This window comes from Aythya fuligula, chromosome 4 (assembly GCF_009819795.1).
Source record: "Aythya fuligula isolate bAytFul2 chromosome 4, bAytFul2.pri, whole genome shotgun sequence".
NCBI lineage: Eukaryota > Metazoa > Chordata > Aves > Anseriformes > Anatidae > Aythya > Aythya fuligula.
The window spans coordinates 1,491,642-1,563,730 of record NC_045562.1 but is presented as its reverse complement, the minus strand read 5'-3'; positions in this window follow the sequence as shown (position 1 = coordinate 1,563,730).

Sequence of the window (72,089 nt, the reverse complement as noted above, 5' to 3'; positions counted from 1 at the left end):
CTCAAAAGGCTGTACTGTAATTTGGAAGATCATCCTTATAAAAGTACATGTAAATACTAGGCTGTGATGGAGCTAACTCTGAAACAGCACTGATTGGACTATGTGATCTGATATTGACCAAATTAACTACTTTTTTTTCTGTTGAAAGCAAAGGCTGTATTTCAATTTAAAGTAATTTAATAAGAAACATTACAGGAGAATAACACAGGAGAAAAATTATGTTATTCCTTTTAGGGGACTATCCCTTTTAAATTTAAAAACCTAAAGCTTCATGTGGAAATCTAAAAATAATCTTTCTTTTTTTTTGCCCCCTAGTCATGGCTTCAGGACCCATTGATTAACATACCAACATCAGTAACTAATACACACGCACAAGACTGCTATCTAGCTTATTAAAATACACAGGCTCATAGATTAGGAATCTTAATTTGAAACAATTTAACAGGGAAGTCTTGGTATAGCTGCTCTATCTGCATTTCCATATCAATGATGCTTAAGATAGATAGGAAAAAAAGGCCTAATTTTTAATCCTATGTAAATATTTTTTTTTTTTTTTTTGGCAGAAATAGTATAGTATTTATATAGTATATATATAGTATTTTGTTAGTGTTGTTCATGAAACTACATAAGCATTTAAGTGCCATCATATGTTAAGCTGTACAACAATTATGCAGAGACACAGCAGAAATTTTGCTAACAATTATACTTTCTCTTTAAAGTAAATGACTTAAATTGGTGTGTCTCATATATTAATATGTATCATGGATGTTTTTCTAACTCAAGTGGTAAAGGTGATATCAATCAAGTTATAGCTTTTCATGGGATTAAGCCTTTGCATAAATATTAATCCTTTTACTCTGTCTACAGCTGTGAAGAACTTCACAATATGAGCCATTTTCTATTTTACATTTTAGGAGTGCAAACTGCTTATGGTGCATTTTTATAATGAAATGTGCACTGGGCCCATTAATGTGATTATTTAGAGGCTTTTTTTTTTTTTTTTTGTACATCACTTAAATATTAGCTTCCGTTTTTTGAGTAACTTATTAAAATCTGCTTTCAAAGAGAAAAATAATCAATAGCAGCATCTGTGTTCATAGCAACAACAGTAAAATTTACATAGGAAGTATACTTATTATGTTGTTGAAATTTGAATGACTGCAGTGAACAATGATGCACATTAGGTAGTATGTGTATATATATAGATTACCATATATATTACCATTTCATTAGATCAGTTGTTTTTTGAAGCAAATACCATTCAGAAAAAAATAATAGCTTTCCCAAATTGTTTGAATATAATTGCTCAGAAAACCTCCAACATTATCCTGAACTACACGAGAAAACATATGTTTTGGTAGTATCATGTCAGCAAAGCAGCTAATGGTCAATTAACTGTATCATTCCATTGTTTCAGGACTATGGTAAATCTTTAACTGAGAAAAGGCAATCTCACGGTATGGGTACCATCACTACAAAATGGACCCCAGATCTTCTGCTCATTTTCTGCTGTTTATAACCTTGTATTTCCTGTAGAGCTCTCACAGTATACAGTAAGCAATTTGCAAAAAATACACTAGTCCAAAAAGAAATACAACTTAGGAATATGTTTGATTATCAGTTATTTTGCTGAATGGTAATTAGCTGACTTCAAAAACCATGAATCTTAAAAACAATGTTGCTCACTGCACTGAAATCCTATAAAATCTAGAAATTGCTTTTATACCAACTTCGCTATCTATGTCTCTTCTGTGTCACATAATAACTAGTTTCTGCTGTATAGTAACTGAAGGAATGACAATCATAATTCCGGATAAGTATACTGATTGCCACGGGGCTGTACATCTGTTGGGAGTCAAAGTTTTCTTGCTGCAGAGAACAGTAAATACCAGCTGTGCTTCCAATTACATGTGCCTGCTCAGGGAAGGTGGGATTTTTCTCGTTCTTGAAGACTACTCCTTTAGGAGAAACAAGAAAGAAAAAGAACTATGACTGCGACAGTAAGTCTAGCAAACTGGAATACATTGTTCAATGTAAGGACTAATACCTACAAAAAAAAAAAAAAAAAAGTGTTTTTGCTTCCCCCACACCCACTCCCTTCCAAAAGAGATGTGGTGGGCCAGCCCTGCTATGTTGCCAGACACTGACACAGCCAATCTCTCACTCTCCCTCCTCAAAAGGATGGTGGGGACAAAACGCAATGAAAAACCTCAAGGGTCAAGATAAAGACAAAAAAATCACTTATAAAATACCATCAAGATCAAAGCACTTGGTGATGGTGAGAAAAAAAAAGACAAAAGCTAAATACCAGAGGGTTGCACTTGGGGGATGCAGTCAGTCTGTAAGCATTACTCTGTCATTTCTTTCTCCTCACATTTTTCCCCTGCTCCAGCATAGGTCCTTCTCTACAGGCTGCAGTTCCTGTCAGGAGAACCTGATCCTCTGTAGCGTCCTCCACAGAATGCAGTTCCTGCAGGTAATATCCACCTACTCTTTCACGAGGTCTTCCATGGGCTACAGCATGGATATCTGCTCCACCATGGTCCTTGCTAAGGGCTGCATGGTAATACTTTCTTTACCATGGTCTCTTCCATGGACTACAGGAGAAAATCTGCTCAGGTGCCTGAACACTTCCTCTCCCTTCTCTGGCAGCCTTTCTGGTACAAAATCCCACAAAGTGAGTCTTAGCACAGCGATCTTCTCAGTTTCCTCCATATGGTATACTAATGTGAGTAGTAATTTTGTTTCTTTGCAATACTCTTCTGAGCCTTTCAGAAAACACAGGCTGATGGACCTTGGTGCTTTGGGAAAGGGGACAAAAATCTCCAGAACTGAACATCTAACTCTGTACACCTTAACTGTTAGATGAATCAAAGGATTTTGCTGAACCCTGACCATAAAAAGTATGGAACAGTCTTGTGCCCATGTGATCATATCACAGAATCACAGAATCACAGAATTTCTAGGTTGGAAGAAACCTCAAGATCACCAAGTCCAACCTCTGACCTAACACTAACAAGTCCTCCACTAAACCATATCACTGAGCTCTATATCTAAAAGTCTTTGAAAGACCTCCAAGGATGGTGACTCCACCACTTCCCTGGGCAGCCTGTTCCAATGTCTAATAACCCTTTCGGTAAAGAAGTTCTTCCTAACATCCAGCCTAAAACTCTCCAGGCACAACTTTAGCCCCATCCCCCTCCTCCTGTCACCAGGCACGTGGGAGAATAGACCAACCCCCACCTTGCTACAGCCTCCTTTAAGGTATCTGTAAAGAGCAATAAGGTCACCCCTGAGCCTCCTCTTCTCCAGGCTGAACAAGCCCAGCTCCCTCAGCCGCTCCTCGTAGGACTTGTTCTCCAGGCCCCTCACCAGCTTCGTCGCCCTTCTCTGGACTCACTCAAGCACCTCCATGTCCTTCTTGTAGCGAGGGGCCCAAAACTGAACACAGTACTCGAGGTGCGGCCTCACCAGAGCCGAGTACAGGGGGACGATCACCTCGCTAGCCCTGCTGGCCACACTGTTTCTTATGCAAGTCAGGATGCTGTTGGCCTTCTTGGCCACCTGAGCACACTGCTGGCTCATATTCAGCCGACTATCCACCATCACTCCCAGGTCCTTGTCTGCCTGGCAGCACTCCAACCACTCCTCTCCCAGCCTGTAGCTCTGCTTGGGGTTGTTGCATCCCAGGTGCAGGACCTGGCACTTGGCCTTGTTGAACTTCATACAGTTGACCTCAGCCCATCGGTGCAGCCTATCCAGATCCTCCTGCAGAGCCTTCCTACCCTCAAGCAGATCGACACGCGCATAGCTTGGTGTCATCTGCAAACTTACTGAGGGTGCACTCGATGCCCTCATCCAGATCATCGATGAAGATATTAAAGAGGACCGGCCCCAGCACTGAGCCCTGGGGGACGCCAGTAGTGACTGGCCTCCAACTGGACTTGACTCCATTCACCACGACTCTTTGGGCCCGGCTATCCAGCCAGTTTCTAAGCCAACGAAGCGTGCACCAGTCCAAGTCAAGAGCAGCCAAATCATGTCTGATTATGGAGAGGATTTCATATACTTGTTAAAAGGTATGGCCTTCTATTCAACCCATGTCACTCATACCCCATCCTTGAAAGAGTATGTAAGCTTAAGTTCAATTTTAGTTACTCAAATCTGCAAGACCAAGACAATGGCAGGAGAAATAATGTACTAATTACTTAGGCATGTATTTCCTACAAGACACCTCTGCAAATTAGCTCACTACCTGGAAAGCTGTCCAAAAATTCAGCAAAATTATATTAAAATAAAGCTATGAAGCAGCCAATTTCTGTCAATTATTCGAAGTAGTCTACTTCAAGGCAAGATTTATGATAAAAAAATCTGGATAAATTAAAGAGAAAAAAAATGTAATGTGACAAAATGTCATTGCTCCATTCCTGTCTATCTTAATATTTTTTCAGCAAGCTCTTACCTGTCTGAATAATTAAATTACTAGTGATTTTACAGGTTCAGAACCCAACTACTCTGTTTTCAGGTGTCAATCACTTTTCAAAGAGCTCCATTCATGGCTGAAAAAGCCACAAATTGAGTGATGACATACCCTTGATAGTGCTGGCAATGACAGCAGCTCTTTTACAGTCTTTCAGACAACAAGAACAGGTTGTTTTCTCCACTTTAAAATAAACAATACATAGCAGCAATCTAAGTCTGGGTTGAGCTTATCTCAGTAGGTTGACTAATACAATTATATGGTCCCCAGGAAAGGCAGTCACAATTTTGTTGCTAAAACACTGCACACCACAGTTACAATGCAGTCTTGGTATATATGTAAAGTAAAATATTCTTTTGAAAATATGTAACTAACATTACATGACTAAGCTGAACCAGCTTAAAGACAGATGCCTTGTTTAAGTGTACTTTTTCTTTCAAATAAGCCACTTCAGGAAATAAATAGCAACAGTAACAGTACTATTGTAAAAATTTTTATATATATGTATATATATATATATATTACGCCCACAATTAATACTGTTTAAACAATGAGTTGTATCAGACAATTAGATGAACTTGTCTTCCTTGAGTTAGCAAGACGATGTTGAGAATCGGGGTTTACTGAATGTAGCTTTGAGCAACTCAGGATTACAAATCACATCATAGAAGAAGGAACACTTACATGTATTCAAATCAGAACAACCTTGTCAAAAATAAACATGTCTTGAAAAATATTTCTAGCCATCACAGAATTATTTTGGCCAGTCCTCTGCAGGGAGTAACATGGCACACATACAAAAAAGCAGTACTGCTTCTTAGATGACACTTTGTAAAATTACATAAATGTTTATAAGCCATTCTTACAAGAATTCTACGTTGTAAATTACACACACCGAGCTCATCTCAAAAAAATGGCAATAACTACACTTTAGAGGAATATCTATATTCAGATGAAAAAAAGGAGTCAAGAAATCTTGAATGTATGACTTTGTTTATGTGTAGCATGCAAATACCTTAGAGACATGTTAAATAAATGAGAAAACTGCAGGGAATTTTGAAGACTGCTACATTATAATATAGTAAAATCCTGTTGTCTTTATCTGTTACAATGATTCATGTTTCAGATTCAGAGCAGAAAGAAGAAAGGGAATACAAAAGAATAAAACTTCAAATAAATGTAAAATTAAGATATTCAAAACATAATAGTAAGATTTCCATCTGCTATCATACTTTTTTTCCCTTCTTTGTATAATTACACCTGTCCATTTAAATACATTTTTTCCCCCACAATATAACTTTATATTTTTGAAATTTCTTCTGGTCCATTACTTTTTGGGTCATTTTGTTCTTTAGTAGAAAAAAACACCTTAACAATACATACACTGAATGTTTTTACATTTTTATGGAATATTAACCTACTATTAGGTTAAATAGGTAAAAAGTAATGAAAGTCAGATTTAGCCAAAACAACTTCATACTTCTAAATATTGTACGTGTATGATAATACTAATAACATGCTCTGAAACTGTAAAAGAAATACTAGAGTATGAAGTGTTTTCAGCAAATTATCTTTAATGTTTCTGCCGTTTCTTCACCCTTCCTAACTTTATATCCCCATGTTTTCTCAAAGACAAGGAACAAACTTCAACAGACCTGCTGCTCACAGATACCAGAAAAATGTTACCCAAGTAACAATACATATATCCTGAGAGATATCTCACTTCTCAATTTTTAGTAGTTCAGATGACTTGTAAAATATAATTCTGTTACATATCTTGTCCAAAATTATACACATACACACTTTCAATGTTTACAGGGTACATTTGTTACTTCAGAAAAACATGAATAGCAATTGCATAAAATTGGCTTCATTGCTGAGAGCTTGCTCTGTATGAGAATTTGCAACTATATTTGTTAAAGATTTTCATTACTGACTGCTGGTCATACTGTCTTATCTTAAACATAGGAACAAAACACAGAACACATTTGTGTTTCCAATATATAATTTAATAAGTTTAGCAATAAGTTGCCCAGGTTGAAAATACAGTTATCTTTCTGCTTCACTAAGCTCTCGGCTTCATGTATCTCAGTATTTAATATGCAGTCCTCAAATCGTTTTGGATTAAAAATGACAGAAATTGTAATTAGAAACCGCTTGAAATCACCGATAAGGTTTTATTTTTCTGTTTCTTGTGTGAAGTGACACAATCCTACATACCTTTTTTCAGATTTCACCTTTCTGTTTTTAGAGATGAAAATTCTGAAAGTCTTCTATTTTAACCAAGATTTGCACTGCATTCTTCATTTGTTAATCTTTAACTGTAAGATTAAATGAACATTTTTGCTTGAAAATAATATTTCCCCAAAACACAAATCCTGAATAATAAGATAACAAAAAGATATAAAGTTGATATAAAGATATATATATATAAAGATATAAAAATAATTAAGTTGCATTAAAATGCAACTTAATTATTTTTATAAAAATATTGACAAGCTGTTATATCACCTGAAGCATTTCCTCAGAAAAGAAAATAAGCAAATACTTCATGTTAATTTTCCATACAATGTAATATAAATTTAAGTTAAAATTTCAGCAAACATTCAGAATCAGTGTGTGTCCACAACGTAAACATGGTGGAAGGAAAACACTGAGAAGACTCAGATCTCTGATCTATAAAAAAGCGAAATTTTTTTTCAACATCCTTTGGCTTATTAGAGGATGCAGAAGCCTTGCTGCATTGGTAGTCCACAGTTCAGTTGTTCTAAATACTGTACTGTTTATCTTTTTTTACACCTAAAAAACCTTATCAAGAAGCAAGACCTCATAGTGTCAGCCACAGCAAAATATATTCCTTATATGTAAGTGAAAAGTTGCATCAGGAGAAATGGGAACGTGTTTTTAGGTTATGAACTCCAGAGAAACTTACATTTAAAATTCCTAAATCTAGGATATTAGAACCTCTAGAATTTTCATTGCTTTTGAATTACATACATATACATATAGCAAATGATAGCACCGTATGGCGGTATTTAAAGTTATTTCTAATGGACCAGCAAATAAATATATTTAAGACTGTATAAACTCAAAAAGTAGCTGTATTAGCCTATGGTGGTGTGAGGAATGTTTTAACAATTCGTGTCAATAAATAACAGTCCTGTCTGCCTCTGGGTCCTGCACTGGCAATTTAATTCTTGAACCACAGATGCAGTGTGTCCCAGTCTCCCCCTCATTCTAGTCAATTTATCAAGTCTTCAGAAAATACTCCTCAAATTTATGAACCTGTTTGCCTTTGTTATTCCGGACTTCTATTTCTAACAGTTACAGCCTTTTTTTTGTCTTCTTCGAGATTAACTTAACACTGCTGTGACTGTCCCTGTTAACTTAACACTGTGTGACTGTCCCTGTGAATGGCTGGTGAGGAATGTTTTAATTACTCATGAAGTGTCAATAAGAAAGCTATTTGTGTTTGTATGAAGTCTTTGATGTCTGGGAGTTTCAGAACAACTGATAACAACTAGTGACTGTTATGGGATACTATGCAGGCCTCTGATATCTGGCCAGGTGGCCAAGAGATTAAGAAGAAAAAAAAAGAAGCTGAAGGACGGCTAGGAGACAAGACCTGCAGGGGATGCTGTATAAACTTGACACGGTGCCAAGGAGTACAAAGGGGAAGGACAAGAAAAAAACTTGGAGAGGAAGACTACGAGTCATCAGCATGAAAGGCCCCTCGAGACCCCCAGAGGGACCACCGGAGACTGATGCGCATGCTCCAGTAGGAGGGACTGGACCCCGGAAGCTAATTATAATAACCTGTTTTTTTTAGAAGTAGTAATGAATATGTATTACTCTAGGAGCATAAAAACCAGCTACTTGATGTAACTGGGGTGCGTCCTGGTGGAGCGGAGACTCCTGGTGCACCCAGCGCTGTTTGCTTACCTCTATTCTTTTAATAAATCCTATTTTTTTATTTAATCCTATTTTGAAGACTGAGCCATTTCTAACAGTGGAATGACAGTAACTCAGATTAAAATTTTCTTTCAAACTGTTGATAAAATGGTGATGATAACATAGAAGAAATCTCTCTAACAGGACAGTCTTCACAATCTGTGTATTGATTTCCTTTACTCTAGCTCTTTTTTTAAGATAAGTATTAATTGGTGCCAAAAGTCGTCCTAATTCAGATAGAAAAACAGAGTTGCCTCCATTAGCTAACTCAAAATTGAAGCATTTATAATAAACTAAATAGAAATTAACAGATCAGTAGGAGCATTGCAAACATGCAGAAAAGCCTTCAGATGTCTACATTGGGCTCAAAACATACATATAATTAGAAGACTATAACTCAGTATGACAAATGTAAGTCATCAGTATTTATATTCAGGTTCAGAGTCCTCTATCACAATTGTCCAAAATAATTAAAATCAGCATGCAAGACTGCTCATAAAAGAATGACACTATTTCTAACACACTAATATATTTCTTTTTTGCCTACCTTATCCATTACATGCAATATATCAATATACCATACATTTAAAGAGAGGGAGGAAAAAAAGAAAGGGAAAAAAAAAAAAAAAAGAAAAAAGAAATAAAATGAAGAGAGCTGTGATACAGCTGCTGAAATTTAAGGTAATTTTCTTTTAGGTTAGATGTCACACTATATAATGTAATAATGTTAGGAATTAACTTGCTCGGCAGTGTATTTCAAATTACTCTCACTTTCTGACAAATGGAATTAGAAAATGTCCATGAGATGTGACTTTTAACTGCAGTTTCTGTACGTTTCTTTGCCTTTATCCTAGACTACATTCCTCTGCAGACACCACTGCATGTAATTCTTTCACAGACTGACAAACACGGATCTAAAATTGTTGGGATTTCAAGGCTCAGAAGGCCCAGCGTGTAGGATAATATCTCTTGGTGAGGTACGCTTTCATGCTATGCTGGTAATATTGGTGATATGCTCTAAAACAGGTCCTGAGGCACCAGCTGGCTCTGAAGTCAAAAATTCCAGCAGTCAATACCGGGACCTCTATTAGTAAGAGAAAGATGAGGTTACTGATAACATAAATGGATAATAAAAGGAAATATTTTTTTAAATGGTACCAAGTACCTTTCAATGTTGAATGATAAAAAAGAATTCAAGTTACATTTTACCATTATGTAAAAAGATAGATTATGACTATAATACAGAACACACTAACTTGCCTGAGTAACTAGAAGCTGAAAATATATATATAAATAAATAAAAAAGTTATTTTTCTTCTACCCTTCCTGTCTTCGGGATTTTGCAGGTGATTGCCTTTTACAATGAATTTGTGTTCTAAGAAAATGTTGGTTAGATCCCAGTTGGACTCTTTTAGTGCTGCTCAACTGACAGGTGATGGGGCAACACTAAGTAACAGCACTACAAACCTGTAAAATATGCAAGGAAAAGCAAAAACTTTTCTCCATTTATTTTTTTCTGTCTGGAGAGCCACATAACTCACATAACTAATGTAGAATATTTGAAATACACTGTTAATTAGATAGCAATTAATTTATATGGATATTTTAGTGATTAATTATGGAGCCTCATAAATATTTATATATGAGACATTACATGTTACTGAATTTTTTACCAGCCAAATCTGGTACACAACAATCCTAATTAGTAACAGCATGCCTCTCTCTTTCTTCATAAGAAGATAACTATTGGAAAAGATAAAGCCTCAAAAATGCACTAAACAAAGGAAAAAAATAGAATTTAAAGCCTATAAAGAGATGTATACAATCAGGATTATTTCTGACAAAACTCATGGACAAAACTCATTCCATTCATGAATGTGACAAGCATGATTAAAGCTTCAAATTTTTCATTGCAACAACCATGCAAAGTAAAAAGCTATGTGAGGAATTACACCATAGAATTTTTTTAATACTTTCAGTAAAGAATGACTCTTATGTCATGAGATGTATAAATCAATGCCAGCCTCCAGTTTAACTCCAGGCTTTCTCTACACGGAAACATTTCAGTACTCTATGGTTCTATTAAACACACTATTTATTTTTGTCTTATTATTATTGTGACATCCAGCAGATGCCATGTTGATATGGCAGGGGATTTTTTAAATTTCTTCTACAGATATTCAATTACTACCTATATGAACCTATGTAAAGTGAATACATTGCATCCTACTGCATTTACCAACGCAGAGCAAAAGAGAAAAAAAATATTATAAACTTGACTACTTCTAAACAGAAGGCATAAAATTCTATTCCCACTTGTGTGAAAGATTAACAGAGTATTTTATTTTTTATTCCTGGGGCACCTTCAATCCCTTTTCTTCCATTGAATATAAAGCAAAGATTCATGACAGATTAGGAACAAACAGCCTTAGAGTCACAGAGAACTTACTGGAGTTGATACTCCTTCAGCTGATGTAAAATTGACTGCAAATACAGATGTCATCATTGTGCCATTTTGGTGAAATACCACATTATTCTGGTGAGCAGTATCTGAAGAAAGCAGCTCAAGAACCATCCATATCTTTACCAACACATTTTACAGGCAGTTTCATATATACCATTACAAAGAAGTCTCATCTCTACAGTTCTCAATATAACTTTAAAGAGAAAATAAAATTTTAAAACTTTTCTCCACTCACACTATAGGACATTGGGATTTTTGTCCAGTTCCTTGAATCATTCTGACCCCATTTTCTGCTCCTACAACAGATAGAATACATATATCAACAGGAAAAGCAGCTAATGGTTCCCTAAATGCATTTTCTTCAAAGTATTTGATTTGGAGAACTTTTGCAGTAGGCCTGCGTCTCAGCTGTGGAGAAACTTTCTGAAGAGTTCCACCAACTTAAAGAGAATCTACCTTCATCCCCACCTGAACCAACCAGTGTCCACCGACCAAAAGAGAACACCTGGGAGAAACTTTCTGAAAAGGTTCACCAACTTGAAGAGAGATTATTCTCCTCCGTACCTGTACAGAGCAGTGTCTCAGCTATCAGGGGTAGTCGTTCATCCACACAAGGAAGACAATATGGAGGGTACTCACCCCGTGCCACCCTGTGGTTTTACTTACGAGACCATGGAGAGGACATGAGAAAATGGGATGGAAAATCTACCGCGACCCTGGAGGCACAGGTACGTGAGTTGCAAAAGAAAACAATCAGGAAAAAGGGGTTCTCTGAAAAGTTTGCTGCTCCAACTTCCAGCAGACAGTCCTTCAAACACAGAAACGAAGAAGATTCCGACCAGGATTTGGGAGGCCCTGCCTCCAGCCAGGGGGAGGAAAGGGATAATCGAGTTTATTGGACTGTTTGGATTCGATGGCCTGGCACATCAGACGCACAGAAGTATAAGGCTTTAGTAGACACCGGTGCACAATGTACTATAATGCCATCGAGCTATAAAGGACCAGAGCCCATCTATATTTGTGGAGTGACAGGTGGATCTCAGCAGTGAGTCTGACTGGGAATGAGTGGGAAAAGCACCGCGTTGTGACTGGCCCGGATGCTCCATGTATCCTTGGCATAGACTATCTCAGAAGAGGATATTGCAAGGACCCAAAAGGGTTCCGGTGGGCTTTTGGTATAGCTGCCTTAGAGACAGAGGGCATTAAACAATTATCTACCTTGCCTGGTCTCTCAGAGGACCCCTCTGTTGTGGGGTTGCTGAGGGTCGAAGAACAGCAAGTGCCAATCGCTACCACAACTGTGCACCGGCGGCAGTATCGCACTAACCGGGACTCCCTGATTCCCATCCATAAGCTAATTTGTCAATTGGAGAGCCAAGGAGTGATCAGCAAGACTCATTCACCTTTCAATAGTCCCATATGGCCAGTGCGAAAGTCTAATGGCGAGTGGAGACTAACAGTGGACTATCGTGGCCTGAACGAAGTGACGCCACCACTGAGTGCTGCAGTGCCGGACGTGCTGGAACTTCAGTACGAACTTGAATCGAAGGCAGCCAAGTGGTACGCCACAATTGATATCGCTAATGCATTTTTCTCCATCCCTCTAGCAGCAGAGTGCAGGCCACAATTTGCCTTCACTTGGAGGGGAGTCCAATATACTTGGAATCGACTGCCCCAGGGGTGGAAACACAGCCCTACCATTTGCCATGGACTGATCCAGTCTGCGCTGGAGCAGGGGGAAGCTCCTGAACACCTGCAGTACATCGATGACATTATTGTGTGGGGTGACACAGCAGAGGAAGTTTTCGAGAAAGGGAAGAAAATAGTCCAAATCCTTCTGAAAGCCGGTTTTGCCATAAAACAAAATAAAGTCAAATGACCTGCACGAGAGATCCAGTTTTTAGGAATAAAATGGCAAGATGGACGTCGTCAAATCCCAATGGATGTGATCAACAAAATAACAGCTATGTCTCCACCAACTAACAAAAAAGAAACACAGACTTTCCTAGGTGTTGTGGGGTTTTGGAGAATGCACATCCCAAATTACAGTCTGATTGTAAACCCACTCTACCAAGTAACCCGTAAGAAGAATGAGTTTGAATGGGGCCCTGAACAACGACAAGCCTTTGAACAAATCAAGCAGGAAATAGTCCATGCAGTAGCCCTTGGGCCAGTTCGAACAGGACCAGATGTAAAGAACGTGCTCTACACTGCAGCCGGGGAGAACGGCCCCACCTGGAGCCTCTGGCAGAAAGAACCTGGGGAAACTCGAGGTCGGCCCCTGGGGTTTTGGAGTCGGGGATACAGAGGGTCTGAGGCCCGCTATACTCCAACTGAAAAGGAGATATTGGCAGCATATGAAGGAGTTCGATCTGCTTCGGAGGTGGTCGGTACTGAAGCGCAGCTCCTCCTAGCACCCCGATTGCCGGTACTAGGCTGGATGTTCAAGGGAAGGGTCTCTTCTATGCATCATGCAACTGATGCTACATGGAGCAAGTGGGTTGCACTGATTACTCAGCGGGCTCGAATAGGAAACCCCAGTCGCCCAGGAATATTAGAAGTGATTATGGACTGGCCAGAAGGCAAATACTTTGGGATATCATCAGAGGAGGAGGTGGGTCGTGCTGAAGAAGCCCCACTGTACAACCAGTTACCAGAGAATGAGAAGAAATATGCCCTGTTCACTGATGGGTCCTGTCGTATTGTGGGGAAGCATCGGAGATGGAAGGCTGCTGTATGGAGTCCTACACGACGAGTTGCAGAAGCTGCTGAGGGAGAAGGTGAATCAAGTCAGTTTGCAGAAGTGAAAGCCATTCAGCTGGCTTTAGACATTGCTGAACGAGAAAAATGGCCAGTTCTCTATCTCTACACCGATTCATGGATGGTAGCAAATGCCCTGTGGGGATGGTTACAGCAATGGAAGCAAAACAACTGGCAGCGTAGGGGCAAACCCATCTGGACTGCTGCATTGTGGCAAGATATTGCTGCTCGGGTAGAGAACCTGGCTGTGAAAGTACGCCACGTAGATGCTCATGTGCCCAAGAATCGGGCTACTGAAGAACATCAGAACAACCAGCAGGTGGATCAGGCTGCTAAGATTGAAGTAGCTCAGGTGGATCTGGATTGGCAGCATAAAGGTGAATTATTTATAGCCCGATGGGCCCATGACACCTCAGGCCATCAAGGTAGAGATGCAACATACAGATGGGCTCGTGATCGAGGGGTGGACCTGACCATGGACGCTATAGCACAGGTTATTCATGACTGTGAAACATGCGCTGCAATCAAGCAAGCCAAACGGTCAAAGCCTCTTTGGTATGGAGGTCGATGGCTGAAATATAAATATGGAGAGGCCTGGCAGATTGATTACATCACACTCCCTCAAACTCACAATGGCAAGCGCCACGTACTTACAATGGTGGAAGCAACCACCGGATGGCTGGAAACATATCCTGTGCCTCATGCCACCGCCCGGAACACTATCCTGGGCCTTGAAAAGCAAGTCCTATGGCGACATGGTACCCCAGAAAGAATAGCGTCAGACAATGGAACTCATTTCTGAAACAACCTTATAGACGCTTGGGCCAAAGAACATGGTATTGAGTGGGTGTATCACATCCCCTATCATGCACCAGCCTCCGGGAAAGTTGAACGATACAACGGACTGTTAAAGACTACATTGAAAGCAATGGGCGCTGGGACATTCAAAAATTGGGATACGCATTTGGCAAAGGCCACCTGGCTAGTCAATACTAGGGGATCTGCCAAGCGAGCTGGACCCGCCCAATCAAACCTGTTACGTACTGTAGATGGGGATAAAGTTCCTGTAGTGCATGTAAAAAATATGCTGGGTAAAACAGTCTGGGCTATTCCTGCCTCAGGAAAAGGCAAACCCATTCGTGGAATTGTTTTCGCTCAGGGACCTGGATACACTTGGTGGGTGATGCAAAAGAATGGAGAGGTCTGGTGTGTACCGCAAGGAGATTTAATACTGGGTGAGAATAGCCCATGAACTGAATTGTACCATGTTAATTACTATATAATACTGTATGTTATCACTACTATGACTACTGTAGGTGACTAATTAGAATGTCTGGAAAAGAGTGTAACCTGAGCATGACATAAATGGTATGGAATAAGGGGTGGATAGATGTCCTGGTTTCAGTTAGAACAGAATTAATTTTCTTACTAGTAGCTGGTGGAATGCTGTGTTTTGGCTTAGGATGAGAAGAGTGCTGATAACACCCCGATGTTTTAATTGTTGCAGAGCAGTGCTTATACCAAGCCAAGGACACCTCAGACTTTTGCTCTGTCCTGCCAACAGGCAGGCTGGGGGTGCAGTAAGAGCTGGGAGGGGACAGACCCAGGACAGGTGACCCAAACTAGCCAAAGGGGTATTCCATACCATCTGATGTCATGCTAAACAATATATAGGGGTGGCTAGCCGGGGGGAGGGCGCCGGACTGCTCGGGGTTAAGCTGGGCATCGGTCAGCGGGTGGTGAGCAATTGCATTGTGCATCACTTGTTTGTACATATTATTATTAGTAGTACTATTATCATCATTGTATTATTATTACTTTTGTTATTATTATTTTTCCTGTCTTATTAAACTGTCTTTATCTCAGCTCACGGGCTTCACTTTCCATTTCTCTCCCCCGTCCCAGAGAGGGAGGGGGGAGGGTGAGCGAACGGCTGTGTGGTGTTTAGCTGCCGGCCGGGTTAAACCACGACACAAATGAACATGCAAAATTTTACTCCCCTAGTATGGGTTCTCACTATATACCTGCATAAACTCAGTATCTTTGACAGGGACACCACATACAGGTAAAAGCATGTACCTTGAGTCCCTCTACCAGTTCCTCTGCTTCTTTACCCTCTAGATTCTTGATACATGTGCAATGAAATCTCAGTGAAAGAGCTTTATGAAAAGCATCCTCACAACGTTTTAATTCTGTCTGCTTTGACCAGGTCGCTTTTCCTCCAGTGGGCTGCATTGACTTTCTTGCCATCCTCTCTTCTAGTGTCTCACATAAGACTCCAGAAGACAAATGTTGTCCTTGTACTATTGTCTGTTTCTAGCTGCACAATGAAATCTCCCAAGAGTGAAAGAGATGCTGCCCGGTGTAACAACTAGAATAGGGTTCAGGAAGGACACTATATACAGCTTCAACAATTGGCACTGATACAACTGCCATTATGCCCACATTACATTTCAGCAACTGATCAGAGATCTGGTTTATCTATGTCCATTTTCATGCAGAAGAAAACTTTGAAAGTAGTCATATACAGCAGCAAAAGACAAAGAGTGACACTAAGACTAAGACAATAATTAACTCTGGACCAGAGAAGACAATAGGAAGAAACAAAATAAATATAAACAAGTCAGATCTTTCCAATTCAAAACCTTTTTTTTTTTTTTTCCTGAAGATATTTGCAGTTGCATGTCTACCTTTAGGTGTGCCAAAAAAAAAAAAAGAAAAAAAAAACAGGAATCTGGAATTAATAGCATACAGTGTCTGCTATGCAGACAGGACATTCTGCAAAACAAAGGTAGCATGATGTGCTACCTTTCCATGGGCTGACAAGCTAATGTGCCCTAACTTCCCACACAGACAATCTCCATGCTTATTAACCTATTTCTGAGTCTAGTGTTTCCACAGAGGATAGCAATGTAGAATTATGAATTATGGGCTTGTCATCCTCATTTCATTCCCTGACATTATAGCTTAAACCATTTCCAGATACATGAAGAAAGGACAGATACATTTCCAGTCCTGAAGAAGGGACTAACTCTGTTACTAAGGAAAAAACAGTGGATGAACTGATTTTAGCAAGGCTTCGAACACAGTTTTCCGTAGCATCCTTGTAGTGAAAGCAGGAGATACAGACTGGATGGGTAGACTAGAAGTAGGAGGAAAAATTGATCATGCTAATGAGATCAAAGTGTAGTTGTAGTTAACGGCTTGAAGTATAACTGGCAGTCAGTTACAAATGAGGCACAACAGACTGGTAACAGAGTCAATATTGTTTAACATCTTCATTAGCAACCTCACAATGGGCTGGACTGAACCCTCAAAAGAGTCACAGATGACACACCAAACTGGGAGAAGCAAAAGATTACTGTAGGGCAGCCTAGACATAGAGATGTCAACAACTTGGAAGAAAGAACCAAGAGTATTGCTATATTACTGATGTGCATGCTTCATGTATTGTTATGGGGAGGGTTACATAAGTTTTAAATCCTGAAGAGACAAGTACAAACATGAAGCCTGTGTAACACATACCATAAGACTTCCCCAAAATCATTTTTTTTTTTTATTTAAGATACTCCTTTGTCAAATTTGTGTTCCACTCCAGATACAGAATTTTGCAACTGTTTTTGAGGTTCTTTTTGATTATAATCCCAATAACCCCATACAACACTAGGATCAACTAAGTAGGTAGCAGCTCAACAGAAAATGTCCTGCTAGAAAATATGATAAACATGAACCAGCCCTTGCAGTGATTAAGTCTAGTTAAACATTGGCCTGGATTAGCAAGAGGAGGTAATAGGTCAAGGAATTAATCATTACATTACATATGTGAGATTGCACTTGGAGTACTGTGCTGTTTTGGTCTTCACAGCAAAACAGTGAGATTGACAAGTGAGACTGATTAAGTCTTGAGGAGGTTCACCAAAATGGCTTGAGGCTTAAACACATGAAGTACAAGGAGAAGCTGAGAGAATAGTGTTTGTTCAGCCTTAAGGACAGAAGGCTGAGGGAGATCTGCTTTCTGTTTTTCACTACCTAAAAGGCAGTTAATAGAGGATCTTGTTAACAGCAAAGAGCAAAGAGGCAATGGTTACAAGTAGCAAGAAAAATTTCACCTGGTTAGAAAGGAAAAACATTTTCAAGAGTTAGAGTCAATAAGCTGCACAGAGACTGTGGATGCTCCATCCTTAGATATTTTCCAAATTTGTCTGGACAAGACCCTTGGCAATCTGATGCAACTTTCAGGTTAACCTTGCTTTCATTTGACCAAGGGATTGGACTATATCATCTCCAGAGCTCCGTCCATTGTTCAGTCATTCAGTGGTATGAACTAAAACGGTACACCAGGTGAGCTGCACATATACCTGAAGTCTGGTATGAAGTTATGAAGTCCATTCATAACTATGGTGGCCTTTTCAAGATCAAAACTTCTCATACTCAGGATCAGCACCTCTCTTCTGTTCCTCTTGACAGTATCAAGAGGCAGGGTTTCTTTTTATGCAAACTACAGGAAAAAAAAAAAAAAAAAAGTCTTTCTGGAGATTGGGTAAGAAAAGTTAAATGAGTGAAACTAAAAATACTTTTAACAGAGAAAAGTAAATCACTGATATTACAAATCAACCAGTCTGTCTTTCCAAAAATTTTGGAATTTTCACTGAAAGCTAACGTTCAACTTCAGATTGCTATTAACTGAAAGGTTGACTAAAGTCTTGGATTTTTGGTTTTCACTACTTTTTCATCATTTCTTTTTCTGACAGAGAGAGAACAGAGAGGTCAGCACAAATTTCTAAAAGCATGTAAATTAATTAAGCCCTAATATCCAAGCATGCCATTTCCCTTGGATTTAAGCCAGGTGTATGTGTTTTAAAATAGAACCAGCTACAAAGGCAGTTCTTCAAAAGAAATCAACAAATACAAAAAAGGTTGCTCATATTTTGCTATTTTTTTGCTAAATTTTGTATCCCTGCCCTAAGAGCCTAGAGTGTCATGTGGTGTAGTACTACAACAGATGGTAACCTTACATAACTTAACGATCATCATTCGCTTTTGGTTCTTTCTAGCACAATTGCTTTTGACATTGGGTGGAGGCTTTGGAGGTAGAGGAGATCAATACAAACCATCATTTTCCCATCACATCAACAACAGACTTTAGTACAGCTGAAAACAAGGCTGCTCTGCCTTTAAATCAGAGCTTTTCTCATACCAGAGCACCATGTTGTAAAGAGATGTTGTAAAGGCATCTATCAGCTGCCTTTTTCATTTTCCTAGATTGTAAGTTCCAAACTACTATCTTGTCCTTAATGTAGACTAAGAAGGTGCAGTTCTCTCCTCTCAAACTGCTATTTCTAGATGTGCATCAAGATAAACTCAGGTCAGCATCACAGCCATGTCCTCTCCTGCTCCTTCCTCAGTATTTTCTTTATGTACTTACTTTACTTTTCCTACCTTTCCACCATATCATTTCCATCCCAGTATTACTTCCATTGCCTCTTTGCCCTTACTCATGTCTCTCCGCTATTTCTCTTCCAGTTTCCTTCCTCGCAGGCAAACAACCTTGCTAAGGAGTGGAAGGTACAGCAAGTTATTGTCTAATTTTAATGTTCTTAAAATAATTTCATAAACTGAATGGAAAAAAATCAATCTGGTTTTAATTTTGTTTACTAGAATACCAACTGTATGCTTTAAATGGGAAACAGTACATTCTTAGAAAATAAAGGACAAATTCTTCAGTTTGTGTGAACTGGCAGAAACAGCAGACTGCTTTCTTGTTGGTCATAAATGCACAAGATTGTTTCCCGTTTACATTGACCTCAAAAGCATGTGGAAAAACATGCAGAAAAAAAAAAAAAGGGGGGGGGGGGGGGAGGGGGGGAAAAATCAAGTACATTCAAATATTCAACAGATGCAAAAGGAAAATTTACAGTTTATAAGTGTCAGAAAAATGCATGAGAAATGGTATCAGATGGTTTTAACAGTTTTCTCTGCAAGCCAAGTAGCCCATTTATTCTAAACTCTTTACTCCCTTGTTCATTTTTTCTGCGAAAGTCTTATTTCAACATCAAAAATGATTTTCATCATCACTTTCAAATTCATTTGAAAATAACTCATGCTCCTAGATATTTTTTCCCAACTATGTATCTATCATTTGGATTCATTCATGCTGCACATTCATGACTGCCACTAACAGTCATATGATTCCAGAAACTTAAAAGCAAACACACACATGTCCATTAAAAATATAAATCATTGCCACCACCACCAAATATGCTCTGCAACAGTTTCAATGTCCTCATTATCTTTACATCTTCCTAAAAAGTTAATTTCTAGCACTATAGCAAAAAAAAAAAAAAAAAAAAACACACAAAAAAAAAAAACACAAAAACACATATTTCACACAACTGTCATTTTCTTTCATAAATGTTACTGCAGGATCTATCACAGTCTCTAGGGGAGTTTTATTTTAATCCTTAGTTGAGAAGATGTTTCTGAATAGCTAACTGAAACAATTCAGTGAAAATACAAGATGCATAATTTCATCATAAGTAAGAAGTGGTTAAAAGATGAACTTTTTTTTTCTTAGAAGCAAAAACTTTCATTTGAAAAAAAAAAAAAAAAAAAGTAAAAAAGTTATCCAATAAAGAGAACCAACATAATATGCATATTTGTAGATTAAAATGGCATTAATTAAAATATGTTTTTCTCATAAGGTAGTCTACAGCTCCACAAATTATAAGAAAAATAAAAACTTCATTAATTCATTGAGATTAAATGCAATTAACAAAAAAAGTAACGGAGAATAATTTTCTACAAAGCTCAGAGTAAAAGAATCAAGCCACAGATGACATCAGAAAGTTGACCTTTTTGTGATTTAATCAGTATTTCTTCAGATTCCTCAAAAAAACAATATATATTGTTTTTTATTATTTAAATATATATATTTATATATTGTTTTTCTTTTAATTATATGTGTACATATGTATCTATATACGTTACATACATACATATGTATATATATATCAAATTTAAGAATAACCAGAAAATAAAAGTTCTTGAGTGTCAGAATCCCCTGCCATGAAAAAGATCCATCACAGTGCTGCTTAAATGTAATACTAAAAACTCCCAAGGTCCTTTGAGAATACAGACTATAGCTTCTCTTCCCATATTCCATTCAAAACTACATCATCACTTTCTTAGTGACTTTAATTTTGAAAATAATGTAATATCTTCAAGAACATGAATGAAGCACAAATTCCCTTCTAGGGATTTCCCTTCACTGTACAACTTCTTTTCAGAATAGAGAAGAACAAACATTTTGCCACTCTGACAATGAAGATAATCATTAAAAAGGTACAGCCATGCAAGAGTGGTTGACTGCTGTCAATAATAAAACACACATAAATCACACATAAATGTTTCTCAACCATGGTTTCTAAAGCACTGCTTGAATTAATATATAGGATGCCACTGATGGAAGACTATCCATACTACAAGCTGATAACCAAGTCATGAAAAGGAGGTGAATGCATGCCTGACCAAGAGGAAGGGAGTTATTACTGAACCAAATAAATAATCTGTACAGTGCTGAGTAATGTGACAATTATATCTACAAAGCAATGAGATGATGTTTGCAGTCAGTCAGAAGTGAACATGCTTTTAGGAACAGGAAAGAAAAATATATTTTTTAAAAAAAAGAATCAAGTCTGTCCAAATTCCTTAGAGGACTAAAAATAAATTTATCCATGGATGCTAGCATATATTACAAGGAGAAATATTCTGTCTCATGAATGTAACAGGAAGACGGAATCGTTCATGAGGTGAGCTGACAGTAAAGAGACTAGAGTAAGTTCAAGGGAAATTAAATATATGCAACAGAGAGAGACCTTTCCAATTTAGCCTTGGCAAAAGACGGCAAATATATTTTCTGCTTTAATTTCTTAATCGATGTCCTTTTTTTAAAAAATGAATTTCTTTTCCTAAGTCATCGCTTCTAGATGTTTTAATAAATACTACTCATTTATCTTTAACTCATTTAAAAGTAATTACAACCAGATAGCTAAAAGCTGTGTTTCTTAAGGACATACACAGCAAATTTATGAATTAGCTGAGTAAATTGCTACAGCTCCCAGAACATTTTGAGGGTATTGTGAAGGCAAAAAGACGTGCTTTCACAGATGCTATGTAGACCAATATGACTCACTAGAAGGAAGTATGTGAAGGTTTTAAATTATTTTAATATCCAGAACTGAGGTTCTTTTCCTACCAGTAATGTATAATATTAAAGTGAAGGTTCAGATCTTAAGTTTTACATTAGAAACACATGTAACTATCAGACAGCAGTTTTAACCTCAAAAAAATAAATTTATCTAAAAAAATGGATCCCAAATCTTCTGACACAGGCTCTAAAACCAGACCATTAGGTTTGGTTGGTTGTTGGTTCTTTGTGTGTTTGTTTGTGTTTTTTGTTTGTTTTGTTTTTGTATGGTTTGGGGTTTTTGTTTGCTTGTTTGTTTTTGTGTTTGAAGCTCACATTTAGAGTTCAAAATAAGCAGAAATCACGTGACAATCCTGGCCTGAAGTTATTCTAGCACAAAGCCTTTTTCAGCCTTTCACACATATCACCTGCAAATTTCTAAAGCATACACAGACTTCAGAGTTTCCTATTTAAACACAAAAGTCTAAAAGTCAATAACACAGTAAAAGCCAAATCCTCCTAGTAGTGTAATTACTAAAAATGTAACATTCGGCTGCAAACCTACACTTTTTTTTTCCTCCAATAAACTGGAACACAGGATGTTCCACACAAACGTGTAAGAACTTCTTTTCAGTGAGGGTAATAGAGCACTGGAATAGGCTGCCCAGAGAGGTTGTGGAGCCTCTTTGCTGGAGATATCCAAGACCTGCCTGAAGGCTTTCCTGCTCAACCTACTGTAGGGAACCTGCTTTTAGCAGGGGGGTTGGACTTGATTTCCCAAGGTCCCTTCCAACCCTTATGATTCTGTGATTGCGTGCTGCTAAGTGTTTTAAGTATATTGCAACACTCACTACTAAACTACTCAGATTAACAGCAAACACCAGCTGCAAAATAATGTATAGAAGAATAGTTTAAGATTGTGGAACTGTTCATAAAGAAGTAATTAAAGCACTACTAATTTTCATATGAGAAGTATTTTAAAATTGCAAATGACGTGGGTGTTATAAATTTAAAATGCTGTAGGAGGTATCACAAATAGCTCAGAACTGAAGTCACATAAGATCAAGCATGAGGGAGAAAAAACTCAAACTACATTGAGCACATAGGCAATATGTCTTCGGCAGATCAAGGCAGAGTTCAGATATAATTTATAAAGAATTTTCTGGATGTGTTTGTCTGGTCTCTAAAACACTAAACAACTTCTTTATCTGGAGTTGGGAAAGTTTTCAAAAGTTAAAAAAAGACCTAATGCATAAGTAATTTATGATTATGAGTAGGAATTATGCTCCTTATAATGAGAAGTACTGAAGCAGAAAACTGCTCAATATGTGTCTCTGTGAAAATAATGTACTGGATAAATCCAAGCTGCCCAAGAAACTGTGTGCATCAGCACTGATTTGGCAGCACGCATGCCATTTGCTTTCTATAGATCTACATGATACATTATCGCTTTCAATAGTTTTATTGCTTTTCTTACCTATCTTTTGTAGTAATTGACTTCACATAGAAGATTCAAGATCATGTCAACCTAAATAAAATAAAATAAAATAAAATAAAATAAAATAAAATAAAATAAAATAAAATAAAATAAAATAAAATAAAATAAAATAAATAAAATAAAATAAAATAAAATAAAATAAAATAAAATAAAATAAAATAAAATAAAATAAAATTTCACAGATATATTCAAATCCCTAGCCAGACAAAGAAGACTTTTTTGTAGTTTAACACCTATGTGGGGAATGGTGATTCTGCAAAAGGTCTGCATGAAGTTAATTCCCAGTGAAGTGGTTTTCTTGACTAGAGTCAGTGCAATACAAACAAAATAAAACTGAAATGCTGCAGAACTAGTACTTCATACTATCACAGAGTTAGTCCTATTTCTAGTAGTGCTGACAGATAATGAGTAAATTACAACCAGTTGTTTCATCAGAAAAATAAATAAATAAATACATAAATAATAAAAAATGTGTTGAGTTCTTTATTTCCAGTTTCACAGAATATTCTAAAAATAAAATGAAGATTTTCTTTCTATGGATCTGCTGGCTGGAGCAGAAACCATCTTGGTGTAAAACTAAATATATATTAATATTTTAAAAATTGTTTAAATATCTAAAATTATAATTATCTAAATTGTTATTCCATTAGTATCACACATCAGTTTCTGACATTTCTTCAGCCACATGCATGAAAAGAACTAAAAATGATTCTCACTCCCTAAAATACAAAATTATGCACAAGATCTGTAATTAAATCTACATGAATAACCAAAACCACATTGACTTTAGCAGTGAACATCAGAAATTGTAGCTATTGTGTTAACTGAGATTAGCAAAACAGAAAAATTACCCGTCTGAACTAAATTTAAATTAAAAAAGATGACATCTGTCTAGAATGCCTACACTTTATACAGACATTGAAATTTCTCACCACCAACTTCTTATCTACCCAGACAAATCAGCTCTGTTTAAACCTAGGCTGTCGCATTCAAAACTGGATTGAAAAAGCTTGCTATGTTTTCCACCTAACATGGAGGAAATCCATGCTGAGAGCCATAATTTGGCTCAACAGACAGATTTGACAATCAGACATTTCAATGAATTATGCTAAAACTATGAGTGGCTAGAATATCTATGAAGTGTAAGTTTTGTGAATATAACAACAATTGATCTGTAAAGTAACACCATCACAAGCTGCACTGAAGCTAACTAGGGAATTTGTTCACTACACTTAAAGAATAATTAAGACTGCCACAAATAACATTTTTATAAATCAGAACCTTACAGAAGATGTACAGTGTCACATGCTTTAGCCTTGCAGGTGAAGAAGAAAACAAAATAAATCTCACTAATATTTAGTCAAAGCAGAACCATGTCAACATAAATTCAATGAGGAGAGCTGAGTACATTACATTTGATCGTGTTATTATTATTTTCATATTAGGCATCAGCATGAGAAAAACAAGATTTTTTAATGACTTATCTTCAGAAGAGTCAACAGATCACTGGACTTTTTTTTTTTTTTGTGATATGAAAAGCAGATATTTCAGCTACTTTATTACTAATTTGGTGAATAAAAGTCTTGAAATATTTACAAACTAAAATCACTTATGAATATTTGTAATTATTCCTATTCCAAAAATGCACTAAATCATTATAGCAGAATTTAGTATATAGTACATAGAACAAATACATTCATACATGAATGACAGTACTGAGCACAAACACTTCATTTTTTTTAATACAAATAGAGATGAATAAGTTATTTCTTTCTTTGTTGCTGAAATCAAATATTTCAAACTGATCTACATACAACAAAATTCAATCTACCATCTGACAAAATGTTAGTCTTCTACAAATTAAAAGGCACCCACATTAAACAAAACCAGATTTCATTTGTTGGGCTTTTCCTATCCAGCAATTTTAGAATCAAGTCAAATGAAATCAGCAGTTTAAGCTGCATTTTACTCCTGCAGCTACTGAAATTCTTCAGGATTCCAGGATGAAAATATTACAAAGAAAAAAAAAAAAAGACAGTTCATGATGCCAATGTATGACTCTGAAGAGTGAACAGCTGTGGTTTCAGGCTCATGAAAACTAAATTACATGTTTTAGCTATAATTCTGAGTCATTAATACAACATAAAGGTTTCCAGATGTCTTATTGTCTATTTTTGATATGATAATGAAGCAAGATATGGTTTAACATTGAGAACAGCTATATTCAACAATTCTTCTTTTCCTGGTACCAAAGGGAACGCCCAAATGGGTTCCTCTTGAAGTAAACATGTTCCTTTTGCAGGGCAAAGTGTCTGGTCACACAGAGCTCACTGCAGTATTATCACCTAAAATGGTCGCTTATTTATCCTCTGCTCGTTAGTTTACTTCTGTAAAAGCTTTTGGCACTTTTTGTCTTGGGGAAGGATTTCTGGCTGACAGTCATTGAGAATAAAATTAAGATCTATGGAAGTGAAAATGTATAAACATGGTGTTAACAAGTTGAGGGACATCACTTTAAAAAAAAAAAAAAAAGTGTTTCTTGGCTTCTCTACAACTCAGTAGCAGTCAGGCTAATTAGTAGCAATTAGAGCAGCAGTTTTGTAAAATAAATCTTTCAAACAGATACTGTTCTGACCTTGCTGGTATTTATCAGGATTATCCCTATAACAGCAACTGAATACTACTAGCAAGATCTCAGCTTTTCTAGATGTTATATGAACACACACAAAAAGAAGGCATTTTCCTCAGTCAACACTATACATACAGGAGAAAGAATAGCTACAAAACAGTAACATTTGTAATGAGGAAGACAGAGGGAAAGAAAATAAAATTGGCTAAAAAAAATGAATTTGAGAAGAATGAATTTAAAGGAGAATCCATCATACTGCACTGAGAACCAGTCTTGTTTTTCAATAGTTTAAAATCATTTAACATGTTTCAAATCTTCCATTTCTCATATTGTCTATAGATCCAGGGAATGCTAAACCTCTCTGTTGCTCGTTGCCTCTTGACATATCTTTGCAATCTTAAGTCAGAACTCTCAGGTAATTTCTGAACTGAAGTAGCAAAACTTCCTACATTCTGACATGCTCTCTCCTGATGCAAGACTGTTTAACTGCAAGTTTGGGACAAAGATACAAAAGAACAGCTGCAGCAAAATTCCTGCAGTAAATTTACTTGCAAAAATACACACACACATACAAGTGCATTTTCAATACAAGTTTTAAACTTAAGTGTTGACTAAATAGAGCAAAACCTACCACAGGATGCCCCCAGGAAACAGTCACGCTCAGTGATTGGGTCTAGCTTAATTTCAATAACAGGCATCAAATTTCACATAAAAATAAGGAAAGCAATAGAATTTAAAAAAAAAAAAAAAAAAAAAAAAAAAAAAAAAAAAAGCCCATGTGAGCATCTATCTTGAAAGAGAAAACAGGAAGAGCTTGCAGTGAAACAGAACTGGAGCAAAGAAAAACTGATGGCAACAATGCCATGAGATACTGAAAAAGCACCTCTAAGGTGGCATTTCATCCTTGGTGGTACAATAGCCCAAGTCACCAGGTTCATAGGTCAGCCTTCAGACACGCAAATGCAAGAGGAGATTGGCTACAGATGAGTTTTGGGCACAGATTCTGACTTACCAGAAAACATCTAAGATAGACTGATGTGTCTCTCTGCACATGTAGGCCTGCAAGTTTTAAAATATATTATGCTTTTTACTTTAAAGCCATGAATTCTGAAGTGAGACAGCTATAAAAATTTTAGCTTCTATTAAAATAATGAAAACAACTTTTAGTCCAGGGGGTGTGGAAATACAAACTGAGATCCAAAAATTAATAGAGTCAAAAATAATTAACATTGAATGGATGTAGACATCATGACTTCTCATAATGAACTGCCCTGAGAAAAGGGTGGTTAAACACTCAAAGATGAAAATGCAGCTTCTCCTAATTGCTTTACCTGCAGCCACCACTTTACGTGCATCTGCTGCAAAGCAGGGGAGGAAAGAAAACCTATTCTCTGGGACCATTAAAACTAGTGATCAATGGCTCATAGCACTGCAGGCATGGAAACAAAGTGTAGGAGGTAATAAAAAGAGCAAGCAAAGCATTAGGCAACTATGTGTACTGGTAAGAGCCATCAGAAGCAGGCAGTAGAGATTAAGGAATTAATTGTCTGTCTTTTCTGTTTTATTTTCCTTTTTAATTGAAGACCTAAAAGAAAGGTAACTGCTCTCTCTACTGGAGTAGAAGAAAGGCAAGAAGGCCATGTTTTATAAATGCACAACAAATATTTATAAAGTTCAGGGCTGAAAATATCAAATGTTCAAATTTCATTTTTTTTAAACCTAATGTTGTGCAGTGCTCTGCAGTTCAAGTTTGCAAATTCCAAGAACACGCATGGCTAATAACTTGTTAGCATTAATATCAGATAAGAATCTCTTTAAATATCACAGAAATGTAATTTTAAAGATGTTGCTACTGTACAGAAAAAAAAAAAATAATTAAATGAAGAATTTCTTTCTTTGGTTGTGTTGGAGAAGTTAACTGTCACCTACCAAATGGATTTCTTTGTAAACCTAAAAGTTCTAGTTCTGTCTACTCAAAAGGAAATGGCCATGTGAAATCCTCGTAAGGACAGGGGCTGACTGTTTGCTATCTCAACTCCTCACCATTTAAGTAGTCTATTAAGATTTAATATTTCTGTCAATTCAAAGTGAAAAAAAAAAAAAAAAAAAAAAAGGCTTTTTAGAAATCAAACAGGTAAGAGCAATGGTAAGTACTGTCAAACTTCTCAGACAGCTCCTCTGAATAATATTTAACAGTCTGACAGAAGTGCAATTCAGTCTGAGTAATACTGTGTGGATTTAACGCCTGAACACCAATGGTTGCAGCCCTACACTGGATATATAATTACAAGTTCTCCACACAGGGTAGGAAGATATGCATTTAAAAAACACAGTTTGATATCAATATCAAAAACCCCAAACCAGACAGAGCAAATTATTTTATGCTAAGTAACAGCAAGCACACAGAAGGATTACAATAAAAACATATTTTTCAAAATTTATATATAATCTATGTATGTGTGTATATAAATATATTTATATATGAATATATATATTCATTTTCAGTAGCCACCATAGTCTCAATGCTTTCTTTCCAGCATTCTAAAGTAGTAGGTGTTTTAGGAGTTTCCCTCAGGACACAAAACAAACCTTCTGAGTAGATCCAAACACATACTGATGTTCCAGCAAGATAGAAAAAAGGAAATTCTCCTCTACTTATTCTACTTATTCTTCACCTCCATTAATATAGTAATCTATCTGGGCTACAAGACATATAACAATAGGGCATATGCCCAACTCAAATTCTTAGGCATCATACTACTGTTCCACAGATTTTAATTCTAAATTTAACTGAAAACTGAACGTATGTTTCCTACCTTAAACTTGAATACAATATAGTACATTTAATTCAGGCATTATAGACTCTAAGGCAGTTTTGAAGTCAGAGAGAAGGGAGCAGAATGGGATGAGAAGGGACTGGAAATCAATATCTGCATCCTCATACTCTATTGCTTCACAGAAAATAGTTGTGCAAAGCCATCAGATGTGATTTAGAACAAAGAAAAGTTTCTGTGTTATTCATAGTCAGCAAACTCAGCACTACACTATGAGATAGATATTCACATAAATTTTCATACTGAAAATAGGGAACAGCTATACATACGGAATACATGCAGTTAGCAAATACTTACACTTTCAGCTTTACAATGTGGCACTCAATATCAAGTTCAAGAGTTCTGACAAAACATATACCTGAAACATCTACATTGAGAAAATGAGAAAAATAGACCTTTTATTATATTTTAAAAATACAAAAGTAATCTCAGAGTATGTTCTGTTACAGGGAAACCTCAAAACAGGTAACTCATGCAGAAAAAAAAAAAAAAAAAAAAAAAAAAAAAAAAAAAAAAAAGGATAAACCAACTACCCAACCAGTTTGTTTGAACTACAGGTTCACACAACCAGGAAAGGTGCACACATTTTTGCACAAAGAAATTTGTAATTTAAAGTTATACGGCAAAAATAGCAACAAAATCTGTTGAAGGAAAAGCATTCATCAGTGGGCTGCTACGCCCACGAATACAGAATTGCAGACCCGGAACATAAGCTGACAGGTCAGAAGTAGAAACTAGACACCATTAACATAAGATAGAAAATGCTGGAAAATGTGATATAAACTATAAACTAGGAAATAAATCAGTGCCTATATAAAATAAAGATTCTATTCAGCTGTTCAATTACGCATGTGCTGAACTATGCCAAATCCACTGGAAGAAAAATTAGTGGGTCTAATTAGCAATCCCCATGACAGCATCAAAGACAGGGAAAGATTTTTATGAAGATGTGAGCAATCTAAAAGGGACTTTACACAGAAGAGAAATTGTGCTTTCAACCAGAGAGAGCACAGATTTGTGCTATGTCAGCCAATGAAGTGCCTCAATGAGCAAAGGCAAGGCACTGCAGAAATGATCAAGGAGCGTAAGGTGGCAAAACACGAAACCATAGAAAAAAAAGGCACAGAGCAGATGTTGACTGGTAACTTAAGCTATTGAAATCCCTAAAGCACAGCTGAGATGTCCCAAGGCATTTTACATGTGAATAGTTATAGATCACAGGTTCTTAGAACGAAACTGTCAGTCGCAGTGTGCAGTTACAAATATAAAATTCAACAGAGACTTCTTAGCTCAGGAAATGAAGCTTGAAGCAAAGTCTGTATTCTCCTTAGAGGATTCAAATTCTTTGTTTGAAGCATGAACTGTATTCAGATGGGCTTTTAAAGCAGATTTCAATTGACTGCCCAACAGAATCCCACAGAACCAGTATGATGCCTTCGCATGGGCAACACAACTAGAATAAACAGGGAAGAGATCTGACAGCTGGCCATTAATTCCACTAACTGGTAACATGACCTTCTCAGACAGAAATCTTATTTAATCTTCTTGTTATCCTTGTAAAAAAAAGCCCTCAGCATTACCCAGAGAGCATAACACATGAAATATGACCCCAAAGAACTATTTGAAACTGAAATTTCTGTCATAGGAGACAACAAATACCAAAACAAAACTAACAAAAAATAGTATCTAGAAATAATTCTACTTGATCAGTAAAAACAATTTTAAAAGTGTCTTTTTTTAATCAATTGCTTTAAAAAAAAAAAAAAAAAAAAAAGTTATTAATCACCAAGCATGCAACTATAACTTATACTCAAGTAAAATAGAGAACAAAACAGTGAAAATACTCCTGAGAAACCTTAAATGAACCCTTAAATACTGTGAGAACCCTTAAATAAAATAAAAGAACCCTTAAATACTGTGAACCCTTAAATATTTCAATGTATATTCAGCCTTTGGACTGAAGAATTGATCATCACCAAATTAGATTAATAGACTAAGGAACACACATACAGATAGATACTAAAGATACTAAAACCTATCCATATACTTTCTGGGCACTTGTCATGCAATCTTGACCACATCAGCACTGAACAGAGACCCTTAATCATCTATATCATCTAATCATTTTTCTATCAATGATTATCAAAGGTTTGCTGGTTTGCTGCCACCAAGAGGTGGGGAGCACTGCTCAAAACATGCAACAGAAAACAAATCAGCATTTTCAAGAACAGATTTGTTGAGCCATGTAAAGAAAACAAGAATATCTCTCCTAAAATAAAATAAATCAGTTTTTTTCAACAATATTTGCTGACATAATAGTAATAGACTAATCATTCTCCTTACTTGTTAAAACTACTGCACTTTTAAAAATAAATTATGTAAACACGAATAATTATCATCATTATTTCATAACTTATGATAGTAGTAAAAAATTAGAACAGCTCAACCAAATAGGTAATAATTATGTCAAGATACACCCAAATCCCCAAATCCATTTATTATAATTATCTCAAGATTTAAAATTATAGACAGCTCTGTTTTTTTATTTGTTTACAGTTCACTGAAACTGAGTCTATTCAGATCAGTAAGCAGATTTATCACTAACAGTTAAATACATTTAAAAACTCTTGTATTGCTGACATAAGGATATTACTCAAACTTCAACACTAAGAGATAATTATAGGAAAAAATTGCATTTCTACTGAAATTATTGATAAAATCAACATTCAAATAATGACTATAATAATGAAAAATTATATTAATGCTGGAAGTATAAAAACAAATCAAAAATAGTCAATATTCACAGGAAAAACTCTCATAATGTCAGAAAAATCATAGTTCAAAATTTCACCACAGACTTGAAAATTTATTAAGTAAGTTTGAATACATACCACAAAAAGTAGAAATAGAACTTACAATTATGTCTGCACATAGTAAGAAACAAGTCTTCAAAATATTAAAAACTGAAAAAAGCAATGACAGAACTGTGTGGCCTTGCAAAGGGTTTTCAAAAGGAATCACTTCACATTTTAGCCTGCACAATGAATACAGAAACAAACAACAAAATAAAACATTAATTCACACACTCTTCTCTGCCTTACTTTCAACTCTACTCTTACGTGTTCCCTGGGTTTCCAATAGATTTCTCTGGCATTTTCAGGTGCCATACTCTTGTCTGAACCATGACTTTGTTGTCCCTCTCTGACATCCATGATCAGTACGATCTAGTCTTATCAAGGTACCCACAACTAAGTGTGCACACTGCTATGACAATGTGTCTCTTCTTTCAATTACCAAAGTTGACTTAATTATGCAATCATCAACTGAACTCAATATTCATAACTAATGTCTCTTGCTTTCATTTAAATACCATCCCTTAGAACACCCATTTCTCCTTGCAGAGAAAGCTGACAATGCTCACCAGCTTGCGTAAGTGAAAAGAAGGACATTCGTTTCAGTAAATGAAAAGAGAGAATCTTTGCCCAAACACAAAGCACTCTTATAAGCAATCTCCTGATGGTTTATTATTGACTCAAGTTCATGTTCAAACACTTTTCATGTAACATATTTTGGACTTTATATCATTAAGCTGGAAGAAGAAAAGAGTTCCCAATAAACCTTACAGTCATTCAAAGAAGGGGCTAAGTAGAATCAGGTTGTTTTCCACAACCCATGCAGTATTAGACCACAAGGCAGTACAAATACAATCAAGATCAGATGTGAGAAGAGGATTACATTTCTCTGAGAACTGCCAGAACAGATGACAAAGACTGTATGCCAACTTTATGCCACATTTATGACAGCTGTAGGAAGACAAATGATACATGATCTAGAAGAGAGAAAGGGAGAGATGGAGAGATGCTACCCCAATGAACATAAACCCTGCCTGCAGAAACTTAGTGCCTCAAAAACACTGCAACATTTTAGATTCAATGTTGTGAGTTTACATTGAATTGACATTTTACATCATATGGGATTTTGATTTTATTTTTATCTGATTCTCTGAGTCCTGAAGCTAGATATACCGTATGATTTACTCAAAGCCCCTACACAGAGCCCTCATATCAACACGAATGAATAAACATCCAAGTCTATATCCATTTATTCAGCATCAGTGACTTCCATGTCAGTATTACTGAGAAATCTACCATACAGGAAGTTTTTCATCACAGGCTCATAAAAAAATTCAGGTGGGAAAGGAACTCCGAAAGCCATTTACTCCAATCCCAGCTCCCAGAGCAGTATCAGCTAGATCAGGCTGCTCAGCTATAAACATCAGAAAGTTCTTTCTCATACTTAATTAGCATCTCCCATGTTACAAATTTGGGTTCACACACCCGCATCCTGTCACTGCACTCAATAGCACATTTTTGCTTGGTTTTATTCTGCATAGGTGAACTACTAACATCACTAGCAAGCCTCAGAACTTACTCCAAATGAGTATGTTCTGATCATCACTTGACAGCTCACTTCAGCCCCTCTTTGTGATGGAACTACCTTCCAGGCAGGTTTGTTATTCCTCACCTCTTTGGACACGTTTGCTAAAATGGTTATTTCTGTAAAAATACTTTATTAACCATAGTTGCTGTTGTGCACCATCTGCTTTGTAATAACTCACATTATTTTCAAACACAGTTATACCTTTGATTAATTCTTGCTGTCACTGAAATAGGAATAATCGGTAGGAAGAATAAGGACATACAAGTCAACACATCAACACTTAAGCCTTATGTTCACACCAAAATGCTTCATCAAGCAATGCAAGACATTTATTTTGGTTTGCACAACAGGAGTAAACCTCCACTACCAGTCTTGTCATTTAAATATCTATAGCATAAAATTAAATTCAAATCAATACTGATATAACTGTTTCTACTCCTGAGCTTCTGCACAAAATGTAGTGGACATGTATGAAGATAGCCATTCTGTCCTCCCCTATAATTAGGACCTAGTTACAGTGAAAATATTTTCTAGTATTGTACTAGCAGCTTTCCTGAACTGAACACTGAGAAAAGAGAAAAAGCAAGGAAACCATATTAACCATAATAGACATACAGCAGAGAATCTAGCCTTTCCTTTTTAACTGCCACTCTTGTACATTACCAGGTATCTGAGTTTCTCTGCAAGTGGCAAGGAGTCAGAAAGCAAAAATTGCATTAATAGGGAATACTATAGGCAAAACATGGAAGAGACCACTGCTGAACAGATGTCCACTCCTATGGACAGTGTGCATCAGTAGCATCACCAGTGAAAGGAAGAAAAAGTCTAGTGTGAGGTTCAAAGAATGTCAGTCAGTAAGCCTCATTTTCTCAGTAGATGGTTTTAGAATTTTTGCAAGATCAAACTGACTTTATCTACTTACTACTAGCAAAATACATGAAATGGCACTCTCACATGAGTTTGATACACTTCTACAGGATCTATTAAACCCAGCACATGATCCAGAACCCCTTAAGATCAGGACAAGGTTTAAATAGTCTATTTGGCTATACTGAAAGGGAATGTCTGATTTGATTTCCTCATTTTGTTTTACTATGGAAGGCCTATCCTTCCCCCTTTCAGTGAAAAGGCCCCTATTCATGCAATAGATTACTAAGTGGTTTATCTCATATCTGTAACAGGACCTTATCCTATTTTATTTGAACCCTCCAACAAAATAACACATAATTAATAATAATCCACAATTTTGATACCAAAACTTGTAATAAAAGTTATTATTATAATAAAAGCTATTATAATAATAGTTATTGGGTATAATCCTTTTCAGGAAGTTATGGAACTTTCACACTAACAAGTCCTCCACTAAAACATATCAATAAGCTCTACATCTAAACGTCTTCTAAAGACCTCCAGGGATGGTGACTCCACCACTTCCCCGGGCAGCCCGTTCCAATGCCTAATAACCCTTCCGGTAAAGAAGTTCTTCCTAACATCCAGCCTAAAACTCCCCTGGCACAACTTTAGCCCCTTCCCCCTTGTCCTGTCACCAGGCACGTAGGAGAACAGACCAACCCCCACCTCGCTACAGCCTCCTTTAAGGTACCTGTAGAAAGCAATAAGGTCGCCCCTGAGCCTCCTTTTCCTCAGGCTGAACAATCCCAGCTCCCTCAGCTGCTCCTTGTAGGACTTGTTCTCCAGACCCCTCACTAGCTTAAATTAATATTTAATATTCATTGCCATGTATGTATACAATAAATAAAAATACATTTTTATTGACAAAACCTATGATTATGTCAGTTTTGTACCACATTTTTATTTCTTTAGTTTTTGAAGTTGCAGAACAGTTTAAAAAATACTGCATTTAATTATGAAACAGCGTAGAATACCATGTAAAGATTGTCCAGGAGTACATGAAACTAGATCCATACATGAGGAAAGAATCACCGTCACTGAAACAATTCCTTTCTTTCAGGTGCAAACAATTGAAATACTTTAATTTTGTAACTTAAAATGTAGTTAAGGAAAGCAGCCCAGTCTTTACATATACATACATACACACACACACACATATATATATACACTTATGAAATCTACCATAAAGGTACCAGTAGAAGAAATAATGTGCATACTTTTGAATCTAGTAAATTGTTCAAAAACTGGCTGGATATCCGGGCCCAAAGAGTTGTGGTGAATGGAGTCAAATCCAGTTGGAGGCTGGTCACTAGTGTCATCCCCCAGGGCTCAGTACTGGGGCCAGTCCTCTTTAATATCTTCATCGATGATCTGGACGAGGGCATCGAGTGCACCCTCAGTAAGTTCGCAGATGACACCAAGTTAGGTGCATGTGTCGATCTGCTTGAGGGTAGGAAGGCTCTGCAGGAGGATCTGGATAGGCTGCACCGATGGGCTGAGGTCAACTGTATGAAGTTCAACAAGGCCAAGTGCCGGGTCCTCCACCTGGGATGCAATAACCCCAAGCAGAGCTACAGGCTGGGAGATGAGTGGTTGGAGAGCTGCCTGGCAGAGAAGGACCTGGGAGTATTGGTTGATAGTCAGCTGAATATGAGCCAGCAGTGTGCTCAGGTGGCCAAGAAGGCCAACAGCATCCTGACTTGCATAAGAAACAGTGTGGCCAGCAGGGCTAGCGAGGTGATCGTCCCCCTGTACTCGGCTCTGGTGAGGCCGCACCTCGAGTACTGTGTTCAGTTTTGGGCCCCTCGCTACAAGGACATCGAGGTGCTTGAGCGGGTGCAGAGAAGGGCAACGAAGCTGGTGAGGGGCCTGGAGAACAAGTCCTACGAGGAGCGGCTGAGGGAGCTGGGCTTGTTCAGCCTGGAGAAAAGGAGGCTCAGGGGTGACCTTATTGCTCTTTACAGATACCTTAAAGGAGGCTGTAGCAAGGTGGGGGTTGGTCTGTTGTCCCACGTGCCTGGTGACAGGAGGAGGGGGATGGGGCTAAAGTTGTGCCTGGAGAGTTTTAGGCTGGATGTTAGGAAGAACTTCTTTACCGAAAGGGTTATTAGACATTGGAACAGGCTGCCCAGGGAAGTGGTGGAGTCACCATCCTTGGAGGTCTTTCAAAGACTTTTAGATATAGAGCTCAGTGATATGGTTTAGTGGAGGACTTGTTAGTGTTAGGTCAGAGGTTGGACTTGGTGATCTTGGAGGTCTCTTCCAACCTAGACAATTCTGTGATTAAGAGAATAAAGAAACAGTGAACAAAATGGTTACTTTTCTTCATGAAAAGTTACAGATCTCCATGAACCTCTTTAAACCTGCAGTTACCAGTATAAAAGATTAAAGTTCTCAAAAGCAGCATATATGCAGATAATATTGTGCAGATATTCAGAGAAAACACACTGATATGTTATGAAAAGGCTTTCATCTTCATGACTGACAACAAATTTTTTCCATGATCAGTGCGATGCAGCTTTTGGTAGTATCTCAGGTTTGGAAAGAGCTAACGATAGGAATAGTCAGTTGGAAGAATATGGTCATACAAATCAACACATCAACAAGGATAATAAATAAAAGAGAACTAAGATGCACTGTTACTTGCAGCCACCTCAGCGCTCAGTTATATACATGAAGAATGACAATTCTATCCTGTCACACTGTGACACCTGTCTTTGAAACACACAGCTAAGTAATTCAATTCTGAGAAATACAAAAACAGTGAAAAACCTGTCAAAGCTTATTTAACATCTCACAGTAGGTAGAAAATGCAGAAAGGTCAGAGAATGAACTAAAGCAAAGGAAAAATATGGATTTCTTATTTCTCCCTGTAATGTAAACCCTATTTTAATAGAGCAGTTTCCCTAGAACAATTCTCATGCAACCTTCTTGGATATGGTTTAGTGGGGACTGTTAGCGTTAGGTCAGAGGTTGGACTCGATGATCTTGAGGTCTCTTCCAACCTAGAAATTCTGTGATTCTGTGTGATTCTGTGATTCTTCAGCTGTTAACCAGCATTGACATTCACATGTGAAGATGTAGGGGACACACTTTTCTTTCCAGCTCCCTTTGATTGCGAATGGGCAGGGAGTAATCAGCACCCAGCACTCAGCTGGTTATCAGACCACCTGCAAGCACTCAGGAACTTTTGCTGAATCTGAAAACTTTTAAGAACTTCTCAGCACAGAAAGTGACAGAGTACTGGTGCTATTGATGTAACGACGTGTAAAATACATGCATCTCCTCCTGTGTTATAAGAATTATATTTCTTATTTCTTACAAAGTTAAAGCAAATGTAGTCCTTAATGATCTAATACTTTCAGAAAGAAATGTGACATAAGGTAAGAAATTAGGTTACAAAAAAATAGGTTCTGAAATTTGCTGTACTATCTCTGACATATCTTTTCCTTTTATAACATACTGTACGTTGTTAGACTCAAATATTAGAAGTGTTGAGAACCCATATTTCTATAAAAGGAAATGTTATATATGCACTTCTCATTCCCTGTATTTTTCTCTTATCACAATTATTCAGAATACAATTCAATATAAAGAGGGATCATTTTTTAAAATTAGAAAAAAGTGCACATCTTATGCAACAAAAACCCACCATCTCCAACAAATAGCTCATAATAATTAAGTTATTGCAATAAAAATGAAAATACTTGAAGTTTTTCTGAATTTTCATAACAAAACAGATGAGAAAAGCAAAAACAGCAGCAGATGTTACGTTATAATGTAATATTCTTGTCCATCCCTACCTTTATTATTTCACATTTTTCACAAGACTTGTTCTATGACGAATTAAGATTATCAAACTGAGTCATGTGAAGTTTTTTTTTTTTCCAAAGTACTGATAAATTTCAGATCAGATACAAAAATACACGACAGCTCTAAACAATCTGAGACTTCCAAGTGTTCTCATATTCTCACAGAAGCTCTTCCTAACTGTGAACTATAAATAAACACTGAAATTGCTGGAAACACTTTTAAGAAGGTCTATCCATCTATCCATGAGCCAAATTATGTTAGTATTTCACAATACAGGTGAGAACAAAGAAAAAAACAAAACAAAACAAAACAACAAACAAACAAACAAAAAAAAACACTTCACTAAAACACCTGGTCTCCCAACAGAAGATTCCTTCCGTGTGATTTCTACAGTGTTTTGATTTGGAACTTTAATGAGATAGTAAAATACTCTGATTTCTCTGATTGTTAGGTAAGAGCAATGTCCCTGAAAATAAGTCAGGCAAAGCTACTCATCAATTAAGGATTTCTACAGAAGTGAGTATATTAGCCATGTTTTCCTGTTCAGATTAGAAACTTCATAAATGAAGTAGGTAGGAAAGATAATGTCCAAAAAAACCTGTATAATCCTGCAAAAATTACCTAAAATGTCTGACCAGATCAAATCTTCAAATAACACATGAATTGTAATCCTATAAATAAAATCTTATATATTAAAAACAAACAAACAAACAAACAACAACACCAGGAATATCTCAAATTTACCATTTTATAGACACAATTGACATGTTAATTAATTTAGTTTACTTTTTCTTTGTATGCATTTAAGTTATGTTTAATAAATGAAAATGCAACACATGACTTTAGCCCACAACTCTGTCTTTGCTGAGTGGCAAGTTAGTAGCTGCTCATAAAGCTTTCAGACTTAACTACTAGTTCACATTTGGCTGAAATTAGCCAGCAGCCTCAAATCCACTCAGGCATAAACTGACAGGTGAAAATGAGTGCCGGTAGGATCTCACAAGCCACATTTCTGAAGGCAAACAACTTAAGAAGACTGTATTTACGAAAAAAAACTATCCATCTCTTTCTTCTCCCTCAGTAAAATGCAAGCACCCATTGTTATGAGGAATAGTGGAATGGAAACTTATCAAAAGAAACTGCAGAAAATACTTGTGCAAGGTGCCAATTTTGTGTCTACTACAAATGCAAGATGTACTACCATCTGGCTCTGAAAAATATTATGCCTCTCTATAGGCAGCTACAAACAAACTAAGACGTTAAGCAGTGAATATGACTTATCTGCTTAAAACCAAACAGGAAAAACTTCAGGAGAAGCAAGCTAGCTCCTCTCTTCCAACCAAGTGTTAACATAAAAAGCTATTCAGATTACTTAATAAAATCAGTGGCAATTTTAAATCTGAAGAAAATAACATTGAGAAAAAGCAAGTACTCTAGGATAAACAATTCTTTGGCAAAACTGTGTTTTTCAATTATGTGATTAGTCACTGCACAGTTAATTCTTGAAAAAAAAAAGAAAAAATGAAAAAGAAAGAAAAAAGGCTGATTTACAGCGTGCTTAAATAGTCCTAGATGTGTAAGAGCATATAGCCTATTCTGAGCCTATTATAGTCCTACCAATAATCCAATAATTTATAATGCTATTGTGTATATATATATACAAATGTGTATATATTGTATATATATATGTTCATATGTAGTGTGTATATATACATATAGAAATAAAAGTAGAATTTATAAAAGATTAAAAGTATATTTTAGTAGCTCAATGCAACATTGTGAAACTGATAATCTCAATTATTTTCATTATCTAAAACGTTCTCAGAAGTATAAGAAGGTTATCATCGTCCATTTGGATTAAGACATTGGAAAGGTTCCAACTGAAAATTCCATGCCATATTACAGCTCTCTTAATGACCCAGGCAACGATGTTATTTTTTGGACAGACAACTCTGGTTTCTTGTTTGAAAAACAGTAATAATTCTTTCTTTCTCCCACTTTTCAACAATCTTGACCAATTTAATACAAGCAACCCCATGTAGCAGTACTTTTGTAAAACAGTAGCTATGAAACTAGAGAACAAATAAAAATCTCCCAAGAGAGGGGGAAATATGGTCAGCTTCTAAAGCTGCACAAAATTCTTCTATATGTTCTCCAAACTAATTCAAGACATACTGTGAATTTCTGAGGTTTGCAGTTTTTTAATCAAACAGTAGAAACCAATATATATATACTTTCATAGATTTTGGATTAAGTTTCCTTGTCTTGGGTTAGTACAATCCAGAAAGTCTAAACAGACTACAACACTGTTATCTCCAAGTAAGGCAGTACCCATACCATCATCATATCAAACCACTGCAGCTGATGCCACAATTTCTTTAGCAAGCCAACAGATGTCAGACTACTTTCAAAGTAGTCCAGCTGATTTTGTTGAGCCATCTGACTGAAAAAGTTCAGAAGCCTGACTAAGAATACTGGAGGCTCTAGTTTTGCAGGGTGCAGGGCTTTGAAGTCTGAAGATATAAGCACCTTGTGTTGCTTGGAAAATAAATTACTTGTGATATTGCCTTATCACAAGCATTCGTTTTCTCTTAATTTCTGTTAATCACCTTAAAAAAGTGTTGTAGTAATTAGTAAAACATTTTGATGCAAGCAGCACAAAGGCAAAGTTTAATTTAGACAGGACAGCATCCAGACATAGATAAAAGCTGTCAAAACTACCAGAAACCTAATGTGATAATATAATACTCTGATAATATACTACCCCTGAATCTAATTATCCTTAGGCTGCAGGTGAGGGCAGACATGCACTTTCCCAACAGCTACAGTTCTCTGCAACTCTGGTCATATCCCAGCCCTTTTACTACCTGTCACTGGTAAAGAGTGAGGTGCAGAAGCACTGTTTGTGTCTTAGGCTGATCTGGTTGTCCAAAACCAAAAAACAATAACAAGGGCAGGTGGGAAAACAACCTTGCTGAAATTCAAATTGGCACTGACACAAAAATAGCACTCATGCTAAAGAAAGCCCCAGTCTGTATAAGGCTTAAGCTACTAAATCAGATTACTTTTCCTTACCACAGAGCTAGTTTCCTTTGAATGGGAAGAAGGAAATTCTAAATTTGCTATCTCTAGTAAGCTATAGATTCAATAATATATATGGGAGAGATTATGAATTACGTTCAAAATAATGAAAAATAATTAAAATAAAAAGGTTTTGCTATTGTTGCTCAGACTCAGCAACCATTGTGTTGCATATGAGGCACTCAAAGGAGTGATATACCTGACTACGAAAAGCAGCAGATGACAGTTAATGAGGGAGATAAATTAACAAACAAGGAAACAAAAATACTAAACAATCAAAAGCATCTTTCCTGTCATACACCACCAAGAGCCAGGCCTCTGTGAACTCCCTCTTCAACTAGTCTGAATTCAGGGCACAAAAAAAATGATGCACACAAACTGGCATACAAATTAATAAAAGCATTTTTTGGCGCAAGTGGGCTGTTCTTTATTTTTTATTTTTTTAATGTAGTACATCGTACAGAGTTTATCTATACAATTTCCTTATTTTTTCTGTCTTGTACTGTTAAAGATGTATAGTAAGGAAAATTTGGAAAAGACAATGAAATTATATCTATCTGAATATGCTGTAACAACAACTTTTGATCATTAAAACATCCCACTACAAGTCAAAGTATACTTAGTAATTACACATCTTCAGAGAATGTTTTTATATCTTTGTATCGGTGGGGCGTACCCTAGTTTCTCCTACATTTCTACAAAAAATGAAGTAGGACATAGTGTAGTAGGACATAGTTTTGATTGATCTTGCCATCAGCTGACTGCGGGTGTCTAAGCCTGCTTTAAAATCATCACTGGCACTACCTCAAAAAGCACCAGATGCACCATTTGCATAAGCAGAGTGTTACATGTCAGAATTTTTTCATCCCCCCCCCCCTTTTTTTTGATGACTGCAGATTTATGGTACTAAATGATTTACTTCACAGACAGACAGGAAAAATCCTGACAATTTTCTAGATGTCATTGAGGAGCTCACTAAATATCTAACAAGTTTCTTGAGGCATCCTGTTTCATTTAACTCCTTTTGGATGAAACTCACGCAATTTATAATCTAATTGCCTTTGACCAAAATCATAATGCTTGCAATAATCCTTTTCAAATAGTCACCTGCATGAATGTGCTGATGCAGACCACTCATGTCATTCTAGAGGTGACCTTTGGCTTGGCAGCACTGGGAGGGACAAGGCCTGTGGGTATGTTCTGGTCTAGTGCTGTAAGCAAACTCACTCTCAGAACACAAGGAGAGTTTAATGTCAAAAAGGATGACATCTGTAACACAGTTAATGCCATGCAGCTTCAGAGCTGTAGAGGACATAAAACAAGGTACCATAACAGCCTATAAATGCACTACAAAAATACCACGGTGGGCAGAACATGTTGAGTCTTGATTTAAAATGTCTAAGTCCAAGAACAACTATGTTTTATTACACTTTATCTGGAAGAGTGATAAATATATTTCAAGGCAGAGTACATACCCACCACCTGAAAAAAAAGACTCTGTACTTTCATTGTCCTTGGTAATTAACATAGGGGCTGAGTTCCTGGGTATGAAACATGAGAGAATGCTTAAGATTTTTTTGAAGACTTTTGAAGGCAGAGTCTCAGAAATTTAAGAGATGTCAGCAAGCTGTATGTTTTATACTGTATAAATGAACTGTGCTTTCCCTAATATTGAAATAGTCAGACAACCATGGATTTGTAGGTAACTGCAGGATGGAGGAATTTGGCAAAGCAAAGGAAAACTATTCTGAATATTCATGGTTGAATACCAGCAGTGAGTCCACCATACATCAAAGCCATTCTTTTAATAAAAATGTAACTTAATTCCACAAACATGGATATAACTCAGACATGCATATCTTATGTGTATGTAAGGCAGTATCACAAGGATTGAAGAATTTTTAAAAATGATAATGAGACACTGACTGTTAAAGTATGAACTAAGCTCCATCCCAACAACTCTCAACTCCTGAAAAAAATTACACTTTTAAATATTACCATTCTCACTTTGTTCAACTCTACAAGAGTTCAGATTGGTATCCCTTCCCATTATTACCATGATTTGCTTGGCTCCTGAGATACTACAGGGAAAAATAATGGCATGAAAAATCTTTAAAATTTAATAAATGTAAATAATCAGATTACTGAGCTCTAACCAAGCAGAAAAATACAAGATTGGTTTCTGAATGTTTTGACTAACTAAAATCTGATCTCATTGTTCTTTTCATATTCTAACTAGCATTATTTCCTCTATAAACATTCACATCAGCTTTCTTCCAAAGGAATTTCCCAAAGACCCTATTCACAAGATAACTCTTCAAGAAGCAAAAGGCAATCAGATCAGCATGCATTATAAAACAGTACACCGGTTTGTGAAACCCACTATATTATATTTTTGATTAGTCAATCAAAACTTCTAACCTTTCTTTGATTGCTATCAAATACCTTTATACCAAGGGTTACCTTATTCCACTGTAATAAACCAGAAAATCTCACAAGAAACAAAAGCTTGTTGTGGAGTCTGACACACAACAAAACAAGAAAACTATAGCAGGGTTTACTCATCCTCAGTAACCATAATTTTCACAGATGCTAGACATGAAAATCTCTTAAGAACAGAATCACCAGTTAGCAGTAAAATCATACCCAATTGTTCTTTATTATTATGAAAGAACAATAGTCAATGTTTTCCAAATGCTTACACATTTAAACATTGTTTTAAGACAACCTTTTCAAAAAATATTCCTTTTTGATTAAATTTCCTTAAAGGATTTTTTTTAATCACTGACAACAAATACAGAATATGTATGAAGAAATTTTTTTTTACTTCACATAGTTCAAATAATAATAATAATAATAATAATAATAATAATAATAATAATAATAATAATAATAATAAAAAGTTAAAAACAATTTCTGGCAACTTTCTCATAAATTTCCCTTAAAAGGACAGGTCAGAACATAATCAGGAAGATACAATTCAAAATGTATTCATAATATAGTACAGAGAGGAAGTAATGTTTTTTTCTGTGTTCTACTAATGTTTCAAATAAATCAAGGAGACTGCAACGTTTCTTCTTACTTGTCATTAACAATATCTACCTTATTCTAAGTCGAATAGATAAAACCATGAGATTAAAGAAAAAACAAACAAACAAACAAAAACTTTAGTATTTTCTTCTCAAATTCATCAGAGAATAAGAGAAGAGACTAATAAACTTAAAAAAAAAAACTAAAAAATCTGGTCAAAGGCCAACTGTTCTAGAAGGTTACAGCAAGCTACAGCCACTGAGCAAAATAGAGGAGCTTATTTTGGATATGCTCCAATACCCTTCCAGTGAGCTATTCTCACTTGTGCTTCCTTCACCAGGAAACATAGACTGACAACAATTAAGCAGAAGTGATGTTATAGGTGTCCCAGACATATTTCTTCCCACCTCTGGTGTAACAAACTCTGAAAATGTAATTGTAGATTATCTAAGAAAAACAAAGAACTAGTGTAAAAAGCTACACGTCTATGAGAAAAATTTCCTGCTAAAAATTTAGTGGAGAGTTGTTTTTCTCTATTTGTTTTAAAGCGTGTTAATGCCATAGGAGCGGATACAGGTGTTTACACTGCACAGATGAGCAGGAAATGCAAACAACAAACTTGGCCTCTTCTCCATACAGTGGGTAACAACTCATGGCTCTCACCCAGATCTAAGAGTAGTTATGAGTTTGAAGTGCAATCAGCACAGAACGCTCTTCCAAGCAAACACTAGAGAAAAACAAACAAACAAACAAACAAAAAAACAAAAACAAAAAACAAAAAACAAAACAAAACAACAACAACAAAAAAAAAAAACAGTAAAAGACACATTACTGCCAAAGAATATTTATATCTAGAAATACTTGGTATAAAGAAGTGATATCAAGAAATATTTTACTAAGCATTCCCCAGGATGGCAACGTAAATCAATGGGAGAAGTAATGAGTATAGCTGTTTGTGTGTAATGGAAGAGATGCAGAAAAAAGCTAGACAAAAGAGGAAGCAATGGAAGGATGAGGAAAGCCTGCTGGCAGCAGCCCTACTTGGAAGGAATTTTAAGGGGAGGCAAAGAAAGAAGCAGAAATCATAGAAGGAGAAATAGGAGTAGAGATTGAGCACCACCAGAGGATTGCCACAGTTACTGTAAAAAGCCAGGACACTGAAGAGACTGCCCAGCCATCCAAAGAGGGGACCTAGATCACACGTTAGGGAAGCCCGGTGGGGCAGGGACTTCCATGGAGGAGAAGTCTCATCATCATGTCTGAACTTTAGTAAAAAAAAAATCTGCCCTTGGGCTCTTTTTCCTCCTGGGTCACAGAAAGGTGTATCTCATTGTGTTAATTCATTATTTTGAATTGTAATAGACACTTCATCTAAACATGGATAGACCATAATATTTCAAAAACTTCTCATTGAGAAGGTTTGACTATTTTCTCCAATCCCCAGAATTGTAAAAATAGCTGAAGATAGCTTCACAAAGAGAAGCAGATTTTTCTTTCCAACAAGAACTGAAAAAGATGCCAAACTTCAGAATTTCCTTAACAGAGAAAAATCCCTTGAATTCCTAAATAAATTTGTCCAGGAATGGATAACTAAACCCTAACAATTGTTTATTTCTCAAAACTAATCAATAACTATCAATAAAGCCCCAAAATATCCTTTAGGGGACTGATTTATTGTAGTTATAAAACTGACTCAAAAACTAATAATATATAAATATGTACCCTTGTTGTGGTTTAACCCGGCTGGCAGCTAAATACCACGCAGCCGTTCGCTCACCCTCCCCCCTCCCTCTCTGGGACGGGGGAGAGAAATGGAAAGTGAAGCCCGTGAGTTGAGATAAAGACAGTTTAATAAGACAGGAAAATAATAATAACAAAATAATAATAACAATAATAACAATAATGTTACAATGGTGATAATAGGAAAATAATAATAATATGTACAAACAAGTGATGCACAATGCTCACCACCCGCTGACCGATGCCCAGCCTAACCGAGCAGTCCGGCCCCCTCCCCCCGGCTAGCCACCCCTATATATTGTTTAGCATGACGTCAGATGGTATGGAATACCCCTTTGGCTAGTTTGGGTCACCTGTCCTGGGTCTGTCCCCTCCCAGCTCTTACTGCACCCCCAGCCTGCCTGTTGGCAGGACAGAGCAAAAGTCTGAGGTGTCCTTGGCTTGGTATAAGCACTGCTCTGCAACAATTAAAACATCAGGGTGTTATCAGCACTCTTCTCATCCTAAGCCAAAACACAGCATTCCACCAGCTACTAGGAAGAAAATTAATTCTGTTCTAACTGAAACCAGGACAACCCTGTGTCCTGTTCTCAAAGAATTCATAATAATGGGAAGCCCAAGCCATAACTTTATGCTGAGTAGTTGAGAAGCATTGCAATTACAGGAGAATTTGCTTTGTATTGGGCTCATTAAAACCCCAAGTATAAGGATGAAAATTACATTTCAGTTTGTAGTAATTGCATTTTGTTGACACCTGATTAGTCATGCTGGTCTTAAATGCTGACAAGGCCATTAATATTTGGGAATTAATGAATGCGGTAATCTAGAATATTTCTGAGTAAATAAATCTTTAAAGTAATTACCCTCTGTAATGTCACTTTAAGACAGTGAGCACAACATATTTGTACTGAAAATGCTTCTTAGTACAATAAATACATGGAGGTTTTTTGAATCAAGGAAACATACTTTAAAAATTACAAAAAGGCCAGCTAGATTATACTGTTTAAGGCAAGCTATTAGCTTGCCTTATTATACTGACAAGCTATTAGCATATAAACTAAGTCAAATAGCTATTATATCTTTACACTGTGCCAAAATAATCACTGACCAAAAGTTACTTATTTCTACAGAATTGCAGCTTAAAAAAGAGTTGGGAGGAAGGTACTAGAGGATTCTTTTGAGACTCAATGACAATATAATCATGCTTAATTAGTTCATTAAGTTATCACAAGTAAAGACAAATTTTGATAATTCTTTGTGCCTAAAAAAAAATAAACTAATTCAGTAATATCCTCTGATTTTCTCTCCTTCAAAGATCGCAGCTTATGCAAGACTATCGCAGCTTACACAAGACCTCTCTGGAGCAGGCAGATGAATAGATAGTCACATAGCAGTAAGCAGAGAAATAAAAGCTTTCATAATGCTTCTTCATACCCTGACTATATAAACATGAAATAAACAAGTGCATTTTTTTCTCTTTTTTTCTTTTTTTCTTCCCCCCCCCCCCAAATTTCTAACAACAGCCCCTAAAACATTACCTTCCTATGAAGTTCTAGAAAAAGACATACTGACTTAAATGAAATCATTACTGTATGCTGTAGTCATCACTGCAGTTGCAAGGAATTCATATTTCTATAGCTATTCAGAGCAATATGATTTCTATCTTTCAATGATAGTCTTTTTAAGGGTAGAGCAGAATTCCATCTACAGTTCCTTAATACCTCTTTTTCTAGTGAAATAACTGTGAAATCATCACTTAATAAAAATTATGATAAGACACAAGACTAATTCCTTTATTAGTGATCAAAATAGGCAATTATAGAGATAATACTATTTCAAAGTCACCTAAATCAATGAAAAATTCACAGCAAGAAAGGGACCAATTTAAATATCCAGAAGGACTAATTTAATTATATCAAAAACATTATTCTCATTCTATTTTTGCCGCTAATTCATACCTCTTGATTTCAAACAGACTTGCTGTCTGTTTTTAAGGAAGTTTCTAAGGATCATGGCTATAGCAACCTTTCACAAAGTGAAAAGTTTCACAAAGTCTCTGGCTTCTGGTAGTGCTCTTCACATAGAGGTGTCTGCCAGTAGCAGAGAATGCTGTAGTCTGTTTTTCCTTTAGCTCTCCTCTGAAATACAGAGAAAATAATACTCCCTCCCATTTTGGACAGACTGTAATTTCTTTTACTGTGTTACATTTTATCAACCACTGTGAGTAATCACCAAAGTTAATGAAACTCCTTTTGATGAAGTTAGAACAGATGAACAGATTCTTGGGCTGTATGGCCTCAGGATTGTGAAAAAACTCCAGTGACTAGCTGTTAGAAAGTGGTTATGTGGAAAGATTTTTTATGTTCTTATCTCATGCAGCTGTTTGGCACTTGTCAAACTTTGGTTATTAATAGGGCCAGAATTTCATTCCAAGTATAACCAGTGAATTTTTGCCCCAGGCTTTGGAAGACCAAGATTTCTCACTTGGACTTTAAAGTAAACGGCTCATGTAATGTTAATCAGAACAACCTGAATGAGAAAGTAACCTGAAAATAAGCTAAGATGCAACTTCCCATAGGGGTTTCCTGAGAAAATGATTAATATTACTCTACTCATATAGAAAAACACTGTTCAGAACCACTTTTCCCTGGCTCAAGTACGAAAATGTGAACTGAAATCAAAGCATATTAGCAACTATAAAATATGAATGCTCTGGATTTCTTCAGCAAACTTTTTCAACACTGTATTATTAATGACAACTAATTGTAGTTGAGGTTGCTGTAGGACAAACTCCTTTTGCTTTTGCTACAGCCTTTGTATTTTTAACTATAAAATGTTTTCTTGTAAAGCCCAATGAGATCCTGGGAGGGTATCACTATGTCTTATCACATTCACCAGTCTTCAATGAAAATTGATCAGAACTAGTAACTTAGGTAAAATCTTGGCAAGCCTTACAATTTTTGTATAAAAATTCAATTATATAAAGATGAATTTATTTTAAAATATTATTGCAGAGACCACATTCGAAGAGTATTAAACCCAGTTTCAGTATTTTTCAGTTGCAAGAAATATCTCACAATTACCACTGCCAACATTTAGGCACACATCATTGATTTAAGCTAAGGTCTAAGAGGGCAGCATTACAACATCTTGAAGTTGCTGCAATAATTCCTCATATCCAGAGACTGCTGGAATTTTGCTGTAGCTGAAACATGTTGTGTTCTTCCTACAGGAGCCCTACATCAACAGGAACTGAAAATCATGCAGAAGCCCATGCATCTGATCTATGACACATAGAGACTAGCGGCTTTCAGTGACAAAGCAACTTGCAGGTGGATACAAAGGCAGAAGTTAATGGCTGCTCATCAGGTCACCATTCAGCAGGACTTCTGCTCATAGGTTGACTATCAGACCTATAATTCTTGCTTTAAAGAATCCTAATCCTGGACCTCCCAAGGACTTCCCTTTCAGTTGCATTGCACCCTATTCTCCATTTTTACTGAACTTTGTATGTTTGAAATTATTTTGTCTTTGTACCTCTGTAGCTTTAATATCTGCTATAATCCTTAACCGAGACTGATCATTGCTGTTCATCTCCCTCCCTTATCTTTCCAACTTCAGTTACAGTGCTTTTATCACTGAATATCCAAAATCACTGAGCTCCCAGTCTGCTCTGTGGTAGTTCATAATGCCAGAGTGCCGTTCAATTTGATCTGTTTACATTCTTAAACATGCCATAATTCTAAATTTTACAATTTACTACAACTTCAATTTACTTTACTAGTGCCTGTTTTTGCAGTCCACTTTTATTACAGTTTTGATGGTCACCCTTGCATGCATTTCTTACATGATCACATAAATCATAGTGTCCTCTTTACATCCAGATCTGATACCCTGTTACAATTACTGTTAAAAATACTTAATTCCAAAGTAATTCTCTCTGTGTATTAACTGTTGACCTTGATATACATATCTCCTCTAATGGTGTTCAAAACAAAAATAGAAATTTGCTGTAACTTCTTTAAAATCAAATCACTCTTAAGCCCTAAGAATGAAATAAAGTACTTTCTACTTCTACAGGCAGAAATTTACACACTGTACATTATGACATTTTATATATAGGTTTCTATGTTAACATTTACCAGAAAAATTATTGTCTATAAACGTTAAAGTACTTTGCTGTAAGTGCAATATTACCATGTAAAGCCTAAACAAAACTGGACCACTAGGAAATCCAAACAAACAAAAAAAAAATCCACTAAGAACTTGGGAATTCCATAAAGTAATATTAAGATCATGAAAAAAAAATATTTTCATCACTCAAATATTGTTTAATTAAAGTCACGATTCAGCTGACATTTTACACAATACAAAGCTATAAGCTTTTACCCTCCTTGGTGTCTCTGACACGAGTACACACAGCACATATCCTATCAGCTAGTTTGTTGATATCAAAAGAGGCAGAGAGAAAACTCCATTCAAATCTTGAAAAGCTTATAACCACATATAAGTACTGATGATGTAGTAAGGCATGTCTATTATTTCCTATAATAAAAGATCATCAATCCACACTTTATATATTATTTAAGATACATTTTAGTTTTATTTCACTGCATGCTATATTCCAACATGCCCACAAAACAAGCCAAATATAAACATTCATACCTATAAGACTGACAAGTAATAGACAAGGTGGCAACCTTTGACCTTTTCCTTTTAGAGTTATTGCATTCAATTTACTATACCACCATCTACTCTTGTAACAATAGTTACAGAAGCTGTATTTGAAGTCCATTTCCTATTTAAGGATAAATCACATTTCTGCTGCTGTTTTAATTAAAAGAGCGTTAAGTCAGTTCTGGATACAGGCAAAATAAACTAGGAGTTTGTTTTCAAACAATTGGAAGAGCCAAACACACATGATGACATATTGTGAGTTAATTTCTAGGTTACTTTAGAATGCATACAGAAAAAAATAACCTGCTCCAAAGCACAATAAATTCAAAGGAAAAGACCTTTGCTAGTTTTACAGGATCCTATCCCATGCTTCTGCTTTCAAACTTTTTTTTTCACCAGGATTGGGCCCATACATTCTGTTTTGAAGGTAAATTTTTTTCCAAATAAGATGACAAAAAATCATCTGATGCATTTCTTTAGTTCACTTAAATGCCTGAAATAGAGCTTACACTAGATTTAGTGAAAGAGTGTGGCAGACACTCTTTGTATATTTAGTTAGAAGTGATGTTCTTTCAATGAGAAGTTAAAATGAAATACAGGCTTCTATGTAGTAGAAATTAAGTCTTCTGTGGCACTTCAGTAAAAGTTACAGATACCTCAGCAAATAGGTAGATCCTTATTACAGCCTTTGCATTAAAGGTTTTGCTGATGTGTCAGGAAATAAGCTTAATAGCTTGGGCCATTTATGACTGGGTTGAACAGTTCTCAGGGGAGAAAAAAAAGGGGGGGGGGGGAGGGAACACAGAACAAAAACAGGGAAATGAATCAGGCATTGTATTTTATTAAGTACTTTCCATCCCAAACCACTCAATTTTTATTGTTAGCATCTCTAATCGAGCAATTTCAACAGGAATACAAACTTGTTCAACAGAATCTGATTTGTTTCATTACACAGAGTAATAATGGACCCTTTCCACAGTGTGTCTACACAGATTTTTATAGAACAATTGTCTCACATTGTTCTAAGGAAAAGAATAAATTCATTGAATCTATTTCTAATTTACTGACTTTACTACATGCAACTTAGTCCACTGCTAACTGCTTTTCTCTCCTCAGCATTAGAGTCATAATTATGGTGCATTTAGTTATAGAACAGAAGACCTAGTTTTCCTTAATTTGAAATTTGAGTCATTTGAACAGAATTACATTTTCTTTGGTTGCTGTAAATGGAAGAACAGATGTAATCTGGTAATGATGCTGAGATGGTAAAGGGAAAAAATAAAAATAAAGGATGTGAAACCAGTGAGAACCTGAACCTTACTGAACCCTCAGGAAACTTAAATCTAACTGTGACGCCCTTTAATAAAAATTCTTTAAAATGGCAATAGTTGTTGTCAACTCAGCAGAAAATATGAACACAAAATACAAATTTAATATATCAGGAAACAAAGGATAGAGCAAAAACATTTCAGCCAATCGAGCTGAAAGCAATCAAGCAATCAAATGAAAAAAATATATATATACATATTTACTTATTAGTAGTTTTAAGATTCTACAAATGAGGGTCCATTTCCACACAGCTCATCTTAGATCTCAGATGTCCCTGACTTTCCCTTTCTGTGCTGCCTCCAGAGAAGCAAACATACCGAAGAATTCATCAGAAACATCTATGAATCAGCAATGAATGAGGTTTTTTCCTCCTCAACAATGCTAAGATGCTTTTAACAAGATGCTTTCCTTTCTCATCACAGTGTAAGGCCACTACTACTCATTTCATATTGGACAACTTGCGTAGAAAGCTTTTCTTCCTCCATTCTCTGATTTCTGTTTTAATTAATTAAGTCAATGTCACAAGGACATTAAAACAGCACAGGAAGGAACCTTGTACATATCACATTATGAAATATAATGACTAATACACAATCTTGCCATAATTTTTGGAGTTAGTCTTTACTCCCTTTCTCTGTGCCTACTATTTCTACAGTATATTCTTTCCCTACATCCCTTTTATATTGCATATGTGCAATACAAAATGTGCTTCTAAGTAAAATGCTAAATGACATAGCTCGTTATTCAGTCAAGAAGCATATTCTAAACTGAGCAATGTGAATAACTACCTCCACTAAATAACATAAAAGTATAAAGATAAGTGAGGCACAAATCACCAGGTCTAAGTTAGAACTGGCTGTTGTACTTCCACTGTTTCATGTGTCATTCTTTCTTAATAAGAAGGTTGGGAAAAGAAAGAAAAAGGAGAGAAAAAAAAAAAAAAAAAAAAAAAAAGCATTATATATTACACTTATAATTAGTTCCTAAATATTCCCATTACAACTAACAAGCAAGATAATTAGCAAAGAAATCATATATGTTTGTCTTATTAAACTCTAGCACATCGCTGAGCCTAATGCAAAGACATATTCTAGGCTTAATAATGAGCAGCAGTTAAAATAATAATAAAAATAATAATAAAAAAAAAGCTCTTTTTTTTTTGTGTGTGTGTGGGAAAATCAGTGAAATCTCTGCCAATCAGACTCAAGCAAAGACTGTGTAAACAATACAGTTCATGAAGTACATTTCTAATTTACCTATTAATCCTAACAGGAACTGTCTCTTTTAGACCATGTGAAATTTTAATCCAATGTTCCTTTAAACTGTGATAAAGCTTTATTATATAGATATTCTAGAATCATTAGCTCTGTGGAAGAAAAATACCCAACAGCAGCAAGCAATTATGCAGATGCATTTGTATTGTGGAAGTTAAAGGTTTATTATGCTTTCAGATGAATAAAATAATGCCCCTGTATAGCACTAGCCAATTCCTTTAAAAGTCTGCATTTCACATTTAATCTATTCCTGTAATTTAATCACGATAGTGTTATGCATTATCCTAGGGTTGAATAAGTGTGTAATTATCTGAATGCAAGATTTTTATGCATGAGATAATTACAGTGCTACAGGCTATCCTCACAATATAGACAAGGATAGATGAACCAATTAATTTTTTTTTATTGTTTTTCTTTCATGCAACTCTTCCATACTCCTGGATAAATATAAGAGATTAAACAGACTATCACTTTTATATGAATTTTGCCTGTAAATACCTGCTACCTATGAAGGGAGTGTGCCTTAGACATCACAGAAGTCTGTGAATGTTATATTAGTTCTTCAAGAAATAAAGTGAAAGTCTCCAAAGGAACAAAAGTTTCAGTATTTTTTGAAAAACTGTAAACTCATCACAGTTAGAGTTTACTGATCTCAAGATAATTTGCATGATGTTATCAGTGAATCACGAACGCACCTCTTCTATCATTTGACCTTCAACTCCTTTCCCTTAGCATTCTTATGTGGTTGTTATGAAACACTAGAACCCAATGCTCAGTGAATAAAGGCAGGATATTTCAGTGACTTGCGTACTTTTCACACCAAGGAGCAGAAGCTTCCTCAGGGGAAGGGCATGAGTGTTACCACTGCTTAACCCTTTTTAGGTAAGGTTACTTTGGGGCAGAGAGGAGGAGTTATTTTCTTCTTACTTTCCATTTTCTATCAAAGACGGCCTTTTTAATACTTAATGGAAATTGAAAAACATATTGTAACTTAGCATTCCCAAACTGTGGGAAAGAAAGTAGACAGGATGTGAAATGGGAGGAAATTCAATTTAACTTTTATCTTCCAGTTCCCTTCATCTCTCCCTCTCTCTCTCCCCTGTCCCTCTTCCTCCCCAAAACCACTCTGTTCACCTAACTTGGCCTTCTTAAACCTCATCCTCAGCCCAGCAGTCCAGCCTATCCAGATCCCTATAAGGTCCATCCTACCCTCAGGCAGATCAACACTACCTCCCAACTTCGTATCATCTGCAAATGTACTGAGGGTACACTCAGTCCCCTCATCAAGAAAGATACTAAACAAGATAGGCCCCAGTACTGACCCCTGGGGAACAGCACTTGGAACGAGATGCCAGCTGGACTTAATTCCATTAACCACAACCTGCTGGGCACAGCCCTCCAGCCAGTTCTTTACCCAGAGAAGAGTGTACCTGTCCAGGCTATGGGTAGCCAGTTTCCCCTGGAGAATACTGCTGGAGACCGTGTCAAAGGCTTTGCTGAAGTCTAACTAGACTACATCAACAGCCCTTCCCTCATCTACCAGTCTGGTCACACAATCATAGGAGGAGATGAGGTTGGACAGGCATGACCTGCCTTTTATGAACCCATGCTGGTTGGGCCTGATCCCCTGGATGCCATGCAAGTGCTGTGTGATCTCACCCAAGATGATTTGCTCCATAACTTTCCCTGGAACTGAGGTAAGGCTGATAGGCCTGTAGTTCCCCGGTCCTCCTTACAGCCCTTCTTGTAGATGGGAGACACATCGGCAAGCCTCCAGTCTCAAGTCTCCAGATAACCAGGAATGCTGATAGATGGTGGAAAGCAGCTTGGCAATTACCTCCGCCAGCTCCCTCAGCACTCTAGGGTGGAGCTCATCTGGTCCCACGGACTTGTGGCATTCCAGATGAAGGAACATGTCTCTGTCTATTCCTGGATTACAGGGCAGGATTCTCTACCTGAATCCTAGGGGATGTCCCAGGTCAGGGATTAAAGTACCCTGAGGATAAGTGATCTTACTACTAAAGACAGATGTAAGGAAGGCATTGAGAACCTCGGCCTTATTCTTATCCTCAGTGATCACATTTCCTTCTGCATCAAGTAAAGAATGAAAATTTTCCTTGGTTCTTCTCTTGCTGTCAATATATTTGTAAAATGATTTCTTGTTCTCTTTTACTGCAGTGGCCAATCTGAGTTCAAGATGGTCTTTTGCCTTTCTAACTTCTTCGCTGCATATCTTAGCAAATTCCTTGTAGTTGCCCCAAGTAGCCTGTCCTTTCTTCCAGCAGACACAGACTCTCTTTTTCTCATGGAGTCTCAGTAGAAGTTTCCGGTTCATCCATGCCAGTCTTCTTCCCCTCAAGCTCGCCTTATGGGACACAGGAACGGCCTGTTCCTGTGCCTTTAAAATTTATTTCTTGAGGTGCGTCCAGGCTTCCTGGACCCCTTTGCCCTTCAGAATTGACTCCCTTCAGGAGGGACCCCTGCAACAAGTGACCTGAATAGGTCAAAGTCCACCCTCCAGAAGTTCAAGACATCGGTTTTGCTAGTTACCTTTCTCACCAAGGATAGAAAACTTTCCCTCCACACATTCATGATCTTCACTATTTTCAAGTATCTACAAGAAATGTTTTACAGAAACAATACAAGTTTTCTGCTAGAACTCCTGTTATACATACATACATGCATGAATAGGAAAAAAGGATATGCAAGAAAGGCTTTTATTTAAGCACCGGGGTGCTAAACAAGCCTCAGCTATTCCAACTTTACAGGATATATCCACCATTTTAACTGCTTATTGGAAAATTTCATAAGGCCAGAGGAAGCTGCAAAAGGTGGCTTGAATATGTACTTAGCAGGCTTCTCCCCAGTAGCCAACTGAGTTGTTTGACAACATGAAGTTTGAATTGCATAAAATGTACAGGTGGCTATTTCACACATTTTCACACTTCTACTTAGGCAAAACAATTATTTCTAGAAAAGAATTCAGCATTCTAGTGTGTCTCATTTCTAATATTATCAATAACCCCCCAACCCTTTTTTTTTTTTTTTTAAAGCCACAACAAAGGCATAGAGAAAAATTGATACTAAGGATACTAACATATCATGAGCTAAATACCTTGGAAATATTTATTCAACATTGTGCAAAAAGCTCAATATGAGCATAACAAAATATCAGTAACAGTAAAATATCAGTAATAGTAAAATATAATCTGCTTCCTTACATCTAAGAGGGAACATAATAACATAAAATCATTGTAATTAATATAAGCATTAACATTGAGATTTTTATAGTTGATGTCAAGAGCAAAAACTACACATGTATGGGACCAGTATCTGAAATGTTCCTTTGTGAAGACAGTAATTTATAGTTTGAAAACACTATTTATAGTTTGTTTTGGTGGAACAAAAAGGAGATGGTCTTCCCGCTGTTTGTTTAGCTTACGCTGCCACTCATTCTAATACAACTAGTATCACCTACGTGAGGGTCAAGGGCTGCTAGTGTGTTTTACCTCTGGCAGCATGTCAGCAAGTTTTTATTTATAGGCAATGAATGACTTGCTATTTTAGCTCCCTCACAGGCACTATTACTACTTCTAACCACAGATTTAGCATCAGTCACAAAAAGCTGACTTATTTCATTTGTGACATTATTTGGCCATAAAGCATTGATCTTCAACACGTATGCCACACCTTCACATATGGGCTTTAGGTCACAGTATAAAACACTCTCCTTTACCTCAGCACCAGAAGTAGTACTATCCCAGAAATTTCCATTGTACACTATTATTTTTTTAAAGAAATTTCACAGAGCTTTCATTTTGAAGCACTTCAGGATGACAGTTCTAAGAGCTGAGAGAAAATCCAACAGCGCTAATTGCCCTCTTGTAATTCAGGATGTATGTACAAGCATGACTGTGTCAAGATACACGAAAAAAAAAGAGGGACTAGAGAAAGTAAAATAAAAGCTGTATGGCTGACTGTGGGAAGGGAATTTGCAGGTGGCTTCGCGCTGTTTCACACATCCCTGAATTAGAGATAATGAGGAAACAAGCTGTAGAAACAAAAACTTGAGCAAGGTTGAGATAAAGTAAAAAGGCTACAGTGTTAAAGATGAGCCTTGGGCAGTAGACAATTGCTGGCTGGCTCCGGGCACGTGTCTGAGGGTCTCTAAACAGTTGTATGATAGATTTGGGCACATGGACGTGTGTGGGGCTACAGGGAAAGTATATGTAGTAGTGAAAAAGGGCAATAAACGTCTCCTGTTTAAGAGCCATCAGGAGTTTGTGTCTTACATCCCTTCAGTTGACAGTAGGAGTACAAAGACAATTGTGGCACTTCCATCAAAAACAACTGTTTCAAAAGTGTTAATAATGACAGAAGACAGGTTAAAGTGCATGATGCCACTTTACACCCCCATGTTCTTTCATTTTTCCATGCTACCGGTTAGCAAAGACTACCATTCTGGGGACACAAACAAGTAGAGTAACAAACGTGCAATTGCTACCAGTAACTACTTTGGTGCCTCGCACATTTCTGCAGAAGTGAATCTTAAAACCAGGCATGAAATACCAATGTTTTGCATGCTGGCACCTAATGATTCCTAATATGCATCAATAAGACCCTGACTGATGAAAACTTTTGAAAAGAAAGTGAGAAGATGAGCATTTCTCAAGTTTCCCTGCTAAAAAATGTGAAACTTAAATATAAATTTACATTAAAAATAAAATAAAATATAAAATTAAATTAAACTAAATTAAAAAAAAAAAAAAAAAAGAAAAAAGAACCAGCACTTCTGTGTAATAATCATTCCCCTTTCTGCTACAGGAATACTGAGCATTTCCTATGTTATAAATGAAGTCTCAACTCAATCTGAATTTAGTAATATTTATAAAAGGCAAGTAAACAGTGCTGGGTGCGTGGGGAACCTATGCTCTACCAACACACACACATGAACACCAAACTTTCTAAATATACAGAACATTGCTTTTACATACTAAACCTGTATGTATACAGGTTTATACATATGTATAAGCCTATACATATGTATAATCAGAACAAACACTCCTTTAAGTCTATTACTATTAATGTCCATGGCTGGGGGAGCATAGTTGGCCTGGTTGAAGTGCTCCCATATCTTCCATGACTTAAAACCGTCTCCATTTTCCATTCCTTTTCTTGATTACAAACACCGGAGAATTCCAGGGCTAGTCGTGGGAACAATATGTCTCGCTTTAAGTTGTCAAGCAACTCGGCCTTCGGGCCTTATGTATCCCATGCTTCTCAGATTGAAGAAAACCGCATTTATCTCCTTTTCAAGGCCAACAGGGCCTGGGTCAAAAGGCACATCCAGGTCACCAGGGGGTGTAACAGCAAAGGCCTGCGATGGCTGTAGCAGCAGAGGGGCCCATGGCATAGCAGTAAGATCAGTAAAGGAGCCCGCAGCTCCCTCACTATCCGGCAAACCCCACATGTCTGACTGTGCTCCCACATGGCTCTTTAAGGCCTCAGAGACTGCTCGCCAGGAGCCGAGCAATCCCACTGCAACCTTGTCGTTTTTAGTTGCAGAGTCCCACACCTTGACCTCAGTTTGGTCCCATGTTTAAGGATCATAAACTGTCCGATTGTTAATAAAGGGAATAAGCTGTAAAGTTACCAGGACAGTCTTTGTTTCTGAGGACATATGATTCCCCATAATGCTCAACTGCTTACCAGCGAGGGGCAGCTGTGTGCACGGCTCGGCTTCTCTCAGCTTGATCTTCTTCCCAGCTCCAGTGCGCCCGTTTCCAGCAACTTTCTGCATGAGCTTCTCTGAGCAGTTTGCTGACTTTGGCCAAACCTATCTTCATGAGGCGATCAATGTGCCTTTTCCCATCCTGGTCTCTGTTCTGCTAGCCTGTCCCTATTCATTCCTTCTTTCTACTTCTTTATTGATGTAACTTCATTATATCGTGTTGCCTTTTTATCTTGAGGACAGGCTCCCCTCTTATACCCTTCACCCCACAGCAGTCCTTTTCAAACAACTTTTCATTGGTTGAACAACTTTGTCCAGCAACCAGCAAACACCCAGTAACTTCCATGCCTTAATGGCTGGAGAACAAGCAACCCCAGACTGCATGGTGCCTCCTGAATCACCCTTCTTTGTTCCCTCTAAACTCTTAACATTCCTGATGGCCTCATCGTTAAGAGTCTGATGTTATCACCAACCACGGAGCTTGCCGACCCCCATGGCCACACTCCCACATCTCCCCCTTCTTTATTAATATCAACCGTCTTCTTGACATGAATTATTACTCCATATATCACACCTAGAAGAGAAAGCAAGCTTTTCACTTTGCAGAGACCTGCATTTGTTGTTCAAATGTTAAATAACCAGTTAGAGATTTTTCCATTTCATATTGTTATATTTTAGTTAGCTATCTTCAAAAAAGGACTTGGAATTCACATAGTGGCCTGGAACAGCATGATTTTACAGGAATGCTTTTGTTAAGCAATGTCACTGCTGTTTTTTTAATCAAATTTCATTTCCCAGCAGTAATTTTAATAGCTACTTTAAACCTATCCTACTCCCTCAAGGGATGTTGGACTCTGATAAAAACAAAATCATGAATTTGTTTTCTTATAGAACAGAAACACACTCGAGCAATAGCAATTTCTTTTATTAGTACCCTGCTGCTTGGTTTATTAAACAGAAAAAGAGTTCTGCCAACAGATAAGGAAAACAATTATGCCTTGACACATCGCAATGAGCAGCAAAGTTAACCCTGCTCTGCCTGCTAACAGGAGCCAGGTGAGCCTTAGCTGCTCAGGGACAGAGTGAAAAGCAAAGCCACTGAGGCTTTAAGATCACCCCAGCACTAACCAGATTCTCAAAGTGCTACCAACTAAAAAAAAATTATTATATATATATATATATATATATATATATAAAGCAATGGGGTATTTGGCCTGTGTGGGGTATCCTGCTGTCTCACTGGGCCACCAGAAGGGAGCAGTCCGCAGCCTGATGGAAAGCTCTGTCTCGGCGGGAGACGACAAAGCTCCCCCTCACGGCCGTTGTAAGGGTTGCGGCCCGCGCAGAGAAGTTTCTCGAAGGGCAGGAAGCGCTGAGGGGAGGCCCCACCCTCAGCCTGGGCTGGTGGCGGAGGCTCCAGGCCTACCCCTGACTTTTTCTTCTGTGTGTTTGAAAAAGTTGCCCTCCCTCCCTCCCTCCCTTCCTTCCTTCCTTCCTTCCCTTTTCCTCAAATGCTCACCCAGCTATGCTTTGGGCAGCCGCTTATTTTAGCTCAACCTCAGTGTAAAACACAGTATTTTAGTCACAAACACAGTATTTCAATCTCAAAGGGAGACTTGTGAGCTAAAATCCCATTTCATAAGTGCAGCAAGCTACCATTGGGCAAGTGAATAATCACAATGGTTCAGCTTTGATGGTCATAATAATAAGCCTGCATGACTAGATTCTCTGTCCAAGGAAGTCTGGTGAAAATGCACAGCCTGAAACAAAAATCTATGAGGGCTGTGCAAAGAGACAGTCCCAGAGAGAAGCTGTTTGAGTGCACCTGGTTGTCCAATGATAGGTATGTGTTGAAGCAGAAGGGGGGAAAAAAAGAGCAGTGATGGTATGGAACTTAGAAGGGATTGGTTTCCATGTGCGACTTTATTCTGAGGATATTTTTATAAGAGAAGTTATGTTTATAAAATATGTTATTAAAAAAAAAGTCTGAAGAAATGAGGAAAGTCAGAACCAGAAATTTCCCTTCACATCTGGCACAGTGTCTCTAACACTGCTAGTTTATGCAGAATTTGTTTTTAGAAGCAATTTCAAGAATAATTTTTTATTGTACAGTCTACTAAATATCTCCTACACATTAAATTACTGTTTTATAGTCAGAAGTCTAGATGATTCTATAAACTTTTGCATACATGGCTTACAAAACTTATTTAAAGAAACCATGGAAGTTCCTATCTTTAACCTGAACCTACCTGTCCTTGGAAGCTTATAGGCCCCACTGATGCCTTGGTGCAGAATCTGCTGGTATCTCATTTTTCATAAAAGACAAGGAATTTTTTTGCTTGTTCCCTTTTTCTCTTACAGTTTGGCAGTCCTGTTCTTTGTACTCAATTTGACTGCTTTTAATATGTTTAAATATGTTATTACTTTGGATTGCTTCTAAAATTTCTGTTTACATTTCACCCATTATATTCTGCATTTGTAATTTTTTTTCAGATTCAGATATGTTCAGTTGTACTCTTCAAAGGGATAATTCATATATGATTATCACTAGCAAAACGTCATTTTCTGACCTAAGCATTCCCTTATGGCCTGTTAAATTTCACAAATATTAATGAAAGTATCTCAGTAAATATTATTAATATTCATTGCCAATAGGTAGTTTCCATGTTAGCTAAGATAGTTAACGCAATTGTTGTGTAGATTCTTTTAAATTAAAAAGTTGTTTTATGGCTAAGTAAATTTAAGCTGTTCTTCGTTATTCTGACTCTTCAGCTTAGTGCTGAGTTACTGGTCCATATTCAGATGAATTGTCTGACACAACTGTAGTTAAATTAAGGGGTTTTAAAATGGAGGAAGCTGTTCCATCTCGTTAATACTTAGTGCAGAACTAGAAACCATTTGCAAATAAGTAGTTTTAGATTTCCATGAGTATTGTTTGGAGCTGAACATTACCTTTCAGAGGCAGTAATGAAGTTAATGTTCAAGAGATAGATGGTTCAGATACATCAGTCAAACATTGTCAACCTTTGCTTTGATAACATTGTCTCAGCACTCGCATTCCATCAAATCAGAATGCCGAAGAGTACATCCATAAAGGCAAGGTGTCTAAGCAAATTAATAACTTCAAAGGCATATTTAAAATTTAGATTTGATTTGAAAATGCCTCCTGTGAGTAGCGGCCCTAAGCTCATTGTATCTAGTAGCAGATACCAGTAAGTATTTGGGAACTGTAAAACTTTTGTGATGTGTAGGGTATCATTTTTCCTTATTTATGTCACAAACATGGGAAACACAGCTGGAAATACTGTTGTATGAGCATGGGAAGCTTTTACCTAGTCATTTAAACAGTTTAATTTTACTATGTACTGATGTAACTGTGAAATGTGTTCTCTTTGCATTCTTAATGAGTGTAGAACAGATGGTAAGGCTTCTAGTTTAAAGCAACAAGCCTATTTAAAAAATAAAAATAAAAAATCACTGTGGTGATTCTTCACTGTTAAAGAAGTTTACTATAGTGTATGTGTGGGAAGAGAATGAGGCCCTTTTCTTTTTTGCATGTTGCTAACGTGGTAATCTAAATAACTTCAGTATATTTTCAAAGATTCTCACTAGATTCAGTTCCCAGGGAAGAAATTAGTTGGCTGAGAGTATGGTTTGCATCTAATTACAAGGGAAAGATCTCATGACATTTGTAATACAGAATACCATGGGTGTCTTATAGAATACAAACACAAGTTAAACAAATGTGTAATGCATAATAAGTTGATTGTAGCTATAGCAATGATGCTTTTTTATTATTTTTTTTCACATGCAGAAGGAAGGGTGTTTATAAAATACATCATCTCAATATTAAGTATTCAGCTGCTATTTCTGAATCTCAAACATAGTCTCAAGCTCTGAATGACTTTTAGAACATCCCAACACTGACAACTGGCTCTAATATTCTGGTTTTTATTCATGAAAACACAATAAAGGCCATCAGTGTAGGGAAAGTATAGAAGAAAACTTTAGTGGCTCTAAATGAATGTATTACAAAGTAAATCTGCCTCTTCTTATCAGTTCTACCAAAAGCCTTGTTAATTTGTAACATTCTTTTGAAATCCTATCCCTAAACTGCATGCAGGGAGTTCCAGCTGGAGTCAAGACTTCTGGGGAAAGTCTTAGTGTGATACTTTTGTATAAAGACCTAACCTCTAACTCTTTTATCGCTATATTACTACCTGAGCAGATTAACAGTAGTACTGCAGCTGAAGTCTGCAGAATACATTTGCTAGATACAAAGACCATAACAGGCTCAATTTAGATTTCCCACTGATAATTTCTCCTCAGTAGAGGCTTTCCCTACCTATTTTCTCATGTTTCATCTCAGTAGCAACCCATTGACTATGTCGTTGTCTGCTCAAAACCTTACTGGTTTTTACTTTGCAGTGCATGTTTTGTTTTTGTATGGATCAGTTTAACACTATGAGACCCAGAAAAATGTAAATTACAGCACTGTTAGAACTGAATTCTTCAATTACTCAGGTTTTGTCTGTGCAAAGCGGTTGCAGGCCCAAACTGTTCCTGTGTCATTGCTTCACAACTGAACCAAAAGCACACAAATTAGTTCTCCAAGAGTGGCATTACAGAAATGCTTGGTTTTGATCTCTAGAAATACTTGAGAGGTTTGGCACTGCAGGCATATTTTTTTGATATATCTAATTTCTCCTCTTTGCTAGAGCTCTGCTTGTCTCAGTGACTTTCAGATGTAAGGGCAGATGTATTGGCAGTTTCCACATCTCATGGCCCATGCAAATCTGTGTGTCAGGAATTTATATTTTTTTGCAAAGAGAAAACCAGTAGACTTTCCTTTCCACGTGCAAAGACAGTCAGAGATTCCTTCTGAGTATCTAGTTTCCAGTCCCACTTTATTTCTCATAGTAGCATCATAGTTAAAATTGGCTCTCAGTTCACCCTTCAGCATACTGTTCAGGGAGATGTTAATGGTGGAACTTAGCCAGTTCTGTCCATCTGCAGCCAGACGCTTGTCTCTTTCCTGTAGCTAAATTGGCTTTGGCTCTAAGCAGAGACTTAGCAACAGTCTGGCTCCAATTCCCTACTTGAAAGGTTCGTAGAAGTTCAGACAGGGGATGATGGATGCAATAGTACTTGAAAAAGAAAGGAAGGAGTTGACAGAAGAAGGAAAAAATAAAAAAAGTAGGGGCAGCAAGACCACCATTAAAGCTGTGTCAGAAGCCTTGAATTCTTAGTTTAACCTTACCGGTCCTCTTCTGTAGGTTCATTCAACTGGTTTAAAACTGTTCAGAGCAAAATACAATGCACATAACCTAATCCTGATTTTAAGTAAAAATTTAGGGTAAGTGCATGGGCACTAATAAACTAGGTTGAGTTTTTGCTTTTCCTTTTCTTTCATGAGGTAAGGGTTATATAAATATCTATGTTTCTCATAGTATCTTCTTTATATTTGGGCTTTTTATTCTTTCAGGGGGGTTGGCTTTCAAGAGGGCTCCATGAGCCAATTACTGTCGCTGTACTTGAGAACTTGCATGGCTTGAGGATATTAGTGGACTCTTTGCTTTCCTGATAGGACTGAATAGGTTGTTTTGCGTCACCTGTAAAAATTACTTATATATATATATATATACACACAAATAAGGCTTATCTAAGAATTATCTCCTGTTCACATAAAGAAAAATAGCTTTCTACTTTTTTATTACAGATTTTCTTATTTATATTTAAAGTTAGGCTGATTTCTTTCAATGACTTCTGTGTCAGCGTGTGACTTGGTACCAACTGCTACACACTTACAATGGGTATTTAAGAGAGGACTCTTGACTGTTAGTTCATAAATATTAGATGGGACATTACAGTTAAGCTGCCGCAAAATTCTCTGAAAAGTTAACAAATGTCGTTTAACAGAATGCTTCATTTAAATGAGTGATCTGCTTCTCTAGAGTGTGTTTGGTCTCTTTGACTTTCTTTATTTTGGAGAATCAGGAAGTATTTAGGAATTATGTTCCTGCTGCTTTATGTTTTTTTATTATTGCATCCAGTGGGAGAGTAAGAATTTTTATGGGAGATTACTTTCACTGGGGATTACAACCATGGACAGATGGATTTTTCATTACCTGCTGTAATGGACTACACATTTACAAGAGCAGCAGTAGCACATTCTATCTTGAAAATTAAGGGCCAATCCACCTGTAAGAAAATTGTTTTTCAGACAGATGTTGTCCCAGACTGAGACTAAGAGGAGGCAGCTTTTATATAGGTAAAGAATGCATGCTGTGTAAAGTTTAATACTATTGAGCTATTTGTAATTCTCTTCAGTCATGCAGGCTAGGTCTCTGTGCATGGCAGCTCAGTATGTACACTTTTGTAAATTGTGTCTATGAATCAGAAAATCAGGTTTGGACAAGGGCTGGAATCAGTGTGTTCTGGCTTTGTATCAATATGGTGTAATCAATCAATGGAAGTTGGAATGAGAAATTATCACTGCATGACTAGCCAAGGCATTGTAAGCCAGCAGCAAGTGCTTTGAGAATGAGTTTGGCGCTGTACATATCTGATGAACAAAACCTGGAAGTACAAGCAAATATCTGTTTACACTTTATATTGGCATTCAAAAGGCAGACCTTCTAAAAGTGAAAGAAAAAGAAATTTTGATTAAACCATTGGGAGTAATGGACTCACAGTTATAAGGGTTTGAACATAAATACACACGCACTTCGGTGTTTACACAACATTCAACTATATAACATGATTTTTCACTGTATACATTTGTGTTTGTTTCTTCAACGTAAAGCATTGTGCTTTATCATAGGTTCAGTCTGTGCAACCTAAGAAGGAGTTGGACTCTGGACATATCAGTTCTATTCCTGGCTTTTTTCTGGTTTTTTTTTTTTTTTTTTTTTTTTTTTTTTTTTTTTTTTTTTACTGTCCACATTATTATCCTGGTTACCCATATAGAAAAAAAAAAAAAAAAAAAAAGTGTTCCAAGATCTGGGAAACATTTCTTCTCATAAATATAATCAAAAGACTACATATAATTAAAAGTACAGACGTAGAAAACGTAAGAGGTGGTATCAAAAGGAGGAAAAGAAGTGAAACTAGAAATGTGAGAAATACCATAAAGTTTTCAGTTATGGAAGACTATTACCTATGAAGGGCTGCTAAAGCTATACTAGCCACTCCTGATTAAAAGACTTTCATTGCAGCCAGAGCACTGAGGCCATTATCCACATGGAAAATTTCTGAAGGACTACTTAGTTTGATTATGTACATGCCAAACTGCTTGATTGATTAATCAACCAATTGACAGCTCATGGAAATATTTGGCCATCGTGTAGAAGAGAAAAATGAGGGCTTTAAACACGCCACACTAGTGTAATTCTCCATTCATTAGATTTTGTATAATATAAAAAGATTAAAAATTATTTCCGATTGTGCTGCTTGGTTCAGCATCAGCCTCTTACTCTCTCATTAGCACTTTTCAAAAGTCATGCCAGTATATTTCTTATACTGACATTCTATTTCTGTGCTCTTCTTTTTCTGTATTACTCTACTGGAAGGCAAGTGGAAATTATCCCTTGCAGTACAGTACATCTAGACACAGACAATTGTCCTCCTGTCATTTAACTGAGAGCCTGAAAACATCAGTTCAAAGCATATCCTTTTAAAATATCATTTCTTTTCTCTACTCGCTCGGTATCTGCCTTTAACAGTGACTTCAATGAATCTTAACAAAGCTAGAAATGTAAAGTAACTTCAGGGCTTGGGTCTTCAGGCTGCCTCTCAACAGCTTGCTGAGTTGCATTTTTATAATGTTTTATTTCATCAGTACTAAATTAAATAAATTTGTGCTGGTATATCAGCTTATTTAGGTAAAGATAAAAACTGGAAAAGGACAAGTTTTCTGAAGGGCTCTTGATCTCTGGAAAATGTTACAGATTGTATGCTGTTCTGTTATTTCCCTTCCTCTAATTTTTAGTATAACTTCATCTGTTGCAAGTACAATCTGCATAGCTAAATATGAAAAACTAAGTGTGACTGCCTTAGCATTAAATCAAAGATGATCTTCCAGATAACAGTATGGTATATATTTCTTCATATACTTTATGTGCAGAGTAGTAATGATTAATGTAATGGCTTAGAATTGAAGGATAAAATAAAAAAGAGACATTTACAGAGTGTTTTGAGTTCTAAGTGATAAGAATCGTTCATGGATATTTGTGTCATCCGCTGTAAACAACACTTGGCAGAGCTCTTCTGGCCTTCAGCTCAAACTACATTTTTTCCTTTTCTTTCTCCAGTATATGTCAGCATTTCTCTGTGGCCATGTTCTCCAGTACTTTTTGATACAAATACATTTCTCCCTCTGATGGCATTCTGTCAGCGTACAAATTTTAAAAGGTATCACTTAGTAAATTAGAGCTTTGATAATTTCTTTGTCTGCTGTTGGACAAGACTAGACCAGCCTGTTGTTGACTTCTTTGAAGAGGCTGACTATTGAAATTCAGTTTTGCCTGGGTGATCCTGCCATCTTATAGAGAGAAGGAAAGTGTGACATTAACAAATTTTAGCACTTTGTTACAGAATATTTCTTATGAAATGACACATGAAGTCTTCTCAAGTTCAACAAATTATCACTGAGAATACATTTTGCTTTTGAATTCAGAGGATGATGTTGAATTTAATATTTGTTCAGAAGTACTCAATGTAATTTACAATGACAACCAAAAATAATGAATAATATATTTATATCATCCATTAATAACCATCTATCCATTTAAAAGTTTCATCCTATTGCACTCTGGAAATCTGCAAATTAATTATGCAAAAGCCTGAATGAATATAAAATTGAAATGCTTAAGAATTTAAATGATGAAATTAAAAGCTATTGCATCTAACTCAAAGTTATTTTCTTCTAATACCTAATCATTAATCTTAATTTCAGTGCAACAATTTAGAAGCAGAGTCAGCTTTTATATCTTGTAAAAATATTGGAAGTTTGAGCAAAGACTGTATTCTTTCTACTTCAATTATATTATTTACAGTCAGCAATTTAAAGTCTTTGTTTAATCATACGTGGTCTTTTAAGGACAGATTACAATGTTCATGAGAATTAGGAGGGCAAGGTTGTTGGTTTCAGTCCTGTTTCTTAAAAAATAAATAAATAAATTCGAACAACAACAATGGGTCTAAAATTGCAATAATCATAGCAAACGTTCTTAGGTAGTAACCAGCACAAACCTCTCACTGCTAATGTGCCTACTTTTAAATTCCAAGTACTAAAGTGTTAAATGCAACTTTGCATTAATACAAGGTGTTTTTGTGTGTTTGTGTGTATCCACACATTATATTATATTTATTATGCAAAAGCTAGCAGTTAATCAAGATTCTAGCAATAATACTGTAGACTGCTGTTACTGAAATCTGTGTATTAAGTTATTTAGGCTGGTGTTCGTAAACTTTAATAGTATACATATAGTATAATTTGCATATATGTATGCACATACGCAAAATGTATATTTTGCATGCTTAAATACTTATTTTATTTTACTTTAATGAAAAGGATTTGGTTTTATTATGATTCTCCTTTTATTTTGAAAGCAGAGTATAGAGTTCAGCAGCATATTGAGTATAAAGAGCTACATTCTCACTGATTAAAAGGGAATGTTTTATCTTTCTCTTTAGTGAACAACATACTAGAGTACTAGAACATTAGGGAAAAGGAAGCCCATTTCTGATTTATGGATCTTGACTGAACATTATAAAATGTCATTGGACTCCATCAGAAAGGTAATCAATGTCCCATGTTCAATCATACAAGCAAGAGGAAAAAAGTTCTATAATCTCATCAAAAATACAGGAATAAATATTTAGTTTCCTTCCCCTTGTCCCCTGACACCAAGACTTTTTGAATGCAAGGCGTTAGCCGCTGCATTAGTTTATTGATCTTTTAATGTAAGATCTAACTTCCTTCAGGGGCACTATAAATACAATATTGCAAAAGTCCTGCAATATCAATATTCATTTATTTTTATTGATTCGTTGCCACTTCTAAATTCCGGGCACTGAATTAATGTATGCTGAATAACTACTTCAATTAATGAAGTTAAAGTTGGCTCTAACAATCTGCACAAACTACAGAAATATTTTCTATTACAAAAAATAATTATTTCTTTCCTTACAATCTGCAATTGCTTTCTTAATTTGACTTATCCTTGGAACCTTACTAGTTCAAGAGGTACAAAAACAGAACAAAAACTATTTATAAGTTCTCATTATTTACAATAGCATACAAAAACATCCTTCCGCTGAGTCCCTTACTAAGCATTGGAATTACTAGATTAATTTGACCAATTTGGTAGGTTTCAGAAGGTGCAATTTTAGAAGATGAGGTTCAGATGTTAGTTTTTGGGTGAATGTTTTGGTATACAAAGTAAATCTATTTCTGTATGTGTCTGTTGTTCATACAAATAGATTCACTGTTCGATGAAATATAACATAAGGCAGGTGAATGCATTGGTAAGTATTTGTTCTGAAATATGGTAGAGGTATCACGGGTCTGTTTCCCCCTTTGTGCCTGGTGTCTTTGCACAACACATATGCTTTTGTTAACACCACATCTCTGTATGTTCAAGATAGCAGCCAATAAATCACTAGCACTCAGTAAAAGGAAAAACAAATATTCAGACTTAATTATCTATATTGTGATAACTTTAACTCATTATTTTCATCTTGTAGTTGAAGTAGTTCAAGAGTTTCCAATAAAATTCAACACCTGGAGTTAGACTTAAACATAATATTTTTGTTATGTTTTCTTATTAAATAATAAAATGAATGAAAATTATGGATTCAAATATACCCTCTTTTCCACTGTAGGTGAGAAATTTTAAATGTTTTTTGAACTAGATCCTATGCAAAAGATATATTTCCCTTTCTTTCTTCTCTTCTACTCAAAGTCCTGTAGTCAAAAATGTATCAAACTCAAAAGTCATGATTACCAATTCATAAAAAAACAAATATAGGTGTGGATTCCCCAAGATAAAAAAACAGTAATGGGAGGTGAACACTGATGAGCCTTTATAGGTGGCCTAGGACCTGCCCACCAACATGAGAGTCACTGGGCATGTGTACAACAGGCAACTTAATACAAATGAAAATAAGCTTTGAAAGCATATGCAGAGAACTGTCAGAACTGCACAGCTATATGTACAACTATAAGCAACCATCACACAACTATCTTGTCAGAGCTCTGCTGAAAACATGGCACATAATGGCACATCTACAGCATAAATTTAGTATCTAATTAGTTTTCAAATAGTATTCTAGTTTGTGTGGCACACTTCTGTTAAAAAAAAAAAAAAAGTATGCTCTTAGCATTGTGTTAAAATAAGCAGCAGTTTTTGTTTCTTCAAAAATCTCAAACTGCATTATTTTCTTCAGAGTTCAGGCCCGTTGCCAGATGAAAATTCTGTTCTTGACTATTCCATAATTCAAGTTAGAGAACAGCGACACAGTTTGTGGCCTTTGATTGTGGGCTGCCCAGTTTGGTGCAACCTTAAGCAGATGGAGAACAATTTTATCTTAGTCTAAGGAACCATTTGTCTTTGTCCCAGTGCCAAACTTAGGAAGCAGTTTTTGATCATTTCATGATTTTGATTATTATCATATCATCCCCATGGTACCTGCATTGACATAGCTGCATTGACAGTATTTATCTCACTGCTGACAACATGTTCAGTGTGAACTGAGACAAAACAAAATGTGAAACTGGAATTAGATTTCTCTTTAACTTACAGAAAGTAATTCCTCAAGATACCTCTTTAATGATTTAAGAGTAGAATATGATTCTTTTGTTGTTTTCAATTTCATTGTGATTTAAATTCTCAAGATTTTCATTCATATTCATTTGAGAAATATCCCCGATAGCTCTGTAAGGCATCCTTATCCACTGCACTATTTGTAAATGTCCTTTTGAATCCTCAAGATTCTGTTCACTACTGTGAATACATTTGTCTTTTAAGCATATTACAGACAATTCAGACAGTTGTTTTGAATGAGAATCCAGAAGTTTGGATGTGTATTAATTTTTCAAATGTGTTGGACTGAAGTTATGTTGGGTATGATAAGGCATTACCATGAGAGATTTTTTTTATGCAAATAAATAAAGATGGCACACACCATCTTTACAGTTCTATTTAAGTAGGACTCTCATGAGTGACATCTAACATCATGATGTTTCTATACTTTTTATTTAATAATTTTAACCTCCACTGGAAAACAATCTGATCTTTAGAGGAAAGGAATAAATGTCAGTTTTGACCATAAGCCAAACTTAGTGGACAGTAACTTGCAGATCTTTTCTTCTTTCTTTTTAAGTTTTCCTCTGTGAAATTAACCTAGTAGATTGGACTCTCTTAATGAGAGTCAGTCCCCTTAGTGAACTTCATGATGCAGCCTGTACATATCTGACAGTACAATTTCAGTCTTATAGATCTATAGTTGATATATACCTTGCACTCAGAAGGTGTCTCTTATAGGAGACTTTTTTTCTTCCTATTTACATGTCTTCCAACATTCATCATTGTTGAAGTAAGCCATCCAAGTGGCAGTCACTAAACAGGTGCACTAAACAGAAGCACCTCATATTTTCCAATCTTCTTGTCAATCTCTCAAATGCTCCGAATGTGAACTCTGGCTGCCAGCAGTTTAAAATCAATGCACTACAAGCACAAAAACAATGCACGCATACCAGCAGCTCTGCTATCCCTGAAGAATGTATTGCTTATGAGAAGGCTAGGTTAACTTTTTTGCAAGAACATTTCTTAGTGTCTATTCTTACAAATAGTTTAAAAAAGTAAAAGGTAATTTGCACTTTGCCCTATGGCTTTGAATTTTTTGTTCATTGTTTCAGAAAATAGAAGTGTGCTTAAAGATAAAGCTTAGGTGAAACAATCTAGCCTTTAAGTCTAAGAATAATACATCCAAATAACTAACAGCTCAGTAAAGCCAGCTGGAACAGTCTTTAATTCAGAATCTAACATAATAGTCTCCTCGTTTTCAGAATATAGCTACAAATATGTTTCCATTTTATGGCTCTGTGTGCAACTTACCTCTGTCTTACGCTTATCTTTTTCCCCTTGCCCTTATGTGCATGATGAGGAAATGAAATTATAATACAATGACTGAAAGTCAAGTATATTAGATTATATATGGAAATAACTGACAAGCAACAATAAAATTTAATCAGCTG